The following is a 69,807-nucleotide window of genomic DNA, read 5'->3' on the forward strand; positions in this document are numbered from 1 at the left end:
GTAAAATCAGCATTCATTAACCCTTTCACCCCAGCCTGGGATTAATTTCCTGCTGACCCCGTGCTGGGCGCTGGGCGCCCGGGGGAGCGCGGCCGCCCCGCAGACACTGGGGCTTTGTTCGGCCGGGCGGGCTGCGGCTGCCGGCGGAGTATCGCCTTACGTGGCCAACGCTCCAGCCCCGCTCCCCGCGTCCAAGAGCAGCAAAGCCCAGCAGGCACCGGGATTATTATTGGAAGTCCGAGGAGGGCGAGGAGAGGCGTCAGGCTTTGGCAAGGCTGCGGCCACGGGTTCATGGGAGGGACCTCACCGGTGGGAGCGGGTGGGTGGGGAGGGGGACGGGAAGCAGAAGGACCCACACCCCCCCTACACCTGCCTTCTCCCGCTGGGATGAAGCTCAGCCCTCCCCATCCATCCCCTGGGAACCCTCTTCCCTCGTAGCACGGCTCCGGCTTCACGGCTCAGCCCAATTCATGATCCGGCCACTTGCTCCTCGAGGTTCCTCTCTGGGGTTGGCCAGTTAGGCACATAATTAATGGCCAACACCTAATTATATTAAGCAGCAGGATGCCAAAGTTCATCACACGTCTGTCTTATGAGCTGCTTTTTCGTTTAGAGCCAGCCCAAAGAGATGCAGGACCGGGAGCTGCCATCCTTGCAAGGTCCTGCGGCCCCGGCACGGTGCTGCCATGGTACTGGCACGTGGAGGCCTGAGGCTCTGGGATGCCACAGGCATGGAGCTGGTACCACTGCCCAGGAGCTGCTGGTTCGGTGGTGGGACAGCGTGGCCCCCCCTCCCCGCCCCTCCTCAGCCACCTCCAGCACCCACAGCTGAGCACCAGGACCACGGCTGCTCGTGCAAGAGCATCATCCCCAAGGCAGCCATGGAAATGGCTCCTTTGTTCTCAAGGGAAAGCCTGTGCCCAGATTTTCTCACCCAAGACGGGTAGTGCCAGTCTTACTCTCTGAGCCCCCATTTTGCTCCTGGAGAGGGGCCCACATCCACAGCCAGTGAAATCTCAGGGTGGGGGTCCCAAGGGGATAGTGGCCAGACTCTAGCTCCAAAGGGTTGAGCCTGGGCAGGGCAGTGGGCAGGGAAGTAGACAGGGTGGCAGGCAGGGAAGCAGGCAGGGCGTCAGGCAGGGCAGTGGGCAGGGAAGCAGGCAGGGTGGCAGGCAGGGCAGCGGGCAGGGAAGCAGGCAGGGTGGCAGGCAGGGAAGCAGGTAGGGCAGCAGGCAAGGAAGCAGGCAGAGTGGCAGGCAGGGTGGCAGGCAGGGCAGTGGGCAAGGAAGCAGGCAGCACCAGGCACAAGCCACCTGCCAGCAGCCCAGGCAGCCCCTGCTGCGGGGCCGGGGCGGCAGGAAGGCTCCTGGAGCTTTCCTCTCATTAATGCAAAGGAAAATAAACCGGCAGGCAGCTGCCTTTGTGCTCCTGGCTCTGCCGACACGCTGCCGTTTTACCCATGGGTTCACCTCCCCAGATTTTCCCCGTGTCCCCTCCTCCATCCACACCGCCGCGGCTTGGCCTTTGCTGTAAGAGGGGAAGGACAAAGACCCTGCGGGAGAGGAGGAGAAGCCCACGTCCAGCCAGGACACATCCCACGTGCAGAAAGAAGCCCTTTGCCTCCCGTTGCCAGGCAGGGCTGGCACCCCCTGGGCACCCCGTCCCCTATTCCTTGCCCCCCAGCAGCATTCGGGGCTTTTTCCACCCCACGCCAGACACCGGCTGGGCCACGTCCCCACCTGAGGTCCCCCGTGCCCCCCAGGCTGGGTGGAAGAGGGCAAAGCCTCCACAGCCCCTGCCCCTTTGAATCGCCGGCTCTCTTTTCTTTCTGGCTCAGCTGCCTTACAAAGACCCCAGAGCCACAGCAAGAGCCAATTTCCAGCAGGAACCTGGCGCTGGGCTCGCTCGGGAGGATTACACCAGTCTGCAGGAATTAGGGGAGGGGGGGAAAGCCCGGCTGAAACTGAAGCCTCGCTCAGCCCTTCCCCAGCGGGACAGGGATGCGGGTCCGAGGCTGGAGGCGATGGGTGGGATGGGGATGGGGGCATCGCCCCAGCGCAGGGCTCTGTCCTGGCTCTGCCCAAATTCCGTCCCTGGGCTGGCAGTGGGGACGCAGGAGGTGGCAGGAAAGGCCCACCTGTATCTCTCCGTGGGGTGGGAAGAAGTGATGGGTGCACGGCAGGACCCCCCACTCGCAGGGGGGCCGTAGCACTGACATTTCACATTTGCCTCTCTCCCTCCATCACGACAAGAAGAAGGAAAAGTTCTGCGTTTCCTTCAGACCCTGTTCCACAGCCGGGGGACCCCCTCCAAGGGTCGGGTTTCAGTAACACTAAAACCTCGCACGTCATTAATTTACGTCTGCTGTAGAGCAAAACTTGTATCCATTCCTTTTTAACGAATTAAAAACTACTGGATTTGTCCCGAAACTCCCTGTTTTGCCGGGCCTCACCCCACTGGAAGAAAACTCCCTGCTTCCTCGGCTTTCCAGCACCCTCTGGAAGGTCCTTCGCCTTTCCCAGCCCTTTCCTCTCGCCCTACCGGGCTGTTGGCAACCAGGGGGGTCACGCACAGGACCCCCTGCACGGCTGCGTGTGCCCCAGCTGGCTCTGCCCTCCCTACGCACAGGCTTCCCACTGGGATACATCCAGGGAAGAGTCATTTCAGGATGCTGGAAGCCCTGCCAGGGCAACCGGGCTGCAACCATCACCCTGGCCTCGGGCCTGCCCGCGGAGAAAAAACCTTGGCAGCACGTGGCGTCTTTCCTAGAGCGCTTGAGCTCAGCTGGTTTGAGCTACAGAAAACTGCCCGTCCTTCGTGCGGAGCCGGGGCCGGGCTGCTTCCCGTCCCGGACTCGCTCTGCCGCGCGGCGCAGACGGCTTCACCGCCGCAAAGGACGGCGCCGGCTGCTGCGCGTAACCACGGAGCGAGCGCTGGATCCTGACCCGCTGTCTTGGCATCCCGAGCCACGCTCTTCTCCCTCCTCCTCCTCCTCCTCTCCCCCGCGGAGGGCCGCAGCCACAGCACGGGTGCAAAGGGAGTCGGTGGCGGTCCCCAGCCCCGGCGCAGGGACCCCCATCCTGCTTGCCCCGGCACCGTCCCCGCTGCCCCGGTGATGGGCCCATGACAAACGGTCCTCCGGTGCTTCACCGTTATTGCTCTCGTTACGGAGCCCGTGGGACTCGTTGCATTCCACGACAGCCTAATGGCTCTTCCAGGCTCCGCTCCGTGCGAGCGTGGAAACCAGGTGCAGCAGAGCCGGTGGATGCCGCAGAAGCCTTGGCTGTGGGAAAAGCCCATCGCCTCGACCAGGGGAACCTGTTAGTTATTTTGGATATACTTCAGGGAAAACAAGGATAAACTTCCCAATCCTCGTTGCAGCAGCTGGCCCAGCCAAGGGTTGTTAAAGGGGATTGCTGTTACACAGCCTCTTCCACGCTGGGGCTTTTTTTTCCGATGCTCCCCTTGGAGTGGATGTGGAAACGCCGGAGGAGGAGGCTGGGCCGGCTGGGAAGGGCGGCTGTGACCGGGAAAGGGCTGCGGCGAGGGCAGGCAACGGGGTGTGATAATGGAGAGGGAAGCCGGAGCATCCGTGAGAACTGGGGCTGTGCTGCCCTGGTTACCCTTGGCACAGCCGAGAGCCACGGCAATGCGCCTGTGACCTGGATGAGCAGGGGGCTGGAGGCACCAGTTCTCTGGATCCATCCCTGATGCCTCCCAGGGGGATGGAGGGATCCCCTTAGATCCCCTTGTCCCCAGGGATGTGCAGCAGCAACCTCTGCTCAAGGCCTTGCCAGGAGAAGGATGCTCCAGGGAAGGTGATGCCATGGCAGTGCTGGAAGTAGAAGGGCGAGGAGTGGCGGGGAGGGTGGGTGCAGTTGCCAGAGCACCCTGAGATGCACCAGTGCCACCAGCACAGTGCCGGTGCATGGAGCCACTGCCGCAGGCTCGGTCCCCCCGGCACTGCTGTCTCCCCTGCTCGCACCCCCTGGTGCACTGGGACAAACCGGGTGATCATCGGGAGGCACCTACATAAATGGAGGGATCAGAATACACCAAAAACATCTGAAAAGCATCAAGTCTCTCTCTGCGGTCTGCTTTCCATTCGGGGAGGTTGCTGCCAGGTTACATGGACCCACTGGTATGTGAGTTTGTGGCCATGAGGCCGGAGGTGGCCCGGGAAGCCTCCGCTCCCATCTCCCCATCCGTAGGCGCCCGACCCTGCCCTGCAGCACAGGGATGATGGAGGCGTGGGGCAGGAGAAATGATGCTGCAGCCCCAGCGCAGGGAGCTGCACCCCGAGCACGCATCCATCCCGCACCCGACAGCACCTCCAGCACCCTCAGCCGGTGTGCCGGGCATCCCGGGAGCTGCACGGTCCGTTATTCCCTCATCACCCACCAGCGAGGCGGTTTGAGCTTCCCACCGTTTAACCGGGGTACGGAGGGGCTTCCCATACGGGTTCCCCCTTCCACGGAGCAGAGCGAGCACGTGCGGGGGGTCACCCTGGCCGTGCCACCCGGCTCCTGCACCGGGGCCGCGGTGCACCCCAGCATCCAGCCGCCGTAAACGCTCCGGCTCTGCCGTCCTGGCAGCCGCTTCGGACCCCAGTGGGATCCGGCCAAGGGCGAGTTAATAAACTTGACAGAAAGCTCCTTTATGTTAAATAATTAAAATAACTTATCCAGTCCTGATGGGCGTCCAAAAACATCAGCAGCTTCGCAGCTTTAATGAACTTTCCAGATCTGGACGCTCCCAGGCGAGATCCTGCCGATCCCCCTCGCTGCCACCCAGCCCTTGGGAGCAGAGCTGCCATGTGCCCACGTGCCCTCAGCTCCCGTGGCCCCGCTGGCACCCGCGGCACGACGTCCTCCCCCCAACACGGCCAGGGGAGGGGATGCTCCCGAGCAAAGCCCTTCCCAGCCCGGGTGCTTTTGCAGGACTTTGCATCAGGGTGCGCGCAGGAGGGGAGCGCAGTGGCTACCCCAAACCCTGTGGGATGGGGACGAGGCAGCCCCATGGGACCCCCTCCCCTCTGCAGCACCCTCAGGATACACAGGGGTAGGGGCTCCAGGGGAGACCCCGTGGTCCGACAGGGTCCACCCCACCAGACCCTGCGGTGGGTGTCCCCAAGCCGGGCCCACCGGAGCAGCCCTGGAGCCGGGAGGAACCTGCCGTGCCGTGGCTCCCCGGCCGGGTGCTGGGTTACAGGAACCTGTTAAAGTACTTTTCTCCTTCTCTGGCACGTCCGAGCAAGTTTGGCGCTTACAGTTTTCCCCTTTGGGCTTCAGGGACCAGTGAAGCTGTTTAAAATTAAAAAGCACTATTTAATTCACACTGGGATCAAAGCACGCAGAGAAGGAGGATTTTTCAAAACCAGCAAACCACATATAAGCACGTCCGTCACACCCAAAGGCCCACTCCCCCCACCCTGACCCCGATCCCGGGCAGCCCCTGCTCGCTCCTGCAGACGCCTTGGCACGGTCCCTGTGCCCATAGCGCCTCCGGACCAGCCCGCTGCGTTTGATCTCGGCCCACCTTGTCTCTCACCCCTCGCATGTCGGCCAAGAACAAGTTCATCCTCCAGCCTCTCTCGGTGCCTCAGCCTCATTCTTCCTCCGAGACCCCCATAAACCCGACCCATCCCTTCGTGCATCCCGGCAGACCGTGCAACCCAGCGCCCACCCGGTCAGGCGGGGGTCTGCCTTGGGGGAGCCGGTGGCCTCGGAGCAGAGTCACAGAATCACAGAATCGTTTAGGTTGGAAAAGACCTTTAAGACCCTCGAGTCCAACTGCATCCATCAAATATCCGACCGTATCCATCCGTATCCAACTCTTAAGCCCACCGAGTCACTGGGGCCGGGTGAGATGCTGCGAGGATTAGCCAAAAATCCCCCAATTTTTAACGCTGACCAAACCAGACCCAGCAGCTCCCTCCGACACCAGCAGGAAAAGCCGGTGACGAACCGCACCAGCTAACTCGTCCCAGATCTCTTCAGACCAGGCTGAGATTTCAAAAGACAACCTGGGGCAGCAAAAAAGCACACAGGAGACAGCCGGGATTCCATAGGAAAAAAACCCTTTTATTTAACAATATATCAGGTTCCATCACGGCTCCATGGAGTTCAGATGCCACAGAGCTGGTTACCGATGCCGATGATATGCTACTGGGCGGGAGAGCTGGGGAGAAGGCGAAAGGAATCAAAAAGAGGAACATGACACGAAGAAACAAAAGTCTGCGGCGCCCGGGAGCGCAGCCGACGGGACCCTGGCACCCGGCACCGCCGGAGCCCCACCGGGAGCCGAGAATGATCAACCAGCGCGGGACGGCCGAGCCCTGCTCCGGGATGTGCCCACTGCAGCAGCCCGGGGACTGGCCGCCCCCCGAGGAGCTGGCACAGAGGGTCCTCGTTCCCTCCGTGCCATGGCTGAAGCCCCGGCGTCCCCCCCGAACCACGGAGCTGCACGGTGCGACAATTCCCGGCCCTCGAAGCCCCCATCCCACGAGCCCTGCACCACCAGTGGGACTGGCGCATCCAGGCTCCCAGTCCAAATTCACCTCTCGTTTCATGGCAGCAGAGGATGGACAGGGAAAATCTGGCAGCCCGGATGCTCCAGCAGTGCCGGCACCGTGGCAAAGGCAGCCGGGCACGGGGCTGGGGCAGCGGCCCCGCAGCTGGTTGATCGTGCGACACGGGGCCACCCAGAAACGCGGGGACCTTCCCCCCCAGGACGCGGGACCGCGGTGAGGGCGGGATGCGACGCCGTGGGATGTAGACATGGTCATAGCTCTGAAATGGGGGAGCGCGCGGTGCGGGCGTGCTGGTGCGCGGCGCAGCCGGGAAGGGTGGGGAGGGAGGACCAGTCCTGCTCCAGCACCTCCGAACCCCCTCCCAGGGCAGCCCCCCCTCACCCTCTGCTGATATAATGCAGATTCACAGGCACCTGCTCGGCTCCGGTGAGCAACTGGGAATACAAGGAGCTCCCAGCTGCCCACTGGGGATGCCAGTGACACCGGAGATGGCTTTGGTGGGCATGGCCACCGCCCCGATGGCAGGGACCCTCGGCACTGCCCTTTAAGAAAGGTGGGTGCTGCTGAAGAGGAGCCACCCCCTGCCCGGGCACCAAGCAGAGATGGTATGGCAACTGGAAAATAGGGATAGTCGGGGAAAGGGATCTGCGAGAGGAGCAGCTCCACAGGTCTGGAAAAGCGGGTCAGGATCTCGGGACGCTGCGCTGAGTTACGCATCCCGAGGTTCGGCTTTTTTTTTTGGTTAAAGATAAAAAAGGAGACAAATTTGATGCTCCTTTAGTTCACTTTGTGTTACTGAGTCTCTCGCCCGCGGCCAGGCTGGGGCCGAAAGCTCTGCCCAGACCCAGGACGGCCAGAAACTTGCCAGGAACGAGCCTGGTCCGGCCCTGCCGCGAGCGCCGGGGCTGTGCCAGTGGCAAGGGGCACGACTGGCCACGCTGGGGGCAGAGCCGCTGCCCCCGGCCTCACTCTCTGCTTGGGGTCCGGCAGGTCCTGCATTATATCAAGGGCACGGGACCCCCCTGCCCTTCTGCCCGGCAGTGCCCGCACACCAGCACAGCCCTGCGGGGCAGCTCCGGGGCTGAGCGCGGTATGACAATGTTTTACACCCGTTCTTGTGGTTAAAATTTCTTTTTTTTTTTTTCTTTTTTTTTAAGTTCTCCTTTGTTTTTCTAAGAAAAAGCAACCAGAAAATAATTCGGAGTTTATACAAAACATCTTTACATTATTTCTTCCAAAAAAGACTAGTATTTACACAAAAACAAAACGGGAAGGGGAAAAAAAAAAAAAAGAAAAAGAAAAAACCAACCAAACTTCCAACGTTTCAATGGAAAGAACCGCAGGGACGCGCTCCATTTCAGGACCCAGCAGACCGAGGTGCTCAGCAAAATCCAAGAATTCCGATTTCACCCTTTTTTCACATATTTACACGGTTTCTCACTCAGCTGCCCCCAGCAGCGGGAGCGGAGCTGTCGGGGGCCGCGGAGCCGCAGCCGGACCGGGGACAGCCCCCCCACGGGAAGCCCCCCCGTGCCACCGCTTTGCTTCTGTCCATGGCCAGGCTCCTGCCCCGGTCATCCCCCTCCAAAAAACCGAACCAAAACTAAATCATCCCCCCTGTCCACACAGCGACCTTCACCGCCACCATCGCCACCGCCCCGCTGGGGCTCCGCGCGCTTCGGGAACCGCCGGTCATCGTTTTGCAGATGGAAGAGGGCACCGGGGAGGGAAAGGAGGGAAGGATTTTCTTTAAGACACAATTTTCTGTGGGTTCTGAGAGCAGACCCCATCCCTCGGCGGGGAATGTTGGGGGGGGGTCCCGGCTCGGGGGCTCCCGGCCCTTCAGCAGCCCAAGGTGGGCAGTGCTGGCACGGATGCCACAGAGGAGAGGGAGCCAAAAGGTGCTATGTAGGGGGGGTGCGGCGGCGGGGGCCGGGGGAGTGGGGAGAAGGGCTGGGCAGGGGGGACCACCCGCTGCGGCTCTTCTCCCCCAGGTTCAGTAGCCGGTTTAGGGCCCTGGCAGCCGTCCTCGCCTCAGGCTGCCAAAGGCAGCAGGAGGGCTGGGGCAGCCCATTCTGCTCCAGCCCCAACCCCTGCCCTTACGAAAACAAGACCACCACCACGGTGCGCCAAGGGATGCTGCCATCCCGCTCGGGACCGCCACTGGCCCCCCAGCGCCGCGTCCCGCGCCGGCCCTGCTCCCATTCCGGCCCGCTCCTCCTCAAGGCACTTTTGCAGAGCAGCTCTCGCTCCTCGGGCACTTCCAAACGCGGGTTTCGGGGACCTGGGACAGGTGAGGACAATCCGGGCCGTGCAGCCCCGTGCCACCCCGAGCCCACCGCCTGGCAGCGCGGCGAGCCGCCCCTGGGGACCTGCACCACCCACCCCAGGCTCGCTCCCTGAGCAAAAGCAGCTGCTTCCGAAAGGAAAAGAAAGCGAGGAAGGAGGAGGCGGCTGGTGGCCCCCGGGGCACTGCCAGCCCCACCGCGCTCACCGGCATCAGCTACGGTGCTGGCGGATCCTCCCAGGAAGAAGAAACCAGGAATGATCCCACCAGATGAGCCCAAGGCTCAACCCTTTCCAGTTTCGGGCAGGAGATGGGCAAGGCAAGGGCAGGGTGAGCGCGGGCTGCGGGACCCCCGGCAGCGCGGCCGGGCGGTGGGCAGGCACTGCGGGGGCCCAGTCCCCGAAGGCAGAGGGGCACCGGGGAAACCGGGCAGGTGGAGAAGCCTTGGGCTCGGCTCCAACCAAGCCAAGCCCGGTGCTGGAGCTGGCCCGAGGTCTGCGCCCCGGGGGGCTGCCAGCCCGGAGCGCTGGCCACCTCCTGGCACCCCCCTTGGCACAGGCTGTGGGGCTGGGTACGTTTGTTTTCCAGTTTTCCTTTCCAAAGACAGCCACCTGCAGCATCACCAGCCACGGGACGGGCACAGGGGCTGCAGCCACCCCCTGCCCTCCCGCTGCCCCCCACTTCGCTTCCAGCAGGCACAGCCGCAGCCCGACGGAAACCCTCAGCAAAGGCTTTGCCCCGCAGCGGGGCACCCTCGGGATGTCGGGAAGAGCTGCCAGGGCCGAGGCCGCTGCTCCGCGCGGGGCAGGAGGAGCACCCGGACCCTGGCGCACTGAACGCTTGAGACATGGTGTAGATAGAATTTTTTTTTTCTTTCTTTCTTTCTTTTTATAAAGAGACTAAAACAAGAGTCAACAGCTACGAACACAAAAGTTCAAAAGGGCAGCGGGGGGGTGGTGGCGGGGTCTGCCCCGCGGCCGGCGGGACGGCGTGCTGGAAGGAGGCGACGGCGTGTGCCCGAAGGCGGCGGGCCGGAGTCCCGCCCGGAATTCACAAAAATAAAAATGTTACAAAAAAAAAAATTAAAATAATTATAATAATAATAATAGTAGTAGTAGTAAATCGGGTTTGCCAGCTTCCTCCCTGCACAGTTGGCTGCATCTTGGCACCTAGGCAAAGCATCCTCCTCCTCCCCCCGCGGCCGCTCGCTCCTCCTCGGACCGAGGCTCCTCGCCGCGGCCCCGGCATCGGTCCGGGCTCCGGGACGCGCGCGGCGGCCGACGCGGCACCAGGCGCACGGGCACTTCACGCCAGGATGTAGGGGTGAGGCGGGGAAATCCCAAAATGAAAAGGGGACGTGGAGTCTCCGGGTTTGCCGGCGGTGTCCGAGCGGGCACGGAAAGGCACGGCGCCCGCCTCCCGGCCGGCCGCAGTCTGGAGAAGAAGAGGAGGATGCTGAAGGCTCAACCCTCGAGTCTCGGGATTACAAAAGCTGAGAACTACAAAACTAAATACAAAGGGGAGGACGAGCGCGCGGGCGTGCGAGCCAGCCTTCTGCTCTCCGGCGCCGGACCCTGGCGCTCCCCCGCGCCGTGCCGTGGGGTTCGTTTCGCTTCCTCCCTCCCGGCGCCAGACCGCCCGCGGGGAGACCCGGGGGGCGGCTGCCCCCCGCCCTCGGCGCTCCCGTGCTCCTGCATCGGCGGCTTGCCCAGGCTGCTCCTCACACCTTGTAGTAAATGTTGGCTGGGCTCTGGGGGGGCATCTCCTGGACAATGTAGACGGGGTGCCCGTAGTCCCCGCTCACCTTCTCGTAGTGCGGGCAGTAGTTGTTCTCTGTAGTCCGTAAGGGGATGATGATGTCGCTGGGCTCCGAGCCCGCGTTCCCGCTGCATTTCGGGCTGGCCAAGGTGCTGAGGGACAAGGCTGCGGCTCGCTGCTGCGTGTGCTTCCGGTGCCGCTTGCGGATCTTGATCAGGAGGACGACAAGGAAGATGATGATGAGGATGAAGATGACGCAGCCGGCGCCGATCGCCGCGAAGACGGCTACCTTGGAGCTCAAGAAGCCGTCGCTGGGACCTTGGGTCTCCTGGCCGTCCTGGTTGACGGAGCCTGGGAGGCAAAGGGAGAGGGGTGTCAGCCTGGCGGGCAGCCTGTGCCCCACCTCTGCCAGGGGCTCCACACATCTGCTTTCATGCTCCACCCCTGCAGGGATTGCACCCCGCGGGGCGGGCGAGCCCTCGACCACGGCAGGCTCTGGGCAGTGCAGGCAGCAGCCCTGGGCATCCACAGAAGAGGGACCACATGCCCTCTCCCCCACCCCACATCGCTGCTCCCCCTTTCCATCTCCCGGCCGATAGAGCGGAGCGCTGCTCGTGTCCGAGTGAGAATCAGTCTGGACCCCTGGAGACTTTGCTCTCTGCAACAGACCTGGACTCTCCGGACTCCGATACCTGGAGCCCCGCGATATCCCATTACTGACCCCCTGCCTCCTCCTGACCCCGGGCTGGGGCAGCCCTAGCTCCCCGAGGGGAGAGCGCTTGGCCGGCGAGAAGAAAAGAGCAACTCTTCCCCAATTCATCTGATTTCACTTTTCTCTCAGCAGGGTCAGGAACTCAGGAAACCACCTTCAAAGGGCTTTCACTGGCTCAGCTCAAAAACCCAAGGACCTCACCTCCTCCGAGCCCTCTCAGATGAACTGCAAGAACAGATGGGCAGTGAGGAGGAGGAGGAGGAGGGTGCTGAAACAGCACTTCCCTGAAAAGCTCCTGCCAGGACATACCGGAGCTGGGAAAACAAACCCAAGCGGCTCCGCACCGCAGCCTGGCTGCCTGTGCTGTGCCCGGAGCGCTGCCCAGCCAGAAGGAGCAGGGCTGGGACCAGGAGATGCTGCAAGTGGTGGGGACGGCAGAGACAGGCACAGCGCTCCTGGGAAACCCATCTGCATCCCTGCCTGGGGATCCAGGCAACAAGCCCGGCTCGGAGCTGCTCTGCCCTCCAGCCTCCGGCAGAGCCGCCGTCCCTGTCCTCGGGTACCCCTGGCAGAACCCACCCGGCTTGCCGGGCTCCTCCGCGGCGGGGACCTTGCTGCGCGGGCTCTGCGTGACGATCTTCACGGTGTTGTCGGCCTCCTTGCTCGGCCGACTCGTCGTCAGCTGCTCTGGGATCACCGCGTTCGGATCTGGGGAGGAGAGAGGGAAGGGATGGATGAGAAACCTCGATCCCAGCCGGACGGCAGCAGCTCGCTCCCTGCCTAAAGAACAACCTGCCCCAAAATCCCAGCCAGCTCCCACGCACGGGGTGCAAGGGAGACATGGGAGCTGCCGAGAGGAACGGAGCCAGGCTGAGCGGCTCCAGGGCTGTGGGAAGCAGCTCCCCCACTCTAACCCCCCCTGCTTTTATGTTCTCTCAGCTCCCGTGCGTGGGTTGGGGCGAGTTTCTCGCAGGGGCAGGGGGAGGAACGGGAAGGGAAGGGAAGGAAGGGAGGGAGGGAGCCTGCCAAGGCTGCAGCACTGCTTCTTCTGTTTATTATAAATATTGGCCCCAAAGTGAAAACACAATAATGAAAAGCAGCCAGCGGGAGCCACGCATCCGAGTCGGGGGCCGAAACGAGCCCGGGGCATCGCTGGGGCTGGGAGGCAGCTTGGGGCAGGGGGTGCTGGGGAGCTGCCTCCAGAAGAGCCCACGGCCATGGCACCGCTGCCAGCGATACCCTCTGTGTCCGGCGAGACCCTCGGTGTCCCGCTGCCACCGCCAGCCTGGGCTGGCCCCGTGGCATGGTGGCCACCGCCACCGAGAGCTGCCAGGCACACGCACTGCCGCCTGCCCAGCCTGAACCCCTCCTCAAGTGCCCGGCAAGCGACAGGGGCACCGTCCCTGCCAACCCCCGGATGACACGCTCGCAGGGTCCATGAGTCTGGAGCTGAACTACCTTCCCACCAGGACACAAACCAGGAGGGAACACAGAACAATTGCTCCATTTTAATCCCAACACACCGAACATGTGCAAGCATTGGCAAAAGAAAAAAGGGAGAAAAAAAAAAAAAGATTCTAAAAATGAAACGCTGCTGAACTAAGCCGGGAGGCCTCCTGGGCTCCAGGGACCAACTGGCCCGGCCTCAGTTTCCCCAGAATGCAGGAACTCCCCCTGCCACGGCAGGATAGGGGCCCTGGATCGGAGGTGTTCCGGTGACGGGGGACCCCAGGGCGCAGAGGGACTCACCCTGCCCCACTTTCATGACAATCTTCATGGAGCGCGTCTGGCAGACCCCTCCTTCCCGGTTCTCCAGGCCATCCAGCGTCCCGTTGGAAGTGGCTGCAAGGAAAGAGAGGGAGCGTTAGGTGGAGTTCCCAGGAGCTGGAAGGGCATTGCCAAGCAGGTCCCAGCTCTCCCTGGGCACCACCAGGCAGGTCCCTGCTGTCCCCAGGCACCAAGAGGGACCTGGCAGGAGCTCAGCACCTCCCGACGGGGGGGTTCACTCCTGACCCCCCGCTGCAGCCACTTTACGCCCCAGTCCGGAGCCCAGTGCGAGTGTTCAACACACCGAGGTCTCGTTCCCTGCACCCTCCAAAGGCGCTCACAGCGGGGAGGATGTGATCCCTCCAGCTTCCCCTCGCTGCCACATCCACACAAGCGAGCCATTCTCCGTGCCCGCACCCTCCTCCCCCTTTAATTCCTGGATAATTTCCTTTGCTCCTTGGTGTATAATAGGAACACATGCATATGCACAGTTTAAATTATACATATATAATTACACACTGTGCCTCAGCAAAGAATGTAAACTCAGAGCCCCAATGGGGTTGAGTGGCTTTAATTGCAGGGCAGAAGTCGGTTAAATTCACATTAACTTTTTGCTTTAGCCGGCGCAGATTTTTAAGCCTTTCGATCCTGCGGAAGCGCCGGGAGCCGCACGTCTCCCACCGCCCCCACGCAGGAGACGACCCCCACGGCCCCTCGCCGAGCGGGGCACAGGAAAGGCGACGCAGCGGAGCACCACGCGGCTACGGGGACAACCGTGCAGAGAGAAGGCAGTGAAGCAAAGCAGGACCCAGCCAGCACAGTGCAGCCAACACCTACCACGAGCTTCAGTGCCAAAACTCAGCCCCGGGGTTTCGGGTTGCCTGCGCAGCCCAAATCCTGCCTGCACCCCACAAAAACTCGGGTGTGGGACGGGCGGGTGACTGGTGGTCGGTGGGGACGAAGCCATGGGACCCCGCTGGGTGTCGGTGAGGGGGTGATGGAGCAAGATCCTTCTTTTCTTCTCCATTCCCCCTCCCACAGCAGGACCCTTGGGTGCCTCAACGAGGACTTGATGCAGGCTCCAAGTCCATCAGCTCTGCCCAAACACCTCCGTGCAATCGAGGCTCTCATGTGAAACACCAGCAAATGTTTTACTGATCAGACAGTCGCCAGCCCACATGCCGAGCTGTCGCCTCTCCCACAGCAGGGTTTGGCCGGCCAGCAGCTCCCCGCACGGAGCCCTACATCCACACAGCCGGGATTCGCCAGCGGGCGTTTCGACAGGAGCACTGTCAGCACAAATCCTGATGCAAACGCCTGGGAAACGGCAGGAAAATCCCTCACATCCTGCACAAAGTCTTCCCAGCGAGAACTGGAGTCAGGGGTCTGAGCAAAATCTCTCCATAAAAATATCTCAGGGAGCTCATTCTGGCAGAAGGCACAGCAGCCCGGTTCTCCCGTGCCAAAGGCACTGGTTTGGGGATAAATAAGCCGATACGTCCCAGCCCACGGCCCCGATGCAGTTCCATGAACAGCTTCCCAGCACCATGCCATGGGCTGCTCCATCTCAAATGGATTTCACCTGTCCACGCTGCAACGGAGCAGGGCAGGGAAAAACAGAGCAGTCTGTAAAAACCAGCCTCTGCGAGACCTCACGAGGTCTTATTTATAAGGTAATAACCCAATTATATCAAAACGATCTACGGAGTAAGTGTGGGAACTATGGACTTCGCAAAGCGGAGCACGCAGCAGCTACAGGAGACAGCAGTTCCTCCAAAATAACTCCGGAGACGTTGCACTGGGACACGACAAAAATATCAAAGGTCCAAAGAGGACAGAGGAGCGGCAGCTGGAGTCACGGGGATGGAGGAGGGGACGCAGCCGAGCATCCTTCCTGCCGCGCCGCACACACGACGCTGCTCAAGAAGCCTCTTCTTGTTCTCATCATAATGACGGCGAGGGGAGACAGGAGCCTTGAAAGGGAAGTGCATGAAAAAAAATGAAGCAGCTACTTGAGGGAACATAAAAAGGGGCAGCTGAAAGGGTAAAACGCTTGTAAAAACCATGGCGAAGGTCTCCGGTACGGCGGCTGGAAACAAGGACACGCGCTCCCACGCTCCGCAGAGATGCAAACCGGGCCAAGGCAAAGCAAAGCAAGATGCTCCCCGCCGCCGGCCGGGCTCCCAAAAGTCAAATCCCATCCAAAGGGCTGGAAGAGAGAGTACAGCTTCTGGCAGGTTTTATATCAACACGTAGGACAGACGGACGTGTCGCTGAGCAGCAGGTCCGGAGGGGCGGGGGGTCCCCACCGACCCCCGGGCAGGGGGCTGCGGTGCGGCACTGCTGCCTCCTCCGTCGTGCTCCACTGCCAAGTGAGAGCCGGAGAGCCGATCCTGACGGTGTTTTGCTGTCCCAGTGGAAGATTTCCCAGGAGAAGGCCACGGGATGGGGCCAGAGGCAGCCCCGAGCCCAGGGAGCGGTGGCTGCGGGGCGGTAGGACGTGGCAGGGCCAGGAAATGACACCTCTCTTCCATTTAGGAGGGACCTGCCGTTTGGCCGTAGGGCTCGGAGAGCAAAAGCAGCCTCTGGACAGATGACTTCTACCCAGGCTTAAAGACCAGGCAGCTCCCAGCCCGGAGAGCTATTAGATGCCTTTGCCTTAATGAAGCATTAAGCCTCAGGCTGCTGAGTGATGAGGATTTAACATTGATACCATTAACCATGTAATTGCTCGCCGATTTAGAAGAGATGCTCAGCCTGCATGGAAGCACAAGCAGGACCCCAGCTAGCTGCCGGTCCTCGGGCAGGAGAGCGGTGCAACACCACGTCCCAGCCCAGTGACACACACTGGGACAGACGTCTCTGCAGGGAGGAGAGCCCCAGGAACCCGTTTCCACCTCCAGCAGCAAGCGGGGCCGCGTCCCGTCCCCGGCGCATCACACCCTGCCTCCCCCCCCACCAGCACTCCCAGTGTCATCGTGGGTTTTCTTCCTCCCCTAAAAATATTTCAAATGAGAACTTGGGTTTTTGGCAGGCGGGAGACTCTGGAAGTAATACCTGGCAGCAGATGAAGGCGAGGGTCTCTTAAACGGTCAGTTTTGGACAGAGCGAGACGTTTGGTTTCTCTTCTGGATTCCCTCTAGCAGGACTGCGTTATGATTTGGGCCCCAAAGCACAATTAATGTGCTGAGACTGTAGCGAATCCAAGTCTCTCTCCTTTTATTATTCTTAATTACTCTTCCATCTGTGCACCACAGCCCTGCTCCAGACCCAGCCAGGCGCTGCGCGGACACAGCCCGCCGCCCGCCCCGTGGTCCCCCCCATCGCCCCCAGACCCATCCAAGACTCAGCTTTCCATTGCTCAGCCTCAGGCGGAGGCGGCAGCGACCCCCCAGCACCCACTGCTGGCCGGCGCTTCGGGGTGTCCCCGCAGCCTGGCCCCGATCCCGCCGGAGCAGCCGGGGCGGTGGGAAGGCGCCGACCGACCCTGCTGAGGGGCAGCTGGTGTAGAACAGCCTCGCATCACCCACAGCTCAGCCCTGACACCCACACTGGGCTGAAAGCCCCTCTCTGTGCAGGTCAGGACCCTCCGGGTGGCCCACCCGCTCCGCTGTGCACTAACACCCCGCAGCTGCCCCGAGAGCCACGGCTGGGCTGAAGGCTGCAGCCCCTTCTTCTCCTCCTCCTCTCCAGCTGAGCTGGGAGGTGGCAGGGGCACCCTCGCAGCTCACGCTCACGGGATCGCCGTTATTAATACAATGATTATTTCCTTCCCGGGCCCCGCTGAAGGGGGGCGAGCCCGCCGCCCCCTCCCCGCACGCATCACCCCAAAGCCCTTTCCATCAGCTCCGGCACATTTGCTGGGTCGGCTGCCAGGGGCTGCGCGGGGGGAGCGGAGCCCCGCGCTGTCCCGCTGCCAGCGAGGCCGCAGCAGCCTTCCAGCCCCGAGCCAGCTGCACTGGGAAGGGGCCCCTCCAGCCCCAGGAACGCGCGTGTGAGCCGGGCCAGCCCCGTCCCAGCCCAGGAGGTGCCAGGTTAAGGTTTCACACACCCTCCCGGCAGCTCCGGAGCTGCTCCAGCCTCCTGGTCTCCTACGGAAAGAGCAGAGCCCAACAGCTGGCTCCCCCTGCACCGCTGACCCCGAGGGTGCCCCGGGCTGCCCCCTCCCCAGCTCCCCGTCCCAGTGCCGGAGGGCACTGCTGGGTCCACAGAGCCAGCCAGGATCGATGCCAATTGGGATTTCTCCGCCCCTGCACCTACACTGGGCACGCGAGGCTGGCAGTGGGTCAGCCTGCAGACAGCCCACGCAGCCCCACGTCCCTTCTCCCCACCGTCCCTGGTGGGCACCACGAGACTACCACCACGCGCTGGCACCCCCAGCCTGCCCGCCGGGCAGCTGTCACCATCCCCTCCTCCCTGATACCCAAAAAAAACCCCTTCTGTCAAGAAAAAGCTCTGCTCAGGCTGCTCCGTGCCCAGCGACGGCTGTTGCCACGGGGTGGGAAACACGGAGATCCTTGGAGCTGGAGGCAACCACCACAACCTTCCCGCTCTGCCCCACCAGCTTCCAAAGCACCCTACAACCCAAACCTGAGTTTCACAAGAAACATCCACCCTGTTTGTTACCTGCACCCTCCTCTTTGCCCCTTGAGGTTTACTGTCTCAGGGTCCCACAAACAGCTCAAAAAACAAAAAAAGGTGTTTTTTAGAAAACAGCCTGTCCCGGGACTGCAGGAGCTGAGGTTTCAAAGCATGGAACAGTGAACTCTCCTCACATCCCAGCGACTGGTTCCAGGTTCACTGTGCCCACAACAGCTCCTGGGGTCAGGGAACCACCATCAAAGGGACACAGAGCACGGAAAAAGACACTTTAACACAAGTTAACACTTAAGTGGGAACCTAATTTCCCATTAAAACAGCCTTCTGATGGAAAAATTATAACCAATCCTAATTAGCATCATAATTAAGAGTCACAGCTACATTGCAAGGAACCTCATCAAGGCCAGGGAGCACTTCTTGCCTGTGAGACCGCTGCCCGCTCACTCGCTTGCAAGCCCTTTCGCACCAATGCTGCCGAGATGCCCACGCAGAAAAGCCTTGCAAGCTCCCCGTGTCCCTGTGCCCGTCCCGTGCCAGGGAGCACGTGCCGCTTCACTCCCAGCACAGCTCAGCAGGACCAGGACACTAAATAAAGCCTTTGTCTTCAAGTCTATCCGCCCCCTTCCAAAAAAAAAAAAAAAATAAGAGCACGTCGGTGGAAGGGAAAGGTTATTTGCACAGTCTCTGCGGTAGCTCCGAGCAGCTGGTTATAGGTCAGGAAAAAAGTGCCATGCAATTCTCCACCTGATGCTCTGCCAGAGTCATTTGCGGGCCCCGCTGGGAGCAGGGCAGGAGGAAAGTGCTTATTGCGCTTTAACAGGGTGTAAATCTCTCCAGTTAGGTAGCAAAACATTCGGGACTCCGGCTGAGGAATCAGTGGTGGAAGGGATGGAGAGGGACTGGCAGGGGGACGGTGCCACCCTCCCACACCCAGCGAGGCTGATGCCAACGCCAGCTCCTCCTCGCGTGTGAGATGCTGCACAGAGGGATGCGGAGCCGGTGCTGCCCATCGAGACTGCAGGTGCAGGGCGGGCTGAGCTCGGGCTATGCCATCGCTGCCCGGGTGCCATCGCTGCCCGGGTGCCGGGCTGGAGGCGACTGGGAGAAAAATCAAAGTTATGAGGGACGGGGGTGGCTGATTCATGTGCAAATCTTCTGTTTGGGAGAGCGTGGGGAGCCAGGGAGGTGCAGGGCAGCAGGGAGGGACAGGGGCTCGGGGTGCTGCGGGACAGCCGGCAGGAAACCCCATTGCAATTAAAGGTGAACTCTGCGTAAGCATCAGGAACCTGCTGGCTGCCGGCAGGTTTCCACCGGTGCAGCTCCTGGCCTGGACTTGCAAATAACCCCACGGATGGAGCAGGAGCCAGCCCTGCTTCCACGGGGGAGCAGCTGCTGCTGCTGTGCACCCACTGGTTTTGGAAGGACTGGGGTCCGGCTCGGAGCAGGACCACCCTGGGCTCACAGGGCGTCATCCCGCGGCAGCTGGTGCTCCAGGAGCTCACCGACACCTCTGCACCGCAGCGCCCGCGGCTGCCCGGCGAGCAGTAACGGCAGCGCCCGCGCTGCCCCAGCCAGAGGCCACCGGCCACAGAGCCGACACGTCACCCTCGGGTCCCAGCAGGGACCAGCTCTCTGCCCTCTGCTCCGGGAGGATGCCAGCACGTGGACCTCACGGTCTCCAGCAATGCCCCAAGTTATTGTATAGGAAACCTCCGAATCCTATCTAAACTGGAGTATCCAGACAAAGACTTGCCCCCTCGCTGAAGGATGGAGGAAAGGGCCTCTCTGCCCCCCAAGTTAGGGCCGACCCCCACTGCAGAGGGGGGAGCAGCTGCCCCCCACCATCCCGCTGCTGCCGGCTCTCAATTAGCTTGTTAACACCCGCCCCGCGGTGCCAGGCGCGATCAAAGAGCACAGTCATTCCACAGCAGCAGCAGAAAAACCATCATTCCTACGGCAAAGAAACTTCAAATGGCAAGTAAAACCAATTCTCCCAGAAAAGCGAGTTTTTAAAGGTGCCACACGCAACCCGGGCAGCCCTCCCTGGCACAGCCGGCGGGGCGGAGAGGCGGCCGAAACACAGGTCGTCGGAAACCAGCGATGGAAAAGGGCTGCACGTCTGTGATTCCAGGATCACAGTTCATTAATCGGATCGCGCTCTGCATGGCTCACGGTCCAAGCATGGCACCGAGGCCTCGGTGTGCTCTTGATCCGACAGCCAGCACCCACCCCAGCACCCACGGCCGCCCACGCACACCCTGGGCGACGGTCCAGCATCTCGACGTGCAGCCGAAGCTGCGACGCGCAGCCTTTCCCACCGGGTCGGAGCTGCAGCGGTGCCTGCAAGCCTCTTCCCGGTGTCCTGGCAGCAGGAAAGCACCGTAGGCACAGGAGCAGCAGGGGATCCCAGGGGCAAAGCCCATCGAGGGGGGCTCTGGATGAAGAAGTGGTTATTTAGAAAAACATGCCAAGAAGTAGCTGCGTGCACTTATCTCCTGCACGCCCCTCCCAGTTGCTCCGGTATGCTGGGATTGTTTTTCAAATCGTCCTCAAGCTGAAAGCTGCTTCTGCCTTTCCAGTCTCTTCCTGGAAGTCTAGTCCAAAAGAATCCCAAGTTTTCATCGCTTCCAGGGTTATGGAGGAAGCCCACAGAGGCGCGCACCGCCAGGGTCCATCAGGGTCCGTGCAGCTCCCGGCGATCCCTGGGGGTCCTGCTGCCAGTGGCATGGCCACGGCACCCACCACAAAACCAAAGGCACCACGTTGGCCCCCACCACAGCACCTTTCAGGGACGCGGGCAGAGTCGTGCTGCTCCAGCAGTTCCAAGGGGTGCAGAGCGGGATCAGGCAGGCGACGCACGGGTGCCAGCTGGACGTCACCTTGCTGCCATCGCCCGGGTTGCACGCCACCTCCGCGTGTCACCTCGGTTTCCAGGAGCACTGAGGAGCCAAACACGTTTTATTTCCTACTAACGGGTCGCGTCGGTGTTACAGAGATGCTCTTGGAAACGGTTTCTCCTGGGGAAGAGCATCCTCGGATGCAGGCAGCCCGACTCGCTGGGGAAAAACCAACCTGGTGCCCAGCTCCCTGCGGTGGGGCCGTGCAGGAGCCGCGGGCAGCTGCCTGCCAGGTGCGGGCAGGGGCCGGGCTGCCCAGCAGCCAGAGAGTTAAGCGGCACCAGCACCACTGTTGCAGGCAGGGCCTCCTTCTCCCCATCCAGGAGCAGATCAAAGCGCTGGGTATTTACCTCCTGGCTGGATGCAGGACACTGGCCCTTTCTGATGGGGCTTTTCATCCCTATTAGGGCCGTGAAAGGCTGAGCCATGAGATCAGCTGCCAGGGGCTGTCCGGGCACAGCGCTGAGCCCAAAAGGTCAGGAGGGAGGAGGAGAAGAGAAAAGAGGCAGAGGCTTAAGGGACAGGGCTCAACAAAATCGCATTTACTGTGGTCACGGTCTTCAGACAAGCCTCCAAGACAAGGAACCGCGTGTTGTCTAAGGGCCATTATTTGGGTTTGACATGTCCAGCGCCCGGGCTTTGAAGTTGGGAGTGGGACACCATTACAGACCCGTTTGTCTCCGGCACAAGCCCACCGGCTCCCACGCAGCACCTCCCGCGGGGAGAGGGTCTCATCCACGCTCTGCCACCAGCTCCCAGCGGGACGGGGCTGGAGGAGGGAAGCCAGTCCCCACAACCAGACGGCGATGCCACCGGGACGCCTTTGCTTCGCCCAAGCTTTCCGCGTCGCCGCAGGTATGTCGCAAGGCGGTGGGATGAGGACGCGGCGCATCCGCGGAGCACCGGCCCGTTTGGGTGAGGAATGAGGAAGCCGGTTAATTGGGTTTTTATCAGCACAAGTTCACAGCTCTCATCACGGCATCAAACGGCACTTTTCCTTTCAACTCGTCTCCACCAAACAAGTTGTGGGACGGAAGATGAGGAGCACATGAAAGTGGCCACATTCAAATGCAATCAGCAAAGAAAGTCAGCAAAGAGCTGGCGGGCTGACAAACCGCCCCAGGGGGGCTGCACCCACCCTCTACCCCCCGCCACCACCCTCCCGGCACAGCACCCATCAGAGACGGGCAACCAGCGCGGCACTCGCCGGCGCAGGAGGAACCAGGGAGGAAAATTATTAAATACCAAAGGCTGGAAAAAGGAGCTCAAGCAGCTCCGCAGACACTCTCACGCACGCTGGCGTGGGCTAAGGGCTTCCCAAACCTACGGCAGCTGTTTCGGAAGCTGGAGGAGTACCGCCAGGAAAGCAAGTACGGCGACGTGTCCCAAAAAAAAGGAAGGAAGGATGGTTCTGGCAGTTGGCCCTATATAGGTGACCCCCTTTCTCCATGCTGAAGCACAAGCTAGAGAAAAACGCTGATGCGGAGAGGCCCAGGGATGAAGCCCACGTCGCGGAGGCAGCGATGGTTCAGAACAAATAATTCCTGGCAGGTTAAGTCTAATTGCATCTAAAAACAGAAATGCAAGACAAGGGGTTTGAAGAAACACTCGGGGTAATATATCCGGCCTCACCGAATCCTGCTGCCAAAGAGCGTTAGATTGGATTAGGAACATTATTACATCAAAAATGGATTGAAGGGCTTAAAGACCAACAATAAACAGCAAACGTATTAGATTTATGGGGCAAACATCCACCGGGGCCTCGCTTCTGCGTTAGCCTTTTCATCCAGCGAGCCTCAAACAGGCTCCCAGGGGAGGGGGGACACTGCGGCCGTGCCAGGGACTTGGCAGCTTGATGGGCAAGAGATCCCCCCGGGAAAAACACCGTAAACACATCTGTAAACAGCTGCCTGGAGAGCAGGGAAAGGCTGAGCGAGGCAAGGCTCAGGGGGCTTCGCTCTCCCGCGCCCCGTCGGACGCAGGAAGGGCTGCGGGGACCACCACCGCCGTGCCCACGGATGAAGAAGACGTGACCCGAGGCAGCTCCCTGCCCGCGCACGGTGGCACCGGCAGCAGGCACAGCACCGCTGGGCCCCATCCAGAGCTCCCGCATCCAGAGCCCCTCCTCACGCCGCCCCGCTGCCAGGACACTGGGATTAATGCGTCTCCATCCAGGCACCTCATTACCAGAGATAGTAAAACTGGAGCAAGTTCAAAGAGGAGCAGCAAACGCAATTAAGAGCTGGAGTGAATTAGGAGGGGAGGTGGAGAGAGTCGAACCTGCACGGCTGGATAAGCCATGGTGGGGGCTGGTGCTGCCCACGAGCATCCCAGGAGTGCAGACACTAGGGGTGGGGGGGGAGGCTATTTGAGCGGGACAGGGACCACCAAGAAAAACGGGAAAATCATCAGAAATCGGTAAAAAACAAGGCTCAGGAGAAACGCTGGTAGGGTCAGGCTCTCAGACCTGGGGCAGATGACCCGCAGGCACAAAGCAGGACCCCTCCCACCTCCAGGACAGCACCTTCCCGTAACAGTCCTCAGTTTTCACCCCTCTGTAGTCTTTCGCCCCCACTAGCCCAAAAAGCAGCCGGGTGGATGATTTTTAAGCACTCGGACACATTCTTCCCTCCCGTCTCAGCCACTCACAAGCAACCAGCTTCTCTACCTGCTCAACAGGGACAAAGGGAGGAGGAACCACACACCTGCTAACGAGTCAAAAGCACCTTTGGCCTCGATGAGGATGGTGGGAATGATCCAAAGGCCGCTGCTGGCTCGGGGCACGGCAGCAGCACCCACATCCACACGCAGGTCTGCCAGTACAAGCTACCCTGGAGCCCCTGGGGACCTCTGGCCACGGCTTCGTGCTTGGCCGAGGAACCCCCAAAAGACTTCTTTTGGGGGCAAAAAGCAAGAATTCCTTCCTGTCGGACCTCACCTTCCTACCTCCCACGCCTGGGAGAGCCATCACTGCACCCAATTCCCAAATTCCTAACTCCTCTGCCCTCTCGGGGCTCCATCCCAGGGCTGGTGCCCCACGTTTTCCACCAAGCCTGTGTCTGCAGCACGGACCTGCAGGCAGGAGCTGTCACGTTTGGTTCTTTATGAAAAGCCTTTGGAAGAAGCATCAGCCCCGGGAGAAAAGATGCTTTTAACGGAAGCCTGGGGCTGGCGCGGAGGGGCTCGGCACAAGGCTCCGGAGACGACGGCGAGAGGTTACGTTGGCTTTCAAAAGCCTTTTTTCACCGCTAAGCCGAGGGCTGGGGCCGTGTCTCTCCGTGATAAAAGTGGCCTTAAACAAGGCTTGGCATATCCAAGGCGAGGGCAGGGGGGAGCAGACCTGAATGGGGAGGGGGGGGCTCTCGGAAGCCCCCAGGCTCCAGCAGGGAGGTGGGTGGGGAAGGTGGGGGGCAAGTGGCACACGTCCCGCTCCCCTCGGCTGCAGCATCGCTTCCCCCCGGCTTAGGGCCACCAGTAAATGAAAAGGAAGAAAAAGAAAAAAAAAAACCAACACCTTTTGTGTGTCAAGGCAAAGCTTGGGGAGAGGGGATGGGAAGGGGGGGGGGGAAGGAAAAAAAAAAAAAAGACAACACGTGGGTGGTCTGCTCAGGAGACTTTTGACTTTGTTTTTTTGGCTATTTTCTTTCTTGGCAGAAAGAGCTCCTGGGGCTGCTCGGCAGAGGGTACGGCCAGATGACAGGAGCATCCCGAGCCCACCCAGGGGCCAAAGTTCAGCCGGCAGCGGCCGCTCGCTCCCGGCGCCGAGGGGGCTCGGATCAAAGCGGAGAGAGGAGTCAAGAGAAATTAAAGTCAGAAACGGTTCGAGGAAGAGGATGGCGGGGGGGGGGTGATGCTTTGAGCACCCTGTTCGCCGCATCCCTATTCCAGCCTATACAGATGCCGCAACGGGAGAGTGGGATGGGGAAAATAGAGGAGAAGTAGGATTTTTTGATGGGGGGAAAAATGCAATGAGTTGAAAAGTCTCAGCCAAATGTGCTAAATCCCTTCTGCGTTTCTCCTCCTCCATGCTTCGTTAGGCTCCTGAGCTCGTTACGGGACAACGTAGTTGTCTTGGAGGCTTATTTGCAGCCCGGAGGTCCTATGGGATGCAGCAGCGAGGCAGGATCCCGCTTTTGGCCCTTGTTAGCCTGACAACTGTGTCCCTGCTTGAACTTGACCCCTGAGCACAGAGGAGCTGCTGACCAAGTGCTTCAAGATGTTTGCCCGACATACAAAAGGCGGATTCAGGGCGTTCAGCCCCTCTTCCCCCTCCTCTTTGCTCACTGCTGGTGAATTAATCACAGAATCACAGAAAGGTTTGGGTTGCAAGGGACCTCAAAGATCATCCAGTTCCAACCCCCCTGCCATGGGCAGGGACACCCTCCACTACACCAGGTTGCCCAAAGCCCCGTCCAACCTGGCCTTGAACCCTTCCAGGGATGGGGCAGCCACAGCTTCTCTGGGCAACCTGTTCCAGTGCCTCACCACCCTCAGAGTGAAAAATTTCTTTCTTGTATCCAAATTAAGCCAATCAGCTGAGGGACAGCAGAAGGCCTGAACTTTGGGGGTCCCGTTGCCACCAGGCTGGAACCGGCCGCAGTTACTCATGGGACCCCGCAGGGAAGCTGTGCCAGGGCTTTTGGCAACCCCAGCCCATCCCTGGGGTGTCTGGGCTTGCTCCAGAGGGCTGCAAAGCTATGACCCCAGCTACGCCCCCTGCCAAGCCACACCAGGCAGATGGTCCCAGGAGCAGCCGAGGAGGGTGACGGAGTGACGGTGGCTCTCGGGAGAGACGGGCCCTGCCAAAGGGTGACTCAGCGCCGTGCAGCCCGCGGTCTCCGCCGGCACGCCGAGCAGGCTGAGCGGGTTGTTGTGCCAGGTCCTCCCCGCCGCCACCCCTCCTACGGCCGCGCGGCCGGAGGACGCAAAGGTGGGCTCAGGCTGAGCTGCCGGAGCCCGTCCCGGCTGTTTCTCAGCACCAGGTTGACCCAAATTATCCCACAGCAAAACTACAGCCCCAGCCGGGCTCGCCGGGGGAAATCCAGGCGGGCAGCATCACCGTGGCACCGCGCTACGGCAGAGCACCTCCTGCAACATCCTCCGCACCCCCTCGGAGGGCAAAGATTTGAGGCTAAAAACACATTGTTTTCCCAACCGGAAAGCACCAGCTCCCACGGCTCGGCGCTCGCCTCCCACACCGACGCCTGACCTCTGCACCGCGCCGCTCGCCGGCGAGCCCCCGGCACGCGGCGGCGAGGGGAGAGCCGAGCTGCATGGCGCCGTGCCCATCGCCGACCGCTCCGCCGCGGTTCACATGCCATGTGCTGAGCCAGGCACACACGGTGAGGTTGAGGAGAAGGTGGGCAGGGGAAGAGCGAGCTGGCGGGCATTGCCCACCCAGTGCTGCCGTGCCAGCTGCCGAGCTCCCCGCAGTCCTCCCTCCATCCACGCCGGAGCTGGCACAGGCAGATACATCCCTCCACGCATGGGCCATGGGCTCCGAGAAAATCCAGCCCTCCTTCCCTCTGCCCTCCATAAAGCCACGCTATAGTGAGAAACAACAGGAACAAGCCGGTACGCGGAATTTTACAGCCATTTAGACCACAGCAAGCACTGGGCACCGCTGGCACTTCCCGTTGCCCAGGCTGCTCTTGGAAGCAGCTCCCAGGGTTGAGCATCTCCTTGATCACCATTCCTCCCAATCCCGACTGCCCCTCCAGGAGCTCCCCGGGACAAAGCCCTACGAGAAATGCCCTGCAACACCTCCAGCAAGGATGGCAGCGGAAAATGAGCTCCGGACGTGCTGCTGCTGCCGGCGGCGGGCAGGGCAGGGGGCACGAGGCACAGCAGCCAGATACGGGCCGGTGACCCGCTCGGCCGGCAGCACATTCCTCCCTCTTCTCCCATCCAGCGGGAAATATTTTCCATACGTGTCAGCTCTTTGCACCAGCCAAGTCGCACACAAGCGCCTGGCGACACTCTCCAGGCGCCCGCGGCCCCCAGCGAGCCAGGGCGGGCAGCGAGGAAGAGGAGGGCGACTCACATGTGATGAAGTAATCCTGCTGCCGCTTGAACTCCAGGCCCATGTAGTTGGGGCTGAACTCCTGAAACTTGATGGTGAAGCGGATCTCCTGCTCGGGCCGGTTGCACGTCACCAGCACGTTGGGGTCCATGACGGTGCTGCAGGCATCTGCCTGGTCCTTCTTCACCAGGTACAGCTTGTAGTACTCGTAAGGCTTGGACGGCTCCGCCCTGGGGCAGATAATGTCCAGTTTATCCCCAATCTCCGGGTAGATGACCAGCCCCTTCCCGCTCATGAACCTGGAAGAGAGGAGGGGGAGAGGTTAAGCCACGCTGGAGCGCGGGCAGTGGGACCCATGTCGGCCTGGACCCCCCCGCAGAGCCCCACTTTCACACCGGTTATTTTGTGCTTAAACTCTGCTGTTTTCTCACCACAAGATGCTTTTTTGACACCAAAATGACGCTCTCCTCAGCCTTCATCATCACGCGTGAGGAGCCGGCGCAGGCTCCCACCAACAAAAAGAGGGGCTGGTTGGGTCCCGCTCCCCAGCCCTCCTGCCAGGACGAGGGCCAGCACCCTTCCCAGCGCCGAGCCTGGCACCCGAACGGGAACGGACCCTTCCCACGAAGGGCTGCGGAGCGGGCGGCCTGGAGACGCCATGGCTCTGCCCGACGGCTGAGCAAGGAGCTTCCTGCAGGGACAGGCGGTAATTAGGGATGGGGAGAGGGATCCCTTCCACGCCCCGGCTCCCCGAGGAATTCCTGTCCTTAAATGGAAGGGAGGGAAGCATCCTGCAGGACAACTTCCACCCAGCCGGGCTCAACGGCGTGCCCAGGAGCGTGGGAGGACCGGATGGAGAGGAGCGAGGAAGGAGGAAAGCTATTTGGGGCTGGAAGGCAGGGCATTGCGAAGGGAAGGAAGGCAATATGCTGATAATTAGCATTCCGATTTCATTATTGTGGAGCAACACTCTGATTACTTTTTTTTCGGCGTGAAGTAGAGGATCGGGGCCGCGAGGAGGGAAGCAGCAGAGCGTCTGCTTTGATGTAGGCAGCGTAACGTGTTCCTGATGGAAGATAAGGTGGGAATGGATGTTCCTGCAAAGTTATCTCTGCTGCAACTCCCTCGCGTAATTTGGGCACGGCGAGAACCGAAGCGCGCGCTTCGGCAAGCTGCACGTCCGCGGCTTTCCCTTCCGCTCCCGGACACGGCCGGTCCCTGCCCCATCCCACCCGGCAGCGGGATGGGGGGACGAGGCCACGAGGACGCCCTCTCCCCCCCACCGGCTGCCGGCGCCACGGAAGGAAGATCAAACACACGAGCCCAACCTGCTCCGTGGCTCTGGGGCAAGTCCTAGCAAGAAGCCGCGGAGCCGGAACCAGCACCGGAGCAGCCCAAACTCCAGGCCTCTGGCTGCGGGAGCCCCGGCACATCCGCACGGTGACCGACCGGGCTGGGAGCAGGCAGGCACAGGCACACCCCGATGCCCTTGGCAAGGGCTCCGCAGCTCGGTGCCAGCTGTAGCAGTGGGAGGGACAGACAGACAGACATGAGCTGCACCTCTCCGTCAGCTTGCCAGGTTGGAGGGGGCAGCCTGGTGCCCGTCTTTGCCCCAGGAGAGGAAGCAAGGCACAGGGGCAGTGGGTACAGTCCCCTTTACCCACGCTGCTCCGAACACGGGAGCTGAACTCGGGCGGGTTATCTGCCCCATCCTCCAGCTGCGGCTCCAGTGGTACCCGAAGCACCACTGTGGCCACGCGGCATCACACACGGTGGCACAGTCGGGATCACCCCAACCCCAGCACCGCCTTTCCCACGCGAGCCAGCGGCAAGCAGCGAAATTCCGTAAAAGCCACGACTCCTGGAGGAAGAGCCGGAAACTGAAACCCCTGCAGGGCCCGTGCAGGTGGGACGCTGCACCGCGGAGCCCGGCTCCATCCCCGGCGCTGCCGGCAGGTGAGCCGCGCTTCGCCCAACGCTACCAAGTAGGTCAGCTGGCCCCCGGCCAGCGCCGCTGCCAAAGCCTCGGGAGCGATAAAGGCTTCTCCCAGCCCCGGCTGGAGCCCTGTCGCAATCCCAGGAGCCGCGCGGCAGCAGCAGGAGATGCAAAGGAGCCCCTGCCCCTCCCTCCCCTTGCTCACCCTTCCCCACCCCAGACACGCGGCGCGGGCGGCCGCTTGCACGCTCGCTCACGGCTTCCCGCCCCGGGAAGCAGCTGGATCCCACACTCGTTTCTCGGCAGCCGGGCTGAGTCAGAGCCCTCCTGGCACAGGACTCCCAAGTGACTCAAATTCCCTCCTCCAGCCCCTGCCAGCTCCCTCTTGCCCAGGAGATGCCAAACAGGAAGCCGCAAACAAGTCGAGCAGATGTCTCGCAACGCCGGAGCCGGAGGAGAAGGCTCCTATCCATCCCCCATCTCCATACCAGGAGGACCCATCACACCTTGGCCAAAGCCTCGGCCGACACCTGCAACCCGACCGGTCCACGCGACACCAGCCTGTGCCAAAGGCATGGCCATCTGCCATCAGGTCAAGCTGAGTTTTAAGTGGAGGAGAAACCATAAAGCCATCAAGTTTGTCGAGAACATCCCAGCACCACATCCTTCTGGCACGCCTTCCTCCTAGAAAATTCCGAAAGGCGGCCGGTGTTTGTTTTATTCTTTCAAGGATAAAATGACGGCTATTTCTTCTACGAACACTCAAGTCCCAGCTTCAGAAGCACACAGCTTCTGCCTGGGAATGAGCCCAGGAACATTTTCCAGATCTCCTACAGGAACATCAAGGAAGACGGGGCCACCAGCCGCGGCAGGCAGCAGCAGCACCGCGTGGGGCTCCTGGGGGTGCTCCCCCCGACATCTCTGCCCACACACACACATTTTACCCTTTGTCCTCCAATTTCCCTGATTTTTTCTCATCCATTTCCCCCTTCGTGTCCTCCCTCTCCTCTCCAAAGGCTGGGCTGTTTCCCAGCCGAGAGGCCCGACGGCACGAGCGGTGAAGATAAACCCCAAAGCATACTCCTTCAAAACCCCGCTCACTGCTCTTGGAGCTCTTCATCACACATCAAGACTCTTTTTTCCCCTAAAAATTTTGCTTTGTCGCACGCAATGGCTTGTGACGGCCATCCTAGGGAAGACCGAACGGTTCCCATCATGCGAGAGGCCAGTTCTGCAGGAAATTCTCCTCTAAAATACAGAAGGTGAAAAGCAACATTCATCACAGGAACAGCAGAGAAAAAAGCTTCCAAAAACTTGTCACAAGCTGCCCATCACAGCAAGTTCTGGGTATGAGAAACTTTACTTCAGAAGGACAGAAGGCCAAAAAGAGTCACACTCCTGACTTGTCCTCCCAAGGACACATCTTCAAATCCACCTGAACTGGGAAGAACAAACAGATCTCCTTTTAAATGAACAGGGAAATTCACATCACGCCCACCGAGTACGTGCTGCAGTTTGGGGGGGATCTGCCATATATTCCCATCCCTCACAGTCTGATTTCCCTGTTTTAAGGTGGGGAGGGAAAAAAGGGGAGAAAAAAAAAAAAAAATCAAAATTCAATTCGACCTTAACGCTGAAACAAAGACTGACTCCGCAACACGCTCCGGGACGCAGCGCCGGACCCGCGCTCCATTAGCTTGAATTTGGGTCTGGCAGAGCAGCAGGGCATGGAGAGGGAGGACAGCTGCTGCTCCAAGCCATAACCTCCCAAAAGCCCAGTTTCCGACCCCGCTCCTGGGATACGATCCGCCCCGGCTCAGCACAGCCCTTGCAACGGACGGGAGAGGGATCCACCACCAGCGACGCACCAGCAAGTGCCCAGCACTTTCGGGGTTAATCCTGCACCCCATGCACTGGAGTTGTGCTGTGGATGCCCATGAGCAGGTACTCAGCACCCCAAACCAGCACCCCAAGCCCCTGCAGCACCAGATGGGGTCCCCCACGCACGCATCCCCCACCCCAACTGCTCTCCTGCACCACTCGGAGGAGGTCGGTGGCTCCGGCTTTAATTCTTTGGTTCTATCACCAGCCAGCAGCTCACTGATAACATCTCGGCATCCTTTCTCCTGGTGTCCAAGGTGGTGGGAAAGATCAACTACAGCCATTAAAGTTTAAAAAAAAAGGTTTTTTTGCCAATCCTGCAAACGGCAGCCAGCTGAGCAGAGCGTGCTGGGAGGGGAGCACTGGTCCCAGCTCCCGTTATCGGCAGCTTCATCACTTCAAGCCCCTCGAGGGGATTTTTTGGGTGGTACCTGCGGCTGCCCACCCGCAGAGCCGCACCGGAGCATCCCAGCCCAGCATCCCCACTGCCACCCCCACCGGCCCCCTGCTCCCGGCCCTGCAGGTTCCTTGGGAGCGATCAGGTGGCGGCGTCCAATTTCCCCATTGTTTCGGGAGGTGTTTTCTGATGGGAAAGGTGAAAAGGGTATTTGTGAGCCTTGTAAAACGATTCCTCCGAGTTGGGTAAACAAGGGGAGCTCTGTTGGCAGCGGGATGCCGGGATGCTGGAGTGGAGAGATGGGATTAAAGAGCAGCCTCTCCCCTGGCCCAAGCTGGGGGGCCGCTGGCGGGGATCTCCAGCCCCCTGCGGAGCGGGTACCCCCCTCGCACCAGCACAGAGGGCTGGTCCCCCACTCAGGGTCCAAAACGCTCCAGTGGGACTTGAAGGAGTGATCCGGGGGCTACAAAGTGGGACCTGATGGAAGGGCCACGGGCTCGGCCGGTGCCCGGTGTCAGAGGCAGCCGCCCTGGCATCACAGAGGCGGTTTGCTGGGAGAGGAAGAGGAATGGGGCGATAAGGGATGATAATCCCTCAAAACATGTGGCGGGGCTGCCTGCGGTTCCGGGAGGGATCGCAGCCCTCGCGTCCCCGGGCTGTGCCTGGGCAGGAGGTCACGCCACACCGCGGCACCGCGTATCCTCCCCGTGAACACAGACCAGCCCCGTGGTGCCGGCTGCCCCCAGCCCTTCGGCACAACCCCGACACAGCCGGGCACAGACCCACCCGATGGCTCCGCGCTCCGAGGACGATCGGGAACCCTGGTGCAACCACAGGCAGGGAGACGCTGCCCTTCCACCGGCAGCCGAGAAGCTCACGCCTCGGCTTGGAGGAGCAGCAGCTGCATGGGAGGGTGGCGGGGATCCCGGCAAACCACCTGCCAGATCACAAGCCCGTGGCTTCCTGGGCTGGCCCGTGGGCCACCAGCCACGCCGAGCAGCTCCAGCAGCACCACGGTTCCTGCAACCGGCAGACTCCAACGGGAATCGCACAGGAACGACCTCCTCCATCCCAGCGCTCAACACACCCAGAACACGGGATAAGAAGGAAAACCACGCAAGTTTGGTCGGAGCAAGCTCAGGACTCGCACTGGGTGTGCTGCCTCCCGCCTCCGCACAGGCATACCGCGCCGGCTCCTCTTCCTCGCGTGGGCACGCACGGGCTGGCAGGCTGGGTCACGGCTCAGTGCGGACGAGCCAACATCCACGCAGCAGTTGCTGCAAACACCAGTGTCCTGCAGAGAAGGTATCCAGTATAAACACGCTAGCAGTCCTCCAGCTCTTCCTTAGGGAGAGCATGACCAATAAATTGCTTGAAAATACAATTTTTTTAAAAGAACGGGTTGACACACTTTGCAATAAGCTCTCTCCTCCTGAGCCCAGGCACTCCTTGCACCACGTGAACTACAAAACCTTCAGGGCAGCCTGACCTTTCCCCACGTCCAAGAAACACGATGCCCCTCACCTTATTTCAGGCTTTGCAGAAAACAGAACAGCATTTAACAACCATCTCCTCCTTGGAGAAGATGTTCGAAAGCATTAATGCTGACATACATACAAGACGACATATGCTAAACGCTGTTTTCTTCAAAGAAATCCAAAAATAACTGTATCCTACAAGGAGAACATCTACTTCTGGCAGCGATAACTGAGGTGGATACAGCATTTCCTCGTACACAGGAGCTGTGTGTCTTCCTGGTGCCTGGGCAGCTGAAGACCACGTTGGCACAACTCTCCATACCAACATGGCACACGGGTCCTCTCAGCAGGACCACAGCTCCCACGAGCCACCGCAGCTCAAGCCAGCTGCGAAGCACCTCGGAAAAGGGTCAGGAAACAGCTCTGCAAGCTAAAGAGATCCAGAAAAAAAAAACAAAACTCTATGTACAAATGGGGTGTGTTCTCTTGGAAAACACTCTGAGATCTGCAAGAGCTTCGCCGGTGCCCAGCTGCCCACCAAATTTAACGCCTGCCTCTCTCTGCCTCGTTCTTACTCGCTTTTCTGGGACACGGCACCACCGTTTCGCAGCAGCTGCCCAGGCTCAGGGGACTCTCTCTGCTCAGGATGCTCGGCCACTGGCTGGAAGAAATCAGTGCTGTACCCAGAGGAGCCCTCCAGATGCCACGGAGCCAGGTCATGCTCCAGCCATCGGAAGGTCCCTCCAGAGCTCACGCTCCAGCCATTGCTCCAAAGGCCCTCTGCATTGGCCAAAAACCCATATTTTCACCAAGCGAGAGACGTCACGGGGCTGGTGGCAAACGCCAGGACCACCACAGTGGTACCTTCACAGCACCGCTGCCACGGCTGAAATCAAAGAGCATCGCCAGAGCAAACCACACATGGATGGACAGTGGCACGGTGCCCTGCAAGCTGAAACCCAAAGCATCAGATATCCCCATTTTTCCCGGTTTTCCCAGCGACACCCCGGGCAGGGCTGGGCTGCCTGCAGACACCAGCACATGAGTGGGGGTCCCTGACCAGCCCAGTGGGACACCGCAGCCCACCACCTAACTCACCTCACCTCTGGAGAGCCAAGGACAATTAAAACACAGGAATTACATACTTAACCCAACAGCCCAGTTCATCGCAGTACACCATCCCAGTACCCCAGCAGTATCCACAGCCCCTTCCCGGAGCGGTGTCGGCGCCCAGAGGCACAGAACCCTTTCTCCTTTTCGACTCCCGTTAAATTCTTGGCAACAAAGACACCCCGTGGAAGGAAGTTAATTACAACTCGAATGAGAAGGTTCCCCGCTCTCCTCTGCCTCCCATCCGCATCTGTCGCCTTCTCGCTCGTTCGCTCGAGTGACTCGCCACCGCAAGAGAGGGTGAACAGGAGCACACGAATCCCCACGCTGTTCGATCCCACTTCTTTTATGTGCTCTCCTATTATCAGTCTCCTTTAAAAAGAGCCTCCCATCTTTCCCCCCCCCCCAGCTAATCTACATATAATTATTTTCCTTGCCCTTCCGCAGACCTCTTCTATTTCTGCTGCCGCCTTTCGGGGCCGAGGCGGCCAGCACGGAACCCAGCAATTTAAGGTAACTCTTTCTGCAAACAGCCTCCTGTCTTCTTCACTCCTTTGGCCTCCGCTGCTCAAAGAGAGATTTTTCAGCTATTCATAAGGGCACCTTTCAGCCCCCCCAGCATCCCCCCCCACCCCGGGCAGGGGGAACCGCCTCTGCCGAGCCCCCACGGCCGCCCCACGGGGCCGCCCCGTCCCGTCCCCCCTCCCAGACACACTCTAAGGCCCTTTTTCCACATCTCGGGTTTAATGAGGCCCATTCAACCCTCCCAAAGACAAAAGGCTCTTCTCGTTTCCAAACGGATTTACACGACGCATCAGTGAGGCATAAACGGGTCACCATGGCAACGCACACCCCGACCCCCCCGCACGGGGATGCCATTTTCTAACTCTGCTGCTCCCCCAAACCCTCCTGGTGCTTTACTACCAGCAATAACGCTTGGCACAGGCTGGTAAAAACACCCACCCCACCCAAAACTGACGCTCCCACACCCGCAGTTGCCAGGGATGCTGTTTTTCGAGATGAAGTTAAGAGATGCTCAAGCCGGTACCCCTCTGGTGCGGGCACCCCAGTCAGCTCCGCATTGGCACCGACTCCACGCCGGGGTCAAGCCGGGGTTCAAGTTAAGCAGAGGGCAAGGAAAAAACCAGCTGCAGGGGGATATTAAACCAAAACAGCCCTCTCTGCCCAAAAAGAGGTGCGATGCTCCAGACGGTGCAGGCGGGTCTGTGCTCGAGCCCCAGCCCCGAACCCGCTCCCCACATCCCTCCGCAGCAAAGCTGGCGGCTTTGTCGGTGCCAGGAGGTCACTCCAACACAGGGTTAGTAACCGTAAGCCTGGTATTCGGTGCCTTGTGCCGTAACTCTGCACAATCAGCTTCCATCACCGAAGGCGTCCTGCTGCCTGCCCCGGATGGGAAGCAGAAGAGATCTCATCAAGGCCCTGGGGGCTTTGTTCAGGAGTTGCACAGTCACTGCTGTAACTCTGAAGACCAAATCCTCCCAAAACGTAAAAGGGGATGGTCCAGTTGCACCTGATTAGCCAACGGAGAAAGAGCGGAGAGAAGGTATTTTACCAGGAAAACACACCCCACGGCAGCATCCTTCTGCAACGGGAAGCTGGGAGAGGACCAAGGCTCCCACCGCAAACTTGCAGCTTGGAGAAGGGTCTGGTCTCCAGAGCAGACCTCTTGTAGAGGAGAAGGAATCCAGAGCAACACCAGGCAAGGGCAGACTCCAAACTTCACCCGCTACCACCACCCAGCACGTTTCCAGTAGCCAAGGTGCTCTTCAGCCAGAAAAGCCGCCCGCCAAGCAGCAATGCAGTCCCTCCAAACAGATTTTGCTCCTGCTGTCCCTGCACCAGATGCCAGGGAAGGGGAAGTCCAGATGAAGGACAAGTAGCAGAGGTCACCAGGCAAAAAGGATGATCCCCACAGGTCTGCTCTGCCCTCTGCACCAGCTTTCCTGCTGCTGAGCTCCGGCGTCTGCTCCGCTCCCAGGTGACGTTGGACCAGGTGGTTCCAGCAGCGGTGACACCGAGGGTATTGCCAGCCGAGAAGAAACGGAGCAGAAGAGGGCTCTAGCCATCAAGGACGCTGCAGAAAACCGGTTGGCAGCCAGGCTTCAGGACAGCAGGCGGCGGGTCCCACGGGGCGCCAGCCACACCTCGGTGCCCACGGCTGGTGGCTGCCACCGCAGCCGGTGACCCGCCGGCAGCCAGGGCTGGCCCCAGTGACTCAGAGCCCTCCTGCGCTGCAGCAGGGCTGCAGGAAGGGCTTTCTCCCGGAGCCATCCGGGTAATTAGAGTGCGGTGAAGGTATGTGCCGTCGGAGAGCATCCGAGCCCCAGACCCCCCACCAGCCCCCAAAGAGGACGGGCGATGGAGACCCACAGCGCTGGCTGACCATGGGTGGACTCCAAAGCGCCCAGCCGGGCAGGGAGCCCGGGGAGAAAGCTCTGCTGTCCCCTCCCATGGCAGGGACCAACCGGCAGGTCCGTGTTCCCAACTGCGGCCCGTTGGCCACCCACAGACACCCAGCAGAGGCTGGGTGGCTTCAGGCTTCGACCCGCAGAAACCCAGAGCACAGTGCCCCACTGTGCCAGGGCTTGCCAGAGGGGAGTCCCTGTGCCAGCCCTTGAGTTGCTGGGTGTCCCGCGCTCGGGATGGGGATCTCTGAGCATTAATTACCTCCCCAGCACCCTGCCTGGGTGCTTGCTGCCTCCACCACGGCTGGAGAAGACACACATGGGCAGTGGGGGATGAGGGAGAACCCCCAGCCCACCACGGCACCGGGGCTGGGCGCTGCCCAAGGCAGGTGGCAGCACCCACAAAAGGCGAATGTTTTCCTTTGTCCCCTTCGTTTTCCTTTGTTCCCTCGTGGGCTTGGCCAGGAGGCCTCCCAGTGCTCACCCACCACTCAAGGGGACGGCTGCCAACCTCTCCAGTGCTCTGTGGAGGAGGAAGAGGAGGAGGAAGGCTCTCAGCCCTCGCGGGAACCAGGCACCAATGTGAGCGGCCATGTGCCGCTCCACCTTCCCACCTTGGCACAGCACCCCGCGCATTCAGACCCTGCACCCAAACCACGCCAACCAACGGTATTAATCCAAACCCTGCCAGGGGGTGGTGGGGGGTAAAAAAAAATTAAGAGCAGCTGGTAATTGAGAGAGTTTGGAGGAGATTTAATTGGGGCCGGAGTGCTGGTGCAGGCTGCTGCTGCCACCTGCAGCGCTGGCCACAGCCGGTGGCCCGCGGCTCTGGGGAACCCGGGCTGGGGGTGCAGACACTGCTTGGGCAGAACAAGGAGCACTGGGGGTCCCCCCGGGCTTGGACCCCCCCCAATACTCCACGCACCCCTGCAAACTCATTGTTTTTCAGCACGACGAGCAACTCCGCCAGCGACGGAACCAAGGGGTCGGCCAAGAAATAAAGGGGAAAAATAAAAAAAAAAGCCACACTTTTTCCCTCGAGTAATATCGTCCCGCACCTCCCTCCGGAGAAATAAAGACGAGGCGCGTTATCTAATTAATGCTGTCAAGAAGCGGGGGGGCCGGGGGGGCCGCCGGCAGCCCACAAAGGCGGCGTGGGGAGCGGTCTCCCCGCCGCCGCCGCCGGCATCTCCCGGGAATGGGGCCCCTCGCTGGGAGTGAGGTAAGAGGGGATTCAAAGGGGGGTTTGTCAGGGGTTTTGTTTTGGAAAACGGGGGGAGGGGAAGGGGCCAGGGCTTGACAAGAGCTGACAGACAACTGAACAAAACCATACGGGCCATGAATGGCAACGCGGCTCTTTAATTGGCGCAGGAGCGGGGAGAAGTGAGACAATGAGGCGCGGGCTCACCTTCCGCCTGCCCGCGCCGCCGCGGCCCCCCGCCCCGCCGCCCGCCCAGAGGCTGGCAGCTGGATTGGTTCCTGCAGCTGCCGCCACCATGCACCCCCAAAAAATACTCCCCAAAGAATTCCAAGGAAGGAGGAAAGCAGCGAGGCGCGGAGCCCGGCACGGACGGCAGCGGGATGCTGCGGATATCGCACGATCCCACGGCAGCGGATGAGGTTCCCCGCTTGGCCCCGGGTATTTTTTGGCTCTGCTGCGGTTGGGATGTCCGTGCCCTGGCTGCAGCCCCGCTCATCCGGAGCACGGGGAGGGGGAGAGAGGGAGAGGCAGGTTAAAAGGGAACACGGTTGGACCAGCGGGGTTCCCACTCCTTCCCTGACCCCTCCGAAATAAAGACGGAGGAGATTTCGTCTCCCGGTTCCAAAGCAAAGAATTACTTTGGCAGGGGCCACGGCGGCGGCCGGGCGCCCGCTTGGAAGGGAAAGCGGCAGGAATATGCCCAAGGAATCCAAGAGCAAGACCTCCCCGCCAAGCTGCACGAATTGTCATGCAGATCAATCCCCAGCCAGGACGGACCGGAGGCAAACTGGGACGGACCGGAGGCAAACTGGGACGGACTGGAGGCAAACTGCAGCCCTCCCTTGCATGGGACCAGGGGTGCAGGCTAAGGTTGAGGGGGGCTCAGCCCATCAGACTCAACCCCAACCCTGTGGTTTCCGCAGATCCCCCTCCTTCCCACATCTCACTTTTCCAACTCGGTTGGAAAAATGAAGAACCAAAAGCAAACAGCCAAGAGATGAAGTTACAGCCTGTGGTTAGTCCTTGGGAGAGAGGAAGCCCCTTCCTCCCTGCACCCCCAGACCAACACCCTGGTTAACCCTGTGCCCCTACAAAACCAGTTTGCACCTGGGAACCCCAAAACCAGCCACCTCCTCCCATGGGACCGCAGCTGGGAGTGCTCCTGCACCCCAACCCGGCCAACACAGTGCTGCAAGTTGCTGCTGCCGCATCCCCGGGGGTGCAGGGGGGGACCCCGAGCCCCTCGGCTCCCGCTTCACACCACACCAGCCACACACAGCCATATGGCCGCCTCTGAAACAGGGAGAAGAGCGACCAGCCTCACCATTTTTCCAAGGACTTCCATAAAACTAAAGCCCACATGTGCCCTAGGGAGCAGCAGCAGCAGCGGGGGCCTCCCGGCTTCAGCCGGGTCCCTGGGAAGCCCCTTCCCACAGCACTCAGGAGCCCCCCACGGTCTCCATCCCAGCGGACCCCACCGAGGGCTGGGTGATGACCCCCGTGCACCAACCCCGCTCGAAGCCGGTCCCCGGGAGGGCTGGGGCTCAGGCTCGCCCCGGGGAAGCGATGCTGTGGTTTGGAAGATTAATCCCAACGTTCGGAGCTGGGCAGGGAGAAGAGAAAATCCAGCAGACGGTTACCCCCAGCCCGGCTGCGGGATGCCCTGCCCTGCACCAACAGGTCCCCCGGGTTTCGCCAGCCCGCTCGTCCCCGGGGAGCAGCGTCACCCCTGGCCGCGCCGCCGTGACTCACTGCCGGCTCCTTTGATGTCCCGGCTCCCAGATGCGGCCAAACCAGTTCCGTCATTCCTGGCTCAGCCTGGAAGAGCCATCTTCCCAGGCAGCTGCGCATCGCCGCCCCTCAGCCCTCGTGCCGTGGCCGGGGACGTGCTCTGCCGCAGCCCACCTCGCGACTCGTTAAGACCTTCCTAACGACCCCGCCGCTGCCACCCGCACGTGGGCAGCCCCCCGGCAGCTGCCCCCGTCCCCCAAGTCAGCCCGGCCACCGGCACCCTGCGCTGGGCTGGACAGGACCTTCGCCCGCGGGTGGAGGGCTCTGCTTTAGGTCTAGGAGAAAAAGCTAAAGATGAGTCATAGGAACTCAAAAAGATTTTTAAAAAAAATTTTTTTTTTTTCCCTGTCTTTTCCTCCTGCACATGAACTGCGGGCAGTCACCAAAGCCCGGCGAGCCAGCTCCGCAAGGAAGCGTGAATCCAGCCTCTACCTCAAGCCATGCTCCTGGATATCACTCAGCAGGGAAGAAAACTGCCCCTTTCTCCCCAAAATCTCTTCCTAGTGCTGCCCACATTCCCTCTTTTCCAAAAGGTCCCGTTCAAGTGCAAAAGCCCTGATTTTCTACGTATCTACAGCCTGCAGCAAAGAGACAGACCCTCCCAAAGGCTTCACCACTGGAAGGGGCTGGGACCCCCTGTGCTCCCCCCTGCCCGCCCCTCCACGCTCCCAGTTCACCCAGTCCAGGGCTGGCCAGCACAGCTGGGAGCAGGGCCAGCACAACCCCAGGGTGTCAGGTTTAAACCTCTCCTCCTGCCAAAAGAGCTCTGGCTCCTACTCGCTTTTATTTTTAGGCCAGATACGCGTACGGCTGAACTTCAATAAAACACACAACCTCCTGCTGGGGAGAGGAGAAGGAGAGGAACTACAAAGCCCACTGCTGTCCCAGGTGTCAGGGATGCTGCCAGACCCGGAGATCTCAAGACCCTTCCCCAGGGATGTCCCCAGACCCCGCAGGGACACGCGGTCCCTGCACCCAGCGCGGGCTCCAACAAGGCGCTAAGGAAAGCTCAGGTTTTAAACCTAAAAATAAACCAGGCCTGGGGAGGAGGAGGAGGTGGAGGAAGGCAGAGCACCCAAAAGGGTCTTCTGAAGGGCTCCAGCCTCCAACCATCCTGCTTCACTCCTCCTCAAAGCCTTGCTTTGCATTTAAGGTGCTTTTTTTTTTTTTTTTTTGTTTAAACTTATTAAGGAGAAAGTTCAAAACGTTCGCGGCGACTGCGATGCACTAATTTGGAACTCACCGCGGTGTCGACATTGCATTAAGTATTTCTGTCAACCGTGAGGACACACCATGTCTATGTAAGAAATTACACTAGCAATTATAGCTAAAGAGGCATGTAAAATTAAAAAAAAAAATTAATGTATTCAGGAATGATAACTGACATTCTTATTAGGATTAATCTAATTTTAGTAGAGTCATTTATATCCTGCCTCTGGATAAAAAATGAATTTCAATTTTAAAACCTGGATAAAAACTGGCATTTAAAAAAAAAAGCACTTTTAGAAGTCACCCTGCATGATTAAGCGTGATGATAATACGAGAAAGCTTAGCAAAAAGCTTTGCCATTAAAGGAGATATTTGTTAAACAAAATGGAAACAGAGATATTTATCAACCCGAGCAGACTTATTTCAGCCTCACTCGGGACGCGGCACTGTCGGGTGTTGCCTATGGTCGCAGGTTAGTGGAGAGCAAAAGGCCATCGGAGACAACGGGGAAGGGCCAGGAGGATGCTCAGGGCTGGGGCACAGTTTTGCCTCCGGATGCCAGAGCACGGGACGTATCCTGCACCCACGAGCAGGGAAACACCAGGCACTGGTGAGATTGATACCGTGTGTCCTGGACGAGCCATAGTGCCCATCCGTAGCCTGGACAAGCCACGGTGCCCATCCATAGCCTGGACAAGCCACGGTGCCCATCCATAGCCTGCACAAGCCGCGGTGCCCATCCATAGCCTGCACAAGCCGCGGTGCCCATCCATAGCCTGCACAAGCCACGGTGCCCATCCATAGCCTGCACAAGCCCCGGTGCCCATCCATAGCCTGCACAAGCCGCGGTGCCCATCCATAGCCTGCATGAGCCACGGTGCTCATCCATATCCTGCACAAGCTGTGGTGCCCATCCATAGCCTGCACAAGCCCCGGTGCCCATCCATAGCCTGCACAAGCCATGGTGCCCATCCATAGCCTGCACAAGCCATGGTGCCCATCCATAGCCTGGACAAGCCACGGTGCCCATCCATAGCCTGGACAGCCCCCATGGACACAGCCAGGGAACAACTGCAAAGCACAGAAGTGATGCAAAGACTGGAAAAAAAGCAGAAAGCTCTCGGCGCTGCTGTAACGCGACGGAAATCGATGGTTTGAAGATAAAGGTCCTGCAGCCTCTGTTTCCCAGGAGGGGACACAAGGAGCCTCTTCGCTCCCTTTCCCCTTTCCCCACCGATCCAAGGAGGACACGATGTGTTCCCACAATGCACGCTTCCTGTTCCCTACATCTTTAACAACAAAACAGCCCCAAAAAGCACGTGTCCTGCACAGGACCCAGCCACCCCAGGCGAGAAACCAGCTGAGATGCCTCCTCCAGGCACGTGTGGTGCTCCATGTGCCCCACATCCACCTCCTCCACGGCAGCGGTGATGCCACAGATGTGCCCACGAACACCCCACCCCGCGGTACACCGACTGGAAGATGTTCAGCATGGGCAGGATGGGGAAGGAGGAGAGCGTGCAGGGATGGGACAGGACCAGGGAGCCTGCTCCTGGCCAGGGATGGGAGCTGGGGCACCCAGCACCAACCAGGACCCCCCGTCCTCTCACCCGCAGCCCCTCCCAGTCCGAAAGGCAGTAAGCACATAGGCAAGGCACAAAATGATTTAAGAATACGTGGAAGGAGTCAAATGCCAAAGAGGGGGAAAAAAAAAAAAGTCCCAGGCTGATTATTTTATTTTCTACTGACAGTTTCAGCCACAATGGCCAATAAATCCCGATTACGGATTTTAAGAATGCTTCCTGCAGACACTTGGCCCATCAAGGCAGTTCTGGGCTCCCATAACTCCTGGTTTATGATGGTCATACACGTCAGCTCTTCGCAGAGCCCAGCATTTCAATAAAGATGACCATAAACCTCGATCGGAGGAGATTAAAGGACTGACTCAGAAGTTTGTCAGAGGAAAAAACAAGTTTCCCTGCGATCGCCTTGCCGTTTTTACCGACTAACAGTTTGGGTTTTTTTTGATGGTTTTAACACCGGCAGTAAATTTTCGGGCTGCTGACAGCTCCGTGCACAATGACAGCCAGCCGAGGATGGCGAGCGCGGCGGCGGGGGGGACACCAGCCCAGCCCTGGGCTCCGCCGGCAACGCGGCGATGAGAAGTGACAGGTCTCCTCTTGGACAACCCACCGCCCGCCACGGCACGGCGACGCGGACACCAGCTCCGACCGACCTTCTCGCTTCTCCCCTCCCACCCCCCGACCTGTCAGACGTCTCTCCGGGGAGCAGCGCTGTCCTCGTTTCTCCTCCTCTCGCCTTGGCAGGGTCAGGAGCTGCCACGCAGCAGCACGCCAGCGTTTCGGAAGGCGACGGGAGACCGGTGACCCCTCATCCCGCCTCCGGGCAGGACCAGGGACCCCGGGGCCGATGCGCCCAGATGATGCCCCCAGCCACCTCCCCGCATCCCCACCTTGTCGCAGCCGCAGCGCCCACCGCGACGGAAATGCCTTTTAAACTCTAAATGCCGGGCGCTTATTGTGCTCTTGCTTCCTGGATGAGTGTGCTGCTTCCTTTTAGTAAGGGCTCTCTTGGGAGAGGGGAAAGGGAAAAATGAAAAAGGAGCAGAAAGGAAGGGGGGTGACTCACGGCAAGGCCACGTCTCCGCGAACGCGGCAGAGCTGCCGAGATGACGCCAGGGATGAGGGCTGGGATCAAAAGGACCAGAACGGATCAAACGCACGCCCATCCCAGGGAGTGGAAAGGCTGGTGGGAGCTGCTGGGGGGAGGACGGTGGGATGCAGCCGTGCCCTCCCGGCCACCCGTTTGCCTGCTTGGGTTACAAGAAGCCATTTCCCTTTCCCAAGATTCAGCCACGACTTTCACGTTTTGAACAGGGCTCCCCAGTTGTTTGATTTCACTGAGACACGCACACGGGGCCGGTGCCAGGACACGGGTGGGGATGGGGACAGGGAGGACCAGCGGGAACCTTGGGTGCACCCAAGGCAAGATGAAAAAAACACCCTTTTCCCCACTAATGAAAGAGCCGAGCCCGGAGCTCAGGGCACCAAAGGGGGCCGGTGCCTCTCTCAAAGTCTATCAAAAAAGTCCCATTTACATCAAAATGCCCTTCCAGACATGCTTCAATTTTACTTTGCCCCTTTCATCTCCTTCCACCCTCCCGCCCCACCTCGCAGCCCCTTTGTGCTCGCAGCATCTCGCACGGAGCGGGCTGCCAAGAAACAGGAGAGAAAGAGAAAAGCTTTAAACTAAGGGAGAAGCCGGAATTGCTCCTGGTCCTGCTCCAGCAGGAGCTGTGACCCTCTCTCCTCCTGCCCACTGCTTGGCGGCTGCCCCGAGGGGACGGTGCTGGCCGCGTCCCCGCCACAGGGACAGGGCACTCGGGCTGCCCCAGCCTCCACTGCCGCCCGGGATTTCTGGTCAGGCTCCGGTAACCACAGATGGTTTTAACGAGCTTTAACAAAAGCCTCGGGCACGGGTTGCAGGATGGCAATCCTGCGGTGCTCAGCGCCCTCCCCGCGGCACCGCCGCCGTCCCTGGCCAAGGAGCACCCTGCACATCCCGCTCCTGGCGGGACAGCCCGACAACATGCTTTGGGCACGGACATGACTGCGCATCCCGGCCAGTGACGAAGCAGATGGAGTTTAAGTCTCTCCCTCTCCAGATCGGTCCTAAAAAATTCCAGGGGAGCTGGAGCACTTCCACGCAGAGCCAGGCTTTCCTCTACCAAAGCCACTCGGACAATTCGGATTTAATGAGCCGCCTTCTCCTCCCAGCCCCGGCCCCGACAGCTCCGCACCCTCGCTCCCAAACTTTTGCAAGACCCTGGAACGCAGAGACGCTTTCCCTGGGCTGATCAATTGACACCCAAGGCCAAGAGTGAAACCCACTCCAAGCACAAATGAGGTTTAATTCCGGTCCATCCCATTAAAGCCCAGCTCCAGCAGCGCGGCGCAATCCTGATGCCTTTCGCCGGGCTCTGTCCACCTCCCCTGACACGGAGCTTTTCCAGTCCTCCCTTCCTATTGTCAGCGTCTATTTTTAACCCCAAGCATTATTTCTCCCTGCGTGACTTCCGACGCTCTCCGGGGACGAGGTGGAATTGCTGAGCTGGTACCGGGCAAAGTGACTCGACTCTCACCTTCGGAAGCGCTATAGAAATCACACGAGTAGTAAATTTTCCTCCGCTCACGTTTTCCTTTCTCCTTCCCACCAAGCTTCATCTGGGGCTAAAAGCAGGGAAGCAAAACCCGTGTCCATCAGCAAGCAACGCTCTGCTCCCTTTCCTTCCCCAGCACCTTTGCCATCGGTCAGATCCATCCCTGTCGCAGCTACCTCGGCACAAATCCTGCACGGACACCCGTTGCCAGCATAAATCAACGTCGGAAGCACAACCTTAAAAAAGGCCTTAGGAGGCTCAGCTCGACGACTGTGCAGAGAGGGGCACGCACCCCGGTGCAGCAGGGAGGACGTGTTTTCCTCGCGGGGCCCCGGCCGGGCCGAGCGCGCCGGATGACAACGCTTCATTACTCCCTTTCAGCCAGTTCTCCCGGCGCCGCGGAGCGGTAATTAACACGAAGGTCAGCAGCGGAGCCCTTCCAGAATCTCTGCCTTCGGGGTTGGGGGGTGGTGGGGGGGGGGGTTTCACCAAAACAACCCACCATTCGCCGCCTTCCAACTCACGGAGCGCGCGGAGACCCCGCGCCAAACGCTCGGCGACGTCCCGCCGCGCGAGCAACATGCGCGCCGCGTTAGCCAGATGTTTACGTTTTTTGGCATTAAGAACCAATAAATAACCATAAATACTATCGCGAGCAACGAGGCTCTCTACGAGAAAGCCCGGATGCCAAAAAAACCCGGTGTTTACGGCACGAGCCGTGGGGAAGCCGGCTGCAGCGGAGGCAGCCTCCTCCAGCACGGATCTGGGAGAGCTGCCTGCTGCGGCCAACACCGGATTGCATCCCAGTTCCGCAGCACTCAGCATTTCTCTCGGAACCGGGAGAGCCCCAGCTGCAGCTCACAAGCCATCCCACTCCCACGTCCACGCAGGACCACCCTGGTTGCCTGAAGACGCGGTGAAATCGAGAGCCATCGCAGGTTGGGCTGTTGGAAACCGCTCGGGCCAGCCCCAGTTTTCGGGCCGATTCACGGGTTTCGCTCGCCGGAGCCGGCAGGACGCTGGGAACACACGGGGCAACGAGGGGAGGCAGCATCTGGAAGCGATTATCCCACCACTCTTGTATCTGTCACCCCGTCCTTGTGCAAGGAAACTGTTCATACTACCGACAAATCTCTTTAATAAACTAGGAAAGGGGCTCTCGCCCTGCTCCCCGACAAGAAGTGGGCAGCGGAGGCTTTCCCAACGGAGGGCACAGCGTGGGTGAGGTCCCTCCTGCCAGGTCTCAGGCGCACGAGGTGAACCGGGTGCACCAGGAACGGGCACCTGTAGGTGCCTTAAGGAAAAATCGCTCTCGGGTAAGAAATACAAAAATTTCTCTGCTCCGCCCGTGCACGGTACGATGCTGCACCATGTTAATGCTTCACTTCCACATGTGATGTCCCACAAGCCTTCAACTGCTTCATGGGCATGGAGCAACTCCTGGGAGCTCTGCGAGGTGGTCCATGCACCTCCATCCTCAACAAACACATCTCCATCCTCAACCCACGTGTCCTCCATCCTCAAAGAAGAAAAATGAGGAAAGAGCCTTGCCTGGGAAAGCAGGAGCCAGGAGGACCTCACAGCCCTTGCCCACCCCAGACACCCCTGCCCCAGGCTGGGGACAGCAGCAGGAGTCCCTGCACTCTCCCTGCCACTGCCCCTGTCCCGCAGCGTGCCCGGGCACGATGCACAGCCTGCACCCAAAAAGGAGTAAAATTCAGGCAAGAAGGGATGCTGGGTGGGCACCGGTGCTCTCCCAGCTGGGCGGCACGACCAGCAAACCCCCAGCCATGGGCTCAGCACCCTAAAGGGGGCATCTGCACCCACCTCCCCGAGCCCAGGGGCTCCGCACGCAGCAAAGGGAGGTGGTTTTGGAAAACTTTCATGCCTCTCCTGGCTGTTATGAAACCAGCCGAGGAGCATGAAACTGCCTGCCGTGGGTGGGAGCACCCAGGGCTATAGGAAGAGTGCTGCAGGATTCCTGGGCGGCATGGGAAAGCACGCCGCGCTCCCCCACCCCGCACACGCCCTGCCAGGGTATTCTCAGGTTTTTTTAACTTCGGAGCGAGACCGGGTAAGCACAAACAACCCGCGCAGCCCCACATGAAGGGCATCATTAGGGAAGCAGCACCCATCGCTAACCAAGTCACGGCAGAGATCAAAAACATCATCCGGGATCGGGAACCGCTCCTGGGAAAGGACTCACACGGGACCACCCCACCGCCCCAGCCACGTGGGATCATCACCAGAGCCGGTCCCTGGGAAGGCACTGGCTGCTCTCCACCCTCACCCCGGGGTGCCGTCCCCTCCCCAGCCCTTTTGGGAGCAAAGTTTAATTTTGCAAAGGAAAATGAGGGGAAAATCCCAAGCGGCGTGGCTGGCAGGCTGGCCCACGCACTGCCATGGGCCAGCCCTAGGGCTCTCGGCCCCGCAACCAGAAGAGGCTGTGCCCCTCTCCCCGTCTTCCCCGCAGCCACTGGCACGGGGTGGCTCTGCAGAGCCCACCCCCCATTACTCACAGGGAGGGAACACCGAGCTGGCCCCTCCAGCATCCCACGAGCAGGCTCTCCTCCATCCTCTATTCCCACTGAAGAGCTTTCCTGTAGCTCAGGCAAGCGAAAAAAATGAAGAAAATAAGAAAAAGTTCTACTACGGCAATGCCAACGATGGGCACAAAGCCGTGCCAGCATAGGACAGAGGGGTGGGAGAGGGCTGGGGGGGTCAGGAGGCACAGCCAAACCACGGACCCTCCTCTCCTCGCCCTCCGCTGACCCCAGCCCACACCAGTGCCCTGCCCGGCTGGTGCTGCCCCAATTATTTCAGCAATTAGCTCCAGCCGAGGCACCGCTAACGGGGGCACGGGAGCCACTGGCGAGCCCGCGCTGGCGCAGATGCGGATGCGCAGGCAGGGGCACACAACCCCTGCGTCCTCGCTGAATTTACACCAAAGATTAATACAAATTTAAAACCAAACACAGCTGAAGGGAAAATTCCAGCTGCCTCCAGCCTTTCACACCTCCCGGTGCTTTCCTGAGACCCCAACCCGGCCAGGACTCCGCTCCCCCGGAGCGGTGGGGACCACGGGGCACCGTGGCTCTGCTCAGCAAAAGGGAAGGAGCACTGGGATGGCCCTTCCCCACCTCCTGGGGAAGCATCTCCTCCTCCTCTGCGAAGGAAGCTGGGAACAATAGGATGCAGCAGTGCCAGCTCCAGAGGGGATGCTCATGGACCACCCGCTTGGCTGCCCAGGGACAAGGGACATGCTGGGGGGGCACGGGGGGGACAGGCAGCGAGCCAGAGCACAGACAGCTATCGAGACCCCATCTCTTGGTGGGTGCACGGGGCAGCACCCCATCCTGCCGGCACGGGCTGGGGGGACACGCCAGAGCTCAACGACCGCAGGCAGCGGGCACTGTGGCAGGGGGTGTGTGCAGCCCCCCCAGCTCACCCCTGCAGGAGGGGGGCTGCTGGCTGATGCGTTGGCCAGACCTGAATAAGAAAAATAAGATTTTTTTTGTGTGTGTGTATTTAATTTCTTCTTCTAAAATAATTGACTAATTGGCCGAGCCCCAGCTCCGTGCTGGGAGTGGATCCCAGGTTCGCTCTTGCATGAAGCATTTATTAAAGACGGGAGAGGAGGAGGAGGAGGAGGAGGAGGAGGACACGGCCAGGGCCGGGGCAGCGGGGCGGTGCCCGCAGCCAGGTGCAAATTTCCCATCACGCCCAGAGGGTGGAAGCCCAAAAATTAATCCCGGGTGTCCCCCACAGTGCAGCTCTGCCCCTGAGTCAGCGGGGTGAGCATCACGGCGCTCCAGGAGCACGTGCAAGGGAGGGGGTCCATGTCCCCTGGGGACACAGCCCCCCGTCCCCAGTGCTGCCCCCTCCTCTCCTCCCTTTAATCCCCAGCCCCAAAGCAGAGCCCTTTTAGGGGAAAGTGTAACGTAATACCTGGAAAATTTCTCCCGCCCGCTCTCCGCTTGCCGGCTGCCAAATTTAAAACATATTTGCTGCTCGGCCTTGAAGAAACGTTAACCTGCTGCTTAATTCCGACACGTTTATCCTTCGGGGGGGGTCAACGAAAAACTTCGCGCCGCCTCCTCTCCTTACACCCCGCAGCCCTTCAGGGTGGGAGCTGCCACAAAGCTGCCGGAGCCGTCCACCACCGCGCGAGCACCGCAACGCCGGGAAAAAGGGCAGAACGTCACTGTGCCCGTCCCGCGGCACCGGCGCAGGCAGGGCAACAAGTTTTGGGCTGGTGAGTAGGTACCCCCGAGCATCAGCTGGGGGTGCCCCTGGGATGGCAACGCAACGCTCCGGAGCAAGGGAAGGAACAGGGACCACTGCCTGCAGGGAGCCAGAGCCGCCCCATCGCTTTGCGAGTGGGTCCCCACGCAGCCCCCCATCCCTCACCCCACCAGCCGGGCTCCTCGGCAGGAGGAACTTTCCAGCGGGGCTGAGTTTGGGAGGGGAGGTCGGAGCGGTAGAAAGGGGCTGGGGGCTGGGAGAGGGCACAATGTGTTTAGCAGACTGAGCGATCCGACAGGGCCCATTAAAGGAAACAATTTGTAATACAATAATTATTATGTCGTTTCTCTGGACTCTTTCCTAAGCCTCTCTTTAAACAGTCAGAGGCTTGACGCGCCGCTGTAAGGCAGACATGATCCGGGGGCTGAGGATGCTTAAGTGCCCCCATGTGCCGAGACGAGGCGGACAGGGATGGAAGCTCATCCCAGTGCGCTCGCGGCTCTCGCGGGATGGCATAGGGATCACCGGGAACGCGAGGGGAGACGCTGGCGTACCCCCGTGTCACCAAACGAGGGGTCCTCTCCCTGCATGCCACCAGTCGAGCCCACGGCGGGGGCCGCATCCCGGCTCCGCTTTTACACGCTCCGAAGTTCTCGGCCGTGCATCTGAAGAAGGCGGCGGTAGCCAACAAGAGAGCGAGCTACACAAATCCCCGGGATAATGAGCCCGGAGGAGGGAGACGGTGGGCTCTGTCTGAGGAGGGAGCCGTGCTTTTATTGGAGAGGCCTAAAAGGGCTATAAATCCTCAGATTCAAAGGCGAGCTCGAGCTCTTTCAAGTCTGGGGAAGGCCTGGGATGTGTCAGCCGGGAGGACTAACCGCGCCGCGTCCCCTGCTGAAGTGGCCTCTTCAGCAAAGCCGCGCTGCAGCCCGGGATATTACACCCAGATCCTTTCCATATGCCGCCCGCCCGCCTGCAGGCACGGTACGTGCACCGTCCTCCCCGTCGGCACGGGGGGAGTCCGTCCTGACCCCTCATCCGGGTAAAAACCGCCCGCTCTCCGCTTTAAGGAGGGATGCACTTTCGCTCTTTCCAACGCACGTCCACAGTGTGTCCCCCAAAAGCCCGGTGGGAGCTGAGGGGGGCCACGGACCTCCCCCTCGCGTTCGGCTGCGACACTGCAGCGAGCCCAGACAAAGAACCCCGGAGCCCGGCGCTGCCGCCGCATCCTTGAGCATCACCACGTCCCCGAGCATCGCCGCGGCCCCGACTCCCACCGCCGCTGCCAGACCCACGGCTGCCAGCCCCCCGCCCTCCGGTCCCGGCATGCAGACCCACGCGTTCCAGGAACCCATTAAACCACCAAAATCGGCAGCAAAGGGAAGAAAGCGTCGAGTCTCAGCCCCTCCACTAATGCATGTGCCACTTCCCAGCCTTAATGAGGAGGAAAACACGCAAACGCTGGGTGATCAATGTTAATGGCGTGAGGGTATTTATAGCTGATCAGCCGTGAAAACGCACTTTGCTGCTCCTCAAGCACCCACCCAGCAGCCACTGCATGCTGAAAGCCAGGCAGGGCCAATGGTCCCCACGGCTGGAAGCTGCTGGCCACCCCGGGGACCGCCGGGAAACGGGACACTCCTGTCCCATCGCCGCGCACGGGGCGGCGAGGCAGGCTCAGGTCCACCAAAACCAAGCGGGACCCTGGTTGCAGGGAGGGCACGCGCCCCAGGTCCTTGCACAGGAAGGGGACCCGGCACCGCGAGGAGGGCACTTCCGAACCCCGGGAAGCAGGGACAGAGAACTCGTGCAACGTCCCCCGAGCATCCCACCCCCAGCACCTCCACGCTGGCACCAGCCAGAGCCAACCCCCATCAAAGCGGGCCAACACGAAGCCTCTCGCCGCAGCCCAACCCCGCCAACGCCGTGCCAGCAGACACGGCACACGTGGATGCCAGCGCAGGCGCGGCACCGTGGTGGGACCGAGCCCTCGGAAAACACCCAGGGAAGTTCATGGATGGACACTAACAAGCCCCCCTGCTCCAGCTCTCCGTGCAGCACCCCGGGGTCCCACAGCCTGGGAAAGGGGGAGCAGCCCACCTGGGAAGGGCCGGCTGCGGGGAGGAAAAGGTTATTCCGGAGCAGCCGAGCCAGGGTTATAAATAGCTGGCATTTTTGAAGTGCAGCTGCTCTGCTCGGCTGGGACGGCACTGCCACGCCGGCACCTGAGCCGGGTCAGATCCCATCCGGGGGCGCCAGCGGGGAGAGCTCGAGGAGAAGCCGCCCTCTGCTCAAACACCATGAGTAACCCCCCAAACCTGTCCCCTGTCCTCCAGGAAGGGGGGTGCTGGAACCCCCTGAGCCTGCCCTCCCCTCCGGGCATCACCCACAGCCTCTGCGGGGTTTGGCTCCGGCCCCAGAGGAAGAACCTCGCTCCCCAAAGCGCAGGGGCGGCACGAACCCCAACCCACGCACGAATCCAGCCCAGCCGAGCAGGACATGTAGCCCTGGCTTGTCCAACTCGTCTGGGAGCGAGTCTGGACAGGCTGGAAGAGCCAGGAGCGTCGGGATCCCGAGGCTCCGGTGCAGCCACGAGCAGAGCACTGGTGCCGAAGGAGGAGGTTTCTCTGCCGCACCACCTGCCCCAGAGCCAGTGACGGGCAGGACGGAGAAAATCGGGAGAAAGCAGCAGAAAGGAGCCCGGCTCTTCCGAGGCGAGCACAACAAAAGCCCGGCAGCACCGCACCGCATTCCTGCCCCGATGCGACGCCGCGATAGCGCCGAGCCCGGAGCCCTGCTCCTGCTCTCCCGATACAAGCCATCATTAATTAGACACAGAGTGGATTTCAGCTCTGCTTCTCCCCACCCTGTTTCAGCTGCCAGACTCCAAGTAGCATGTGCTACTGATCCGTACAAGATGTTTTCCCACCGGACCCCAGCGCTCCTCGGCCAGATCGGCTTCCCAGCAGCTCTGCCACCGCTCTGCCGATTTCAGGGTGCCCTTGCCGGTGGGGCAGGGACCACAGAGCCACGGGGCAGGTGGGATCCAGAAACCTCCCACGGAAAGAAGGGGGTCACCTCGAACGCTAAGCCCTCACTTTCCAGGGAACAACCCAAACACTTCCCGTCATGCCAGAGGCTGCACGTGCATCGTGGTTCTCTGCAAGCCCTGTGACTGGCACCAACCCCTGCCCACCCAGCAAAGCTGCTGGAGGAGACCCCTGCCCACCCAACACATCCCACCCTGCTGGTTTGGGACCGGCATCCAAGGAGCCGCTTCCAAGCAAACGCAACGAAGCCGCTCAGGTGCGGCGGCGGAGGGGAGCAGCCCCCCGCCAGCTCCCTCCCGGCTCCCTCCCAGCCCTCCACGATCAAAAATGGCACAAAAGCCCCGTCCCGTCCCGCTGCCACGCAGCTCCGAGGAGCTGCAGCAGCTGTTTTGCTCTGGAGAAAGCTACGGCTCCTTTTACAATCAATCAGCCACCCCATCACGGCTCTTTTTTTCTTTTAAAGGAAGCAGTTAAATCCATTTTATAGAATCCAGTGGTATTTACCCAGCTACTGCAATAGCCGCAGCCCTGCTTTCACTTTTTTTTTCCCCCTTTTTTTTTTTTTTTAATTTAAGTTAATGAAGCCATTCCCAAACGCCACGCAAGGAGCCCTGGGTGCTCCTTTCCCCCAGGCACAGCAAGAATGGTAACCAGTCACTGGAACAGTGGTTTCTGCCTTGGGGGGGAGTGAGAGCAAGAGCCCCCAGTGCTGGGAGGGCATCCAACAGCCCCACACTGGCCAAAGGGTCCCTCTTGCGCCCTTAGAAAGGGCTCCTCCATTCCAAAGGGAAACTCCAACCAGGATGCAAACTGTCTGTCCAAACTCGTTTAATCCAAACCGGCCTCCAGAGCTGAAGCAAAGCCCCCCGGGAGGCAGAGGCGTGGATCACTGATGGGACCCCTCCATGCCCCCCATCCCCAGGGAGCCCCCAAATCCCAGCCCCGCACGCTCCCCGGGAACGGGGACTCTCCAAAGGCTCCGCGAGCCAAAGGCGGCTGTTAATTAAAAACCAGCAGCGTGTTTCCACTGTTTCCCAACTCCTCACACCGCAAAGCGCCTCCCGCGCCCACCGCTGCGGTAATTAAATTACATCTGCTCCGACAAGCGCGAGCCCACCGGTGCAGAGCTCCGGGCAGCCCTTCCCTGCGGAAGCGGCCTTCCCACCAGCACCGTGTCCCTCGGAAAAGGCGTCGGGAAAGGCAAAGATACGTCAGGGTTTAAACTTGGCGCTTACGGAACTCAACGGGACACCAGAATGTCATTAAAGACAGAATAAAAACACCACAAAGGATCAGACTTTTGTTGGGGGTGTGTTTTCCCCTTCCCTCTGCCTATTATTAGTATTTTTTTTTTAAATAAACGCACTTATTTTGTTTTTAGAAAGCTGCTGGGCTGCTCCAACGACTGAGTGAGCGAGCGGAGCCGCATAAAACTTTTCCGTAAGGGAAGGAGAGAAAAGCAGAGGCGAGACGAGCCGTCCTTCGGAGCCGCACGGATGATGTGTCCCATTTCCCCCACCTCCTTATTAAAATACTTTCTGGAGAGGCGAATTCCAGCCTGAAATTAATTTTCCAAATCATATTTTACTAGGAATGCTTCCTTTTAACGGCCGGCACAGGAGCCCACCAGGGTCAATATTTCTCCAAAATTACAGCCAAGGGATTTCAGGAAGGATTTAGCCAGAACTCCTCCTGCAATTCCCGGCTGCCCAACAAGAGCACGCTCCCACCACAGCCCCGGCTGCCAGCGGCGGAGCAGCAAAAAGGCCGATTAAATCCCAAAAGCGCCCTCCACCCCCTTCCCACGGAACCCCCTTCGGACACGACGGCACAAAATTGAAGCCACGTTGGCTCCCCCAAACCCCTTCCAAGGGGCTCCGCACACATCCCGGGGAAAGCTCGCTCTGATTTAGCCCCAGCTTGTCCCAAGCGCGGGATCGTGACAATTATCACCTTTTATCCAGCGAAAGCATTTCCAGGCCTATTTTCCCCCTCTCCTTCCTTAAAAAGACACAGAATTATTCCCAATAGGAAGACGGCGACAATTTTGCCACTGGCTTTTAGGTGCACGCCGAGGAGCAGGAGGGAAGCGTTTCCCCAGCACATCCAACTGCTCCTAACCGAACCGGGGAATCGTTCCTTCCGTCGGATGCGCTACCAGTGTCCCCCCGATAACCGCCGCGGGATCGGGAACCTGCCCCTGACGTCCCAGCCCCGCGCTCCGCAAGCGCCGCCCGAGATGCCCAGGGGAGGAAAGGGCAGGAAAATATTTTCATTATTTACAGCGACGGCACCGAGGGCGAGCGGCCCAGCGCGCCACGCTTTCTCCTTCTATCTGTTGGAAAATTCCACTTCACCACGTTATTTTTCAAGGCTTTAGCCTCTCTTTACTCTAAAAACACGAGGCAGAGCCCGGCAGAGGGCTGGCACAGAGGCGGCGGTGCCCACGGAGTGCCGAAGTCCGGCGGCGAGCGCGCGCGGGGGTTTTTTATCCAGGAGAATCAGCCCAATCTGACAACGAGCACGGATTGTCCCCAACCTGGAACCGGACCTGGCAGAGCACGCGGATCCCCGGACCGGCTCGCTCGACCGCCCGCGCCGGCAGCAGTGCCCGCGAAGAGGCTCTGCCCAGCCTGCAGAAGCCAGAGGCGGGAGCGTTAAGGCGTCAAAGAAAGTGAGGGACCCCAAAACCAGACCCCAAAGACGAGGGTCCGGGGTCCGGATGCACGGGCACAGACGGATGGGGCATGCACGGGACCACGGCCGGGCTTCGGCAGCCCTCACCGCGGCAAAAACCAACCGCGGCTCCTGCCCCGGCGCTGGGATCCCTCCCCAGCGCCCGTCCCGCCCCGGCACAGCCGTTCCTGGGTGGGAACGCCGACATTTTGGGCACTTCCCACCTTCTCCCATCCCAGCGGGGCGGGTGCTGCGTCAGCAGGGACTCGGGGCGCTGGGGAAACACCGGCGCTGCCCCCCAGCCCGCTGCCCCACGCCGCATGGCACACAACCAGAAAGCTGTGCCCAGGGTGGACGAGCACCGAGCTCCAAATTGGGGAAGAAGCAAGAAAAACCTCAAACTAACCCTGGATGCCCCGTCGGGGAGCGACGCCTCCAAGCCCACCGCACCCAGGGCTCGGTGCTGGCACCAGCAGCCCCCCAGTAGATGGGGAGGACGGTGGAAAAATCCACCGGTGTGCCACCCGCCGGCTTCCAGCGTGCCCGCCGCATCGCCACCACCTCCTCCCAACGTCCCAGGCCTTGGGAATGTAAGGAAAGCCAACGCCAGCCAAGCGGGCCAGGGCAACATGGCGTCGCCCACCAGTGGCACCACGGCGAGGCCATTCCTGCCTTTTTCCAACAGAAAAAGGTGGTTTTTGGAACCGATCCGCCTGCCCCTTCGCCGGCACCGCGGACCCACCAACGCGACGGATCGATTCCCGGGGCAAAGGCTCCTTCTGCTCCCGCCGCCGGCCGCGTCTCCAGAAGGCAGGGAAGCACCAACACTCCGAGCAGGAGCGCTCGCTCCGGGAGCCCCCGTTTTCCACACTCGGAAGCGCGTGTGCACACGCGTGTGCCAAAGTTGCTTTTTCCACCCCCCAAAAAAACAAAAAGAAAAGAAAGAAATGCCTGGTTGGAATACAAGCGTCCAAGCGGGAAGGTTGTCCAAATTGTTCCAGTTTTCTCCAACCCTCAAAAACTCTTTTTTTTTTTTTTTTTTTTTAGAGAAATGCGGTCGGTAAAAACCTAAAGGATCGGGCTAAAAGCAGGATTATTTTTCTTAAACCGAGAAGGGACCAAGACAAACAAACACTCCGTGATCTTCAAGGCAAAGCCCGGCACGAGGGCGACCGAAACCTCCCCGACACCCCAGCCCAGCGCCGAGCACCTTCCACTCCTCCTCCTCGCCCTTCATCCCGGCGCGCTGCAAAAAGCCCCTTCCCATTGTTCCTGCCCCTCGGCCGGGCACAGACGCGCACACATCCCACATCCCACATCCATATCCATAGGATTTAGCCGGCCGCACAGCCGGAGCCGCAGCCCCGCCGCCGGCTTTGTTCGGACCGGGACCGCCCCGGTTCTCACCGCCGCCCCGGGGAGGGGGGGGTCCCGCTCCGGCCGACCCCCACCGCGCCGCCGCCCTCCTCCGCGGCCTGCTTTGGGAAGAGAAAAGCCAAGGAGAAAAAAAAAAAAAAGAAAAAAAGAAAAAAAAAATAGGTAATAAATCCAAGTCTAGCGGCGGTGCGGTGCCCGGGAGCGGCGATCCGGCCCGGTGGCGGCCCCCGGCACCCTCCGGAGCGCGGCCAGGCGAGGGGCGGCGGCGCCCGCGGAGCCTCCTCGAATCCCGGCCAAAAAAAAAAAAAAAGGAAATTACAGGTGAAAAAAAAAAAAATATTAAAAAATCAAAAAACAAACCACAGTTTTAAAAATAATTTAAAAAAATAAAGAGAAGAAAACCTTTTAAGAGCAAAACAATTTTTAAGAATGTAAAAAAAAAATAACTCAGAAGTAGGATTTTTTTTTTTTTTTGAAAAGGGAAAAGCCCGCAGCAGCCCCGGGGGGCTCGGCGAGGGTCCGTACTCCAGCCGGGGGTCGCTCCTCTCCGTCCGTCGAACCGCAGCCTCCAGCTGCTCTTCGCGGTGCCCGCTCCGCTTCGCGGGGAGGGATGTTTTTCCTTAAAAATCTGGCGGTTTTCGTAAATACATACATTTGGTTGTTTTTTTTTTTTTATAGCTTTCCCGGGTTTAAGCGATTTTTGCCGGGGGGGTGCGAGGCGGCTTCCCCTCCCCCGTTCCCCCGCGCCCCTTCGCCGCACGTACTTGGGGTTCCCGGCGCTCCACGACACCGGTTCCAGGCTCTTGGCAAGCGGCGCGGCCAGGCGGCACAGGGCGAGGAGGACGCCCAGCAACCACCGCCCGCCGCGGGGCCGCGCCATCGTCCCTCGGCGGGCGGGACGGGACGGGCGTCAGGCGCCCATACCGCTTCCCCGCCGCCTTCCTCCGTCTCCCGTCCCGCCGCCGCCGCCGTCCCCTCCCGCACAGCGGCGCCGCCCGCCGCGACGATCGCTCTACTCCTCGGCGCAGGCAGCGGAACGGGCAGCCCTGAGCGCGACGGCCAATCGCTGAGCGGCGCGGGGGGGGGGCCTTGAGGCGCGGGGACACGCCCACTTTCTGCTCTTAAAGGGCGCGCGTACTTTTTTTTTTTTTTTTTAAAAAAAAAAAAACAAACACAAGCGGTGAGCGCGAGAAGTGGGGGGGGGTGGTAGAGGGGGGGACGGGGATGGGGACGGGGCGTCGGGGCGCCGGGATCCCGGCGCCCCGACGCCCCGTCCCCATCCCCGTCCCTCGGTGTTTAGCCGCGATCCAACAGCGCCCCCTCGCGCACGCCGGTGGCCACGCCCCTGCCCGCTCCCGGGGGGAACCGGTTGAACCGGCTTGGGGGGGCGGGATGGGGCCGGTTTAGGCCGATTTATCTTTAAATACTAAAGAAATTCAGCGGTTTTTTTTGAGTTTTTTTGGGTTTTTTTGAGTTTTTTTCAGGGTTTTTTTAGTTTTTTGGGGTTTTTTTTGAGTTTTTTTGAGTTTTTTTGGAAAAAAAAAACACATTCTGGAGTCGGTTTGCACTCTAGGAAGAAAATTTAAAAGAAATCTCCATAATTAGTTTGCTGTGTGTTACAAAAATAATAAAAAGCCGCTCTGGAGTTAGTTTGATTTCTTTTAAAGAAATTAAAAAAAAAAAAAATCCGGAGTCAGTTCACTTTTTATTAAGATTTAAAAAAAAACAAAAAACAAAAAACAACTCGAGTCGGTTCACTTTCTCTTATAAAAATAAAAATCCAAACCTCTGGAGTCGGTTTAATTTAAGAAAACTGAAAAATAAACAACTCTGGAGTCACTTCACTTTCCGTTACAAAAATAAATAAGGAAAACTCCAGAGTCAGTTCTCTTTCTATTAAGAAAATTTAAAATACAGCTCGAGTCAGTTTGCTTTCCGTTACAAAAATGGGGAAAAAACCCTCTGGAGTAGTTCACTTTCTTCTACAAAAATAATAACAACAAAGCCCCCTCTGGAGTCAGTTTCAATTTCCAGCAAAAAAATTTAAAAAAAAAAAAATCCCTCCAGAGTCAGTTTGCTTTCTATTATGAAAGTTAAAAAAAAAAAAAAAACACCCCACACCAGAGTCAATTCGCTTTTTATTAAGAAAATTTTAAAGAAACTCGAGTCAGTTCACCTCCTATTAGAAAAATTAAAAAAAACCCACCACAAACCTGTGGAATCAGTTCACTTTCAACTGAAAAAATTCGAAACGCTCTCGTTCCGCAACACCCCCAGAATTATTTCTCTCCGTTACTTGTTTTATTTCGCTATTTCAGCGGGGGTGGCCCGCGCCGCTCCCACGACGCCCTGAAACAAAAGAGATGGGAATACTTGAGGAAGGAGGGAAAGAAAAGCAAAAAATAACGTTATTTTCATTTTTTGGAGGGGGCAGCCTGCGCGGGACGCCGTGGCTGAGCGATGGGGGAGTGGTACCCGCCCTGCCCGCCCGTTTCTCCCTATCCCTGCCCCATCATCTCTGCCGATGACATCGCACTCGGTTGCCATGGCGATGCCGGCTCTCCCGGCATCAGGTGGGGATCCAGAGCCTGGGAATCCTTCAGGAGGAGGATGCTGTCTCAGCGGGCACCAAACCAACCGCTGGTACGGTGGGAAGGGCACAGCGGCGCGGGAACAGGGCTCCTCCGAGGCAGCGCGTGTCTCGAAGAGGTGGGAGAACAGGAAAAGCCCTTCCCAGCCTGGACCAGTGTTGCTCCTGGAACACCCAGTAAAGTCACTCCGTGATAAAATCCTGCTTTTCCCATCCAGCCCCGGTAAGGAAATCAGTGGTGCCAAACCAGGGCCATTCCGTGGATGATTCCGAGTAAAAAAAAACAATAAACTAATTGGAAAATGGTTCCGAGCCTCAGCTGCACCAGTGGCACTGGGGAACTGGGCTGAGCACCGGCTGGGAGCAGCAGGATGGGATTGCTGGTCTGGAGCGGGCCCAGGATCTCTGCACAGCTGCAAGGGGCAGCGGGGGCAACGACAGCCCGTCCTTCTCCAAAAATCCCGGGCTCTGGGAGCCACCCTGGTGCTTGCACAGGGAGCTGCTGCCCTGCCCGTGCCCGCCTGTCAGCCCGGGGAGCCGTGGGCACTCACCGCCCCCTTCCCTTGCTTCTGCCCTTCTCTTTCCCCAGCACATTCCCAGGGCTGGCAGGGGCATTCCCGTGCAGTGCATCCAGCCACGGGCACAGCCTCCCCCAGCCCCTTCCCCGGAGAGGCAGGGGAGCGTGCACAGAAAGCATGCACGGGGAGCGTGCATGGAGCAAGTGTGCACGGAGAGCAAGCGTGCACGGAGAGGGCACACCCAGAGTGTGCACAGAGCAAGTGTGCATGGAGCAAGCATGCATAGAGAGAGCACTTGTGCACGGAGCAAGCACACGCAGAGCGCGCACGGAGCGAGCGTGCATGGAAAGAGCATGCACAGAGCACGCACGGAGCGAGCATGCCCGTCTCGGGCACACCTGCCAGCAGCACTGGCTAAAGTCGAGGCGCTGCCCGGGCGAGCTCAGAGGCTCCCGCTGTGCCAGCCCCAGCCCTCGCACCTGCCCGGAGGATCCACGTGCCATAGTCAGGGAAGCAGCAGCTCCCACGCCGAGGGCACACATAGAGGGCGAACAGAGCTCCACATGCAGCGCAGCCCGGGCCCAGCTGTGCCAGGCGTTCTCCTGCAGCGGGGTCACCCAGAGCCCCGGGAGCTGGCACAGCAGGATGCAGCTCTGGATGCAGGAGAGGCGATGGTGGGACTCAGCCTGCGCTCCCACAGCACAGGGTGGCTCTGGCTGCCTTTGATGTCCTGAGCTGGGACAGCTGCCCGGCGTGTTAAATGGCTCCAGGTGTCACGAGTTTCGGGGGATTCAGCTCCCTCCCCGCTCCCAGGAGGGTAACGCTGCACCGGGCTCCCTTCCCAGCCCTGCTCCCCCTCCCGTGCATCACACCCCAGATATCCCACCTGTTTCTTCATTATTCCTGATATGCTTCATTCTAACGGGACGAGGCGAGGAAAAAGTTACTGCACCCCCTCGGTAAGATCCAGCACCACCCCTGATCTCCGCAGCTCTCCAGCAGCTCACCCCCACCCCCCCCTCCGGAGCAGCCGTGGCTCATGGTTTCTTACCGAGCACAATCACACCCTCATCAAGTGGTGATCCGCATCCCGGAATGTATTCCACAGCCACTTCGTATTTAAATTACCCGAGAAATTTGATAGCGAGAGAGTAATGGGATAAAACAGAGCGAAAAGAAAATTTAGGCTGAACACCAGGAAAAAACTGCTTAGTGCTGAAATCTGTTGGGCCGTGGGATGGTTCCCCCAGGGAAGCGTCGGAGTTATTTAAAACTCACCTAAATAAAAACCGGTGGGGAATAAACTTTGCTCATCCCAAAGGCACGGGCGCCGTGGGACCCGGTAGATTTTCCCCCTAACTGTTTTCTGGGATGAAACGGATGAGGTCTCCCCGGGCCGAGCTCACGTGTACCCCGCACGGCTTTGCAGCGAGGCGCAGCCCCCCTCCCTCGGCAGAGCCTTTCCAGGGAGATGGGGGCCAAAACTCGTGATTAATCCAACCTCAAAAAATAAACCACCAACCCACAGGGATTTTTTGAAACGCCGGGACACGGGATGCGAGGAGGTGTCTGACAAGCCCTGTACCTATTAAACAGCAAACAGCCAGGCAGAACGGGTGCCAGGAAGCCAGTGCCACGCTGCGAAATCAGGGGATCAGGTTCAGAAATGAAGGTGATGTCAAGGATCTGCCTGCGCCGTGATTTATGCCATCATTCTCGCGCTCCGACTCCTGGAAACTTGCACCTTCTGCAGATGTGCCGGCTGATTAAAATGATGCAACATATTTGCTGGCTGTGTAATGTGATTTAAATTAAAAATCCCATATTCTAACTGAAAATCTGCTCCGGCTGCCTGCCTCCGGCGCTTCCCACCTGCCCGGGGTGCCGGGGTGGAGCGGGGGGAGAGGCAAGGGGGGAGCTGGGGGCATTAGAGCTGTGGGGGCAAGGAGGGAGCGGGGAAACGCAGCGGCACAAGGTGATCGGGTTCCAGAAGGCACGTTTTATGGGGCTGAGAAGTCTCCTGCATAATGGTCCGGGGAAGGAAGTATTAAAATCTTTAACCAGTTTTCAGAGACGCGATAATTAAGGTGTTGTAAGCTACAATTGCCTGGGAAAAAAAAAAAAAAAAAAAAAAAAAAGGCAAGGAATGAGATTTTTATCACTTCAGAAGTGGCCACTCATGGATTTGAGGTTTAAAAAAAAGATTAAAAAAAAAAAGAACCTCTGCAAGAAAAAGAAAATGTAAAGGGCCACTGGATGGAGAAGGGTCCGGCCAGGGTGGTGAGGAAGAAGAGTGGCAGAGAGCAGGAGCTCGGTGTGCAGCCGCCGGCGTGGGGAAGTCGAGGAACCTGGTTCAGGAGAGCACTCACCATCATCCCGCGTCCAGCCACGTGCCGCTTTCATCCGGCGCTTTCATGGAGCTGGAGCACAGGCTCAGCGCCTGAGCATCTTCCATGGAGCTGCTCTCCTTCACCGGGACCTCTGGGAGGGAAGAATATCGGCCTTAAATTAATGGGGCCTCAACTCATTGGGAGCAAATCCACTTCTTTGGCTGCGCCCCAGATGATGGGCAGAGGGGAGGAGCGGAGCCGATGGGCTGCTGAGGGGGAGCGGAGAGCAGCTGCACCCCGGGCGGGCGGCTGGCAGCACCCAAAAAACACAGCAGGAGGGCAACCGTGGGGAGAAAGGTCCTGAGCATCCCGGATTTACTGAAACCCAACCTGTGAACGCTAAAAGTCCCCACCAGAAACGGGTCACCGTGCTCTTCGGAAGAGTAACGGCGCCGGGTGAGAAGCGCTGAGGAGCCCTTTTTAGCTTTTTCAAACGATATTGTAGAAAACATGATGAAAATTACTCAAATCAGCTGGAGCATGAGCAGCCCTAAACTACATGGTGATACATCCCAACAGCGACCTGGTGGGAAAAAAAAAAAAATATATATATATGAAGTAGCAACGTACCCACTTGTGCCGAGCTTGTGGGAGGAGGCAGGAGCTAGAGTTGGGAGTATCCAACGGGGACTGCAGAGGTCATTCCTTAATGTCTTCCTTAATGACCTGGCAGAAGACGTGAATGGCATGTTAATGACCTGGCAGAGAAGATTGTCAATGAAATTCCAGCTTGTCAATGAAATGCCCATGGATACCCCTGCTCCGTGCGGGGCGTGGGTACTTCCATGGTCAGGGAAACGTGAAAGGGACCTAAACAACTGGAAATGCACTCGGGAAACTTAATGATTTTGTTGGGGGGGGGGGGAAATCTAATCATCTCTATGTGGGGCCAGTGATTAAGAACTTGTTGGAGGGGAAGAGCGGCAGCCAGCAGCTCAGCAAAGCTGCCGGGGACAGCAGCGGCAGCAGGTCGGGTTTAATATGCAGCTATGCCGGAGCTCTTCTCGTCCACCTCTCCCAGGGAAAACACAAAGTGCATTTTCAGGTCACTGATCCACCGAAAGAAGGAAAAGCCCCAAAGAGGAGCAGGAGCGGGAGGAATGGTATGTAAGGCGAGATTTGAAAACACATGGATCTGTTTTCTTTGGACTGGTAGCGGCCAGGGGAAGTCACAACTGCATGCAAATATCCCACAAGGTTTTAACACCAAAGGAAAAATGATTGAGGGTGGCAGAAGAACAGAAGGCGACCTCGGGCCGTATCCTACCCCAGGGGAAACTGCCGGGAGCCGCGAGGCAGTGCCTCGCACCGCGCCGGCGTCGTGCCGGGGCACGTGGCTGCCGGCGGAGGAGCCCCGGGCATCACACCTCCATGGCTCCTGGGGCTGCTCTCCTGCTTGCCGCAGCCTCTGCTCCTTGGCCGGGGCAGCAAATAAAAGTGTTGCTGTCCCCAGGGTCACACCTGTCACCCCCAGTGTCAGATCTGCTGTCCCCAGTGTCGGACCTGCCGTCCCCAGTGTCGGATCTGCCGTCCCCAGTGTCAGATCTGCTGTCCCCAATGTCAGATCTGCCATGCCCAAGGTCAGACCTTCCATGCCCAGGGTCAGAGCCTGTGTCTCAGCATGACAGCGGGTTTCTGCTACTGGTTGGAAAGGGCTGGGGGACTGGTGTGCATGGCCACATGGTCACAATGCCACTGCGGGAAGGACCTGGAGGGAGATGGGCTGGATGGGCTGGACTCTTCTCCCAGCTCCCAAGTAGCCTCCCGGGGCAGGGTCCCCACAGAAATCCCAGCACGTACCTACCCGCGCAAGTGCCCCAAACCAGTTGGTGATCTCACGTGAATGAGCTAAGAGCTGGCTGGGTCCTGCCAGGATTTACATGGGAGGCTCCAGAGAGTCTGTGTGTACTCACAACCCTCCCGCCGAGAGCCGCAGCTCTCCCCGAGGGGAGGAGGAGCGGGGCTCCCTTTCCTGCTTCCCCACCCAGCCCTGCCAGCTCCGGCTCGCTGCCAGCCGTCCTGCACCGGGCGGCCCACGCTGCCTCCCCGTGCGGCTGCGCGGCCCTGCCAGCACCGTCTCTGCTGCCCTGGGCCAGTGAGACCCAGCACCCTGCCCCCCTGCATCCCTGCACCCCTGCAACCCTGCATCCCTGCATCCCCAGCACCCCTGCATCCCTGCATCCCTGCACTCCTGCATCCCTGCATCCCCACACCCCAGCATCTCAGTACCCCTGCATCCCCACATCCCTACACCCCAGCACCCCTACACCTCTGCACCCCTGCATCCTCACACCCCAGCACCCCTGCATCCTCACACTCCAGCATCCCTGCATCCCTACACCCGAGTACCCCTGCACCCCTGCACTCCCGCATTCCCACGTCTCTGCACCCCACAGCCCATCCCCACCCACTCCAGACGTCGGAGGGGACCCCAGTTTCCCACAGGGCACCAAGGCTATGAAACCCTCCCGTTTGGCAGCACCCGATGCCATGCAGCCTGCCTGGACCATCGCTGCGTGCCCGCCGCAGGTTCTGCCAGCGCAGCCCGGGCGCGGCGGCGGCGGCGTTGCTTTTCCAGCCGCGCTGAGACGCTGACTCCCGGCGCGGAGCAGGACCGGGCAAAAGGCAGAAGAGGAAAGCGGAGAAACGATGCTTTATCTCAGCAATCGCAGAGGGGATAAACTGACATCATGAGGAGTTGCACAGCAGCATTTCTTTTGTGGGGCTGGTAATTTGTGACAGCGAACATCACTGAATATATCTTAATTAATGTTTATTTTGATGGCTGTGTAGGTTTGGGGTGACGTGTCCCTGAATCTGGGACTGGGAAGGGGGCAGGGTGGCGGGGAAAAAAAAGCAGATTTTTTTTGACTTGCTGCCCAGAACCACAAAAATGTCTTTTAAAGCCTCCCTCCCTCGCCCTAACAGGCTCATCAGGAGCGGAGCAGAGATCGTGGAAAGAAGAGAGATAGAAAGATAGAAATTCAGAGGAAGGAGGTGAGGGGCAAAGACATGGGAAGGAGACAGACAAGCACACACAGAGCAATTTGCATGTTTTATGAGTCTTTGATTTCGGTGTATTTACAACCTCAACGCTAACACCCCGGTGGGAAGTTCTGGAGATCACTGTATTTACCCTCTTCCCTTTACATCTTTATCGAGCGATCTGTCTGTCTCGCCTCCAGCCACTCGTTTAACGAGCTGCATCTACAGCAGGTACCAGCCAGGTTCAGGGCAGACCCTTCCCTGCCAGCCCCTGGCACCAGTTCCATAACTGGCACGCCACCGGCACCGCACCTCTCCGCAGGGAGAGGGACACCCCGGCCACCCCCCAAGCGCTCGGATCCCCTGTCCCCACAACTTTCCCCCAATCCAGCCTCTGCAACGCGGCGGCGAGCTGCTGGGGTGCCATGGGGTGCTGCCCCTGCCCCACCGGCCACTGCACCGTGCCCGGGAAGAGAGGATGTTTTGCCAGGATGCTGCTGGCAACGCACAGATAATCTTAGGCAACAGCAGAGCTGCTGATGTCTATTTTTTATTTTTCTCAATGGAGCTCATCTCTTTGTTGCTTCAAAGGTGGGCAACAGCATTTCTGGGATCAGGCCAGATGGTTTCTGCTTCAGCGATGGGTTTGTTCAGCGCAGGGGAAGGGGTGCCCGAGCCCGGGGCATTTGCTTCCTAAATGGGAGAGACGCCGAGGGTGCCCTGTGAGCATCCCATTCTTCTCCCATTTCTTTCCCATTTTCCTCCTCCTTGAGCCATTTGCTTCCTGTGTTTCCACCAAAAGAGCTGAATTCCCTGCTTTAATGAAGCATGCCACGGAAACGGGATGCCCGGCAGGCGCAGCGGGTGCAGCGGGCAGGAACACGCAGCCAACTGCTTTGTGTTCATTCGACGTTTGAAACGTTGCACCCAGCTCCAGAGAAACTTCTGGAAGCCTCAGTTTGGGAAATGTCTTATCTACCCAGTGCGTTTCTGCTGGGGGAGGCAATTTTCAGCAGGATTTTCAAGCCTTGGGTCAACCTGCCGTCTCACCGGAGAGCCCCCGTCTCCCAGACACGACTGTGATGCACAGAGCGACTGGCTGGCGCTGGCTTTCGCAGCACCATCCTTCCAAAAATCGCGCCGTGACCCCAATTAGCACTCCGGAGAAGCGGGTAATGAATGCTTCTCCCAGTGCCCTTTCCAGCACGTTTGCTTCACATGGATCTTACGATCTGCCTCCATCAGTCAAGGCGCACCCAGAATTCACCCCTTCTGCTCTGACCCTCCCAGCGACCACGGGAAGTTTTGACGAAGGATTTTGGCTTCTTTTCGCTCTTGGATTTCCCCCATATAATCATGATTTGGGGTTTTTTTTTCCCCCTCAGATTTAGACACCCACACGCGCCCCAGAAGAAAGGAGCTGCCGGGAGCGGAGCGAGGGGTGCCCGGTGCCCGGTGCCCGGCAGCGGTCTCTCCCTGCCTGGCAGGGTGTTCTCCACCAGGGCTCCGCCATTCGAGCCGCGGGACCTGGCTCCACTTGGCTGCGAACCCCCCAGTACCGTTTCCACTCCATAATTGGGCAAACGCTGCTCTCCCTATCAGATCTTCAGCGCAAGCACTGACTAGTGCCTACAAGTCTTCAGTGAATAATAAGGAATATTCAAGGAAAATCTCGGGCTTTTTCTCATCTCCTTTCTGCCAGGAAGCTCGTTTTTTTCGGATACCTGTGGGAAGCGAAGGCAGCCGATGCTCAGGCGGCTCGCAAGCACAGGCAGTTCTTGCATGACTATTCATGGGCAAACCTCAGAGTATTTGCTTAAACGCCAAGCAGATTTGGAGGAAAAATAGGAAACCTGCAAGGCTCCGAACGGCAACGCCGGCGGAGCGGCACGACGAGCCTTCGCCGACGACTCCTCGCCTCGGCTCTGCTGCTGCTGCGACTCGTCTCGGCGCTACGGGAAGCTTCTCTCCCTGCTCCTTCAGCTCATTTATATCACTTTTTTATATTTTTTTTCCACCCCCCGACGTTATTTAAATCCTATTCCTTAATAACTCTACAACTAAAAGCAATTAAGGAGTTCAGTGAGCAGCATCAATTTCAGCAGCGCCTCTAAAGCGTGTCCAGCCCAGATAAGCCCTGCCTGGAAGGCAGCGGGAGGGCAGGGGGAGCCCGAGGCTGTGCCAAGCCCCACGCCGCAGGGTGGCACAGGGGGTCCCTGCTGCCTCCAGTCCAAGCCTTCCCGTTATCCCAGGTGCCCCTGAACCTTTTGCTCAGAGGGTGGATGGCTGGTGGGGGGCACAGCCCCGGCACCCTGCCCGCACACCCCTGAGCCAGAAGGTGCTGCTCGTCCAATAAATGATATTTAAAATAAAATAAAGAGAAAGAGAGAGATGGATTTTTCTTTTCCAGTGGAGCAATAGATCAAAAGCGACTGCAGCTGCGAGGCAGAGGATAATTACTGGCAATAACCCCCCCGGCAGCCGCTGCCGGGGAAGCAACGCTGAGCGAGATGCGGGGGGCGAAGGGGTCCGTGGGGGCACTGGCTCAGAAACGCAGGTGACAGACACAGACAGGGGTCCGGCCGTAATAATGGAGACGTTTGGCATCACACACGGGCCAGCCTGCTTAAAAGCCAGACTGTCCAAAAGCCAAACCTGCAGCCTTCCCCATCCTGCCCCTGCCCCTGCCTGTACTGCCAGGGACAGCCGACACGGGCACAGCCAGATGCCCAAGTGCCCTCACTGGCACGCAGAAAGCCCTTTCAGCCAAAACTACTTTACATTCCCTCTGACAAAGGACTTCTGCCTCCATCTCAGCAGTAATAAACACCCAGGCAGGAGAGGTAACCTCTTCCCACAGCATTTTAATGAAGAAAACACCCACTGAGATGTAAACGGCAGCCGCAGCTTGCTGCCCGACCATCTTCCTTCCGCCGTGCCTCGTGCAGGGCTGCGGCTCACCGCCCGGCTGCGGCCGCACGCAGCGCCGCGCTGCACGGCTGCCGCCCGCAACCGGTGCCGGCGCCGTACCGCAAATCCCGCAGCACGGGTCTTGCCACGCCGGGGAGCAGGGCATCCCCGAAACAGGGCACTGCCACGTGTGGGCAGCGGGCACGGCCGGGAGGGGAGCGGGCAGCAGAAAGAGGAGAGGAAATCTGCATAAATTAGCAGGAGGCAATTTTACACTCATCTTCTAATCACCCGCTGCACGCGCCGCTCGGCGGAGCTAATAACAAAGCGGGGCGGTTTCAGCCCGTGAGCGTGCTCGAACACAATGGAGATACCGAGCTTCTCATGTCAACACCTCCCTAATTACCAGGGAGCAGGTACTTGATCCGGATAAGCCAATGCCAGCTTTCTAGTAACACCCCGGGCAGGACCAGCCCCGCAGCGCGGTGCCAAGCACCAGGGGCCGGAGCCTGCCCTCCCCCTGGGACCCGCAGCCCTCCTTGGCCCAGCTTCTTCACACCAGCCGGTCCAGGCTGCTTTTCCTTCTGCAGCCCCAAAATCGCTCCTGCCTGCATCCACCCAGTGCTGAGGTGCCAGCTGCTGCCATAAGCAACCTTTGCCGATGGGCGAATGCGATGAATTTTATTTCCCCTGTGGCTGCAGCCCCTTGGAGACCTCCATCCTCAGAGCTGAGACCGGCTCAATACCCACGAGGATCCATCACGTCGCCGTGCCCGTGCTCCGATGGATCGCAGAGAGGAGATGGGGAAGGGAAGGGGTCCGCTGCTAACGTGACCCCTCCGGTCCCCTCGGGGTCTGCTCACCCCCTGGCCCTGCTGTGGGTGAATCTGACTTGTCTCCAAAACCAGCCAGCAGCTCTGATGCCATCTTTGAGTATTGTCCGTGAAAGAATGAAATAAACCCGAGAATGATTTATGGAAATGTTCCGGTTTTCACTGAAAACACAAAGGATTTTTTCTCCCAGCAATGCAGTTTGTAGCTGGAGATTTTTTTAGCTGGAAAACAAAAAGTATGCAATGTGTGCAAACAAAAGACTTTTTTTTTTGGAAGAAAAACAAAAAACAGCCTGAAAGCCCAGTTATCTGTAGGAAAACCTTTGCTGGGAGGTTCGGAAAGTCCCACTAACAACAAGCACCGTGGAGACAAAGGCTGCCAAACGCGTGGGGCAGAGCAGGCAGGTTCCCATCTGGCAGAGCGGTGCCCAGGGAGCGGGTCGGGGGGAGCAGCACCCTGGGGTCCCCGGTGCCCAAGGTGGGCTCACCCTTAACATGGAGCTGTTGCCCCCAGGACACCCCAGTCCCTTCGGTGCCATCCCCACATCGCTCTGTTCACCGCAGCCGCCACACTGCTGGTGTAAATCAGGAGAAAAGCTAAACTGACCTAAATGCAGATATTTGGCCTGAGCCTGCTGCACCCTTGGCTCTTCTGCACAGGGAGCGAGGTGCCACGAGCAAGTCAAGCCCAACCTGGCAAAACCAGACCCGGGTTCCAGCATCACCAGGGATGGCATCATCTGCCCCTCCGCGTTTTGCCTCTTTTTAGGGAAAAGCCGGGCTGCCAGAGCGCTTTCCCGGCCACGGATGGGGAGATGCGGCTCCCGCGGAGGAGCCCAGACGGGTGAGGCTCGCTCCTGTCAAAACATTTCAGAATAATAGTCATAAAGCACAGCCTGACCCAAACAAGTTAAAACAGAGCCGCCAAGGTCTGGTCACCTCATAAACCACAGATAAAGCCAGAAAGGCCTCGCTAAAGCAGGTTTGATCTTCCTCCCTTCCTGTATCTCTTTCGTAAACATCTTTGGGAGCCGCTGGAGAAGAGCCTTATTGATGAAGTCCGAAAACTAACATCCCATGGATGCCAGGAGAGCCCCGCCGACTATCCCACGCTTAATCCCGCCTGTCCACGGCCGCGCCGACCTCAGCACATTCTGCCGGCTCGGCGGAACCGCTGCCCATCCCGCCCCAAGGACTCCTCTGTTTACTTTAAGCCGATTCCTGTCAAGCTCCTCACTCAAGAAGAGAGAAAAATTGGGAAAAAAAAGAGGCCCTTCAGCCACCCCTTCCCTCCCAGCTGTCCGACCTCGGCGGGGTGTTGGCCGAAGGAGCGGGTACCATTGACAGCAGGGGAAGCATCTCAAGAGCTTTTATCAAGCCCGAGGTGCTCTTCCAAAGCCCCCTCTACCTTCTGCTCTTCTTGTGTCGCTGTTCCTGGAAGCTGTTAAAGAAGGAGCATCCTTCCAGCCCCTCTTTGGCCGGGATGAAGCTGTACGGTACATCCCGGAGGAGCTGAAAAATCTCCAGCTTTAGATGTTCCGGGAGGAACGTGGGGTGAACGCTGAGTCCTGGTCATCCCCGAGCAGCTCAGTTCCCTGCGTGGTGGCCCTGGGAGAGCCCGGCTGCCCCACGGCAGCTTGCCGGGGCCAGGGCAGGCCGGAGTAATTAGAGTAATTGAGCTCAGCTCTTGGAAGACGTCTGGAGCAGAGAAGTTGCTGTGCCAGAGTTGGGATTTCTAAAAAGCTTTCTGCAAGGTCGCTCAGCAGAGGCTGGTGAGGAAAGAGGAGCTGCTCCGGGGTTAAATGAGAAGATCTTGCAGATTAATCACTGGTTGAGGACAGCGGGCAAGGACTGGGCGTGAGCAGCCTGTTTCGGCAGTGGAGAGGACTTCCAGCCCGGTCCCGCAGGACCAGGAACCCAGAAATGATCCGGGAGAGGGGTGGGTGCAGCGGAGCAGCGAGCTTGCGTGCGGCACCGAATTGTCCAGGCAGCCAGATCTAATGCTGACGCTGAAGGATTGCAGAGAAATGTGATGACCGTGCCGAACAGG

General features: G+C 59.5%; 1 protein-coding gene across 1 annotated transcript; it reads right to left on the reverse strand.

Moving 5' to 3' along the window:
- Nucleotides 1-10,498: 10,498 nt before the first annotated feature.
- On the reverse strand, nucleotides 10,499-56,411 carry EFNB1 (ephrin B1). The gene is made up of 5 exons (XM_086619685.1): nucleotides 56,296-56,411; nucleotides 26,596-26,873; nucleotides 13,039-13,131; nucleotides 11,869-11,997; nucleotides 10,499-10,928 (listed from the first exon to the last, which is right to left on the reverse strand). Exons 1-5 carry the CDS (start codon nucleotides 56,409-56,411, stop codon nucleotides 10,540-10,542), a joined length of 1,005 nt encoding a protein of 334 aa, XP_086475811.1. The 3' UTR covers nucleotides 10,499-10,539.
- Nucleotides 56,412-69,807: the final 13,396 nt, after the last annotated feature.

Source organism: Tauraco erythrolophus, chromosome 13 (assembly GCF_009769465.1).
Source record: "Tauraco erythrolophus isolate bTauEry1 chromosome 13, bTauEry1.pri, whole genome shotgun sequence".
NCBI lineage: Eukaryota > Metazoa > Chordata > Aves > Musophagiformes > Musophagidae > Tauraco > Tauraco erythrolophus.

Excerpts from the sequence above, each read along its gene's own strand:
- EFNB1 (XM_086619685.1), bottom strand. The coding sequence starts at position 56,411 with ATGGCGCGGCCCCGCGGCGGGCGGTGGTTGCTGGGCGTCCTCCTCGCC. Across the intron at positions 26,874-56,295 it reads TGGAGCGCCGGGAACCCCAA|GTTCATGAGCGGGAAGGGGC; the intron begins GTACGTGCGGCG and ends CCTCTCTTCCAG. Across the intron at positions 10,929-11,868 it reads GGAGGAGCCCGGCAAGCCGG|GCTCCGTCAACCAGGACGGC; the intron begins GTGGGTTCTGCC and ends TTTGCCTCCCAG.